Source organism: Amblyomma maculatum, chromosome 11 (genome assembly GCF_055883805.1).
Source record: "Amblyomma maculatum isolate TAMU_Amacu chromosome 11, ASM5588380v1, whole genome shotgun sequence".
Lineage (NCBI taxonomy): Eukaryota > Metazoa > Arthropoda > Arachnida > Ixodida > Ixodidae > Amblyomma > Amblyomma maculatum.
Window position 1 is genome coordinate 115,314,708 of NC_139354.1, and position 65,858 is coordinate 115,380,565.

Below are 65,858 nucleotides of genomic sequence, written 5' to 3' on the forward strand. Positions count from 1 at the left end.
TCCTGTACCTTGGGATCATTGGCTTGCTCCATAGCTAAGTCCTCTCGGGTTCCACTTAGAAGTCTCGTGAAATTACTAGACACTGGCGGCAAGAGGTTACTTTCAAGAACGTCCTCATTCCGCGTCTCATCAAGCTCACTTTCAAGTTGACTTATCTGAGATGCCTCGCTCTCAAAGTTTTCTGACCCGCTATCTTCCGCATCGACCACTGTTTTAACTGCCATTTCCTCCGCTGTGGAATTTTCTGGAATGAGCAGTGTAGCTAGTTCTCGCGCCTTTGAACGTGTTAAGGCTTGCACAACTCTGTCTCCGAAAAGGATGCCCCTCTTTCGCAGCAGCATGTCCGATTTGTTGGAAAACAAATACGGATAGCACTTAGGAAGCTTTCCTGAAACGGCAGCCTCGGTTGTTAACTCGCCGAAAGGGCCCTCGATGACCACGTTCGCGAACGGCAAGCACACACTCTGTTCCTCCACTACCTGGCGGATCCATGCACACTGTCCTGTATAGTCGGAAGGCGACACATACGCCGGATGGACAACATCCATCGTTGCGGCCGAATCGCGCAGTACCTTCCAAGGCTTCGCGTTGACTACTAGGTCATGCATGTAAGGTTCCAAATACTTAATGTTTTCATCGCAGTCACTGACATACGAGAAAGCAATCTTTTCTTTTCGGCAGTTGACGGCAATGTGACCCTGCTCATTACACCTAAAGCATGTGAGCGGCTTCCTAGCCTCAAGCTTGTTCTTTGTGTTCTGCGCGTTGGTCACTTCCCCACTTTTCTCACTGCCGTCCTTTCTAGGGAGTTTGCCTGAAGAAGCCTTCCTTTCTTCGTTTGCAACTCTAGCAAAGTGCCTTTCCTGAGAGTTATTTACACTCAACTTGGGATTGCGGGGCCTATCCACTGCTGTGTTGCTGAATTGTCGGCGCGAAGCGTACTCCTCAATGAGTTCTGCAGCTTCAGTTGCCGACTTAATGTCGCCTCGGTCCTGTAACCAATTTCTTTCTTTTTCTGGGAGGCAGTTATGAAACTGCTCCAAAAGAATTCGCTCGACTACAGCGTTCCTATCACTGTAGGAATCAGTGCTCTTTAGCCACTCGCCCAAATTGACTCCTAAATTGTACAGGTATTCAGGGTAACTCTCGTCCCTGGACTTAGTAGCGTTCCGAAAACGTTGTCTGAACGCCTCAGCGCTAAGCCTATACTTTCTCTGAAGGCAAGCCTTGACCTTCTCGTAGTTGTCAGCGTCCTCCTTGCTTAGCCGCGCGACAACCTCCGCTGCCTCGCAGGGCAGAACCGTCAATAATCTCTGAGACCAAGTGTCTCGCTGGAAGAACAGTTTTTCGCAGGTTCGCTCAAAGTTAGCCAGATACAGACCGATATCCCCTGATATCACATATGGCTGCATGTACTTTGACATCTTCAAATCTGCCTCCTTGTTGAGAAGAGGTACCGCTAGCTGGGGACAATTGGCCGACCTCTTGCTCAACTCTACTTCTAATATACGGAGCACAATTTCTTGCTCCAGCCTTTTTGCTTCTCTCTCAATTTCACGCTCACGCCTCTTTTCCTCTTTTTCCCGTTCTTTCTGCTGCCTGAGCTGCTCCTCCTTTTTTTTTTGTCCGATGAGGTTCCATGCTTCACTGAGCTCCTCATCATCGGTTCCCAAATTAGTGATTGCCTTTAAAATCAAGGGTTTAGTGCCAAACCACTTGTATCAATTCCCAATTCCTCACACAGTAGCAACAATTCCGGTTTCTGCAGCTTTTGTAGGTCCATGATAGCTCCGAGTGTCGGCTATTTCCAAAACAACTGTGCAAACTACCAAACCTAAAGGCTTTTCATCACTCTTTACCAGTTCCAAAATCTAACCCTGTTCTAGAACCTGGTCCGCATCAGAAGAAAAGCCAAGCACTCACCCACACATGCGATCGATGTTCCGAGCTGCTCTTTTGTTGGCCGATTGTTGCTCCAGCTTGTTGGCCGATTGTTGCTCCTGCTTGTTGCTTGAGATGCCACCTCCGATCACCAGATGTTGTGGCTTGTGGCTTCAGATGCCACCTCCGATCACCAGATGTTGTGGCTTGTAGATTCTGATCCACCTTCAATCACCAGATGTTGTGGCTTGTAGATTCAAATCCCACCGCTGCCACCAGTTGTCGTGAGGCTGGGACTAAGTCGACCCGGCCTTCACTTGGTAGCGTGCAGAGACTCCGGGTTCATGAAGGATTGAATCTTCGGTGTTGGTAAAATATATACAAGCAGGTTTATTGGCACTTTGAGAAAACCTATTTACATGAAAAAAAGGGTATATCAGCAAAAAGGTAAGCGTTAAGAGTTCATAGCGAGAAGCGTCTGGATGAGCCATTTACCCAGGGCTCAGAGCCCCATTTCGTGCTCTGCAACGTCCTTAAAACCCCCTATGTCCAGCCCCTATCTGAAGATGCTGACCAACCAGTTCCAGGGCACGCCCCTCAGATATCGGCATCCAATCGAACACATCACTGCACTGATGGTCTGATGCACTGACTGGTCCGGTATTTTTTCGTCGGGCGTGGTCACTTGTTGGCGGGTAGAGCTTGGGAACGGCGAGGAGGTACATTTCTATTCTTCTGCAAAGATCTGATATGGTAGTTCCGGCAAGTGGATTTCCTTCTCAGAAACCCAAGTGTACGTGCGCGCCAGGAATACTGCTCCGAGCATTGTCCCTTTCCGGCAATTGCAAATATTTTCTGCATTCCCGGGAAATCCTCTAATGGCCGTATTCGTCATGCTCCTTTCTTCTGTAAGTCAGCGGACGTATCATTCCGGTCATCTCCTTTGGACAATATCCATTTCTCACTTGACAATAGCGCTTCTCGACAGGAAGGGTGAACAGTTGAACAAAAGTACTTCCGGCTATTTCCCACAGGGAGACATTTCTTTGTATTTTTCTTGAAGTTCCCTTGACAGGGCCAATTTGGCAGTTGCAGGGTTTCGACAAAGCAAAGCAGGCTCACAAAAAAAGATTCATGGAAACAGGCTCACTTAGAGCCCTTGCACCAACAGCACATATCAATACCATGCCCACAGGCGAACAATTGGGCGCGCAAGCGCGGACCAGGCACGGTCACAACAGCAGACGATATTGCGTTCCTAGCAGAGAGACAGGAAGAATTGCAAACTCTAGTTAAGTTTTGGGGATACGAAGGGGACGCTCTAGGCTTCAGTTGTAGCGCAATTAAGTCGGGTCTGATGATTTTCAACTGCTCAACTGAATAAGGTCTTAAAATACAAGGCCATGAAATACCCACAGTAGCAGAATATAAACATCTCGAGGTATGGGTAAACAAAGGATTGACATACATTGAAAAGCATGAGCAATCACTTAAGGCGAAAGGGCGAGGAAATGCCGGGATAATGAAGCATAGGGCATTTCGGTGATACACCAGGTGTGAGGTTTTAGGGGTATTAAAAAAGGAATTATGGTGCCCGGGCCTATTTTCGGAAATGCGGTTTTGTGGATAAAATCAGAGGTACAGTCGACATTAGAAATAAATCAGAGAGCCGTCGGACGATTAGTACTAAGTGCCCACGGCAAAACCACAAATCAGGCGGTACAGGGAGATATGGGCTGGGCATCATTTGAAGTACGGGAAGCTGAGAGTAAAATATTATATGAGGAACGCCTGAAGGAATTGCACAGTAACTGATGTGAGCTAAAGTATTTATATACCTAGACCTAAAAAGCGTTGACTCACAATGGAGGAAAAGAACTAGGAAACTAACCAGTAAGTATGCTGGTCACAAGGACGAAGAAATAAAGAGCGTTAAGCAACAGGTGAAAAACAAAAAAGGTAAAAATTGGACAAATTTGATGGAAAAGAAACAGTGTGGAATTATACCGAAAGTGGAAAAGGCAGATCAGGAAGGAAGCTTTCTTTGATAACTCAAGAGGCAGTGCCCTAATTTTTGAAGGTAGATCAGGGTACCTTAGAACACTCAGCTACAAAAAGAAGTTTAGATGACGCATGTGGTGTATGTAGTAACTCCACTGAAACAATTCACCATATTATACTCGAATGTATAGGTGTCCATCCGGAAGTCGATGAAGGCGCAGTCACTCTTCCTGAAGCTCCATTGTTTAGAGATACCAGTGGCCGGGTGAATGGACCTACGGTGGAAGCTAGCAAAAAACGATTGATAGGGCTTAAAAGCAGAGAAGTGACATAATGTTATTATTGTAGAAACAGAAATTCAACAAATAGAATGATGGTATAGTTAACCAGTCTAAAACAATAATTAGGATATAGCGGGGGAAATGAGCATGATAGCAACTGCTACCTCCCCGATTCAAAGGGGACGCTCCTGTATTCCATCCATCCATCCATCCATTAAGCTTAGAGACATACGGTTAGAGTTAGTAGAAAATGAACCAATTATATTTAGAATACAAAAATAAAGCAAAGAAATCCATCGCCATCTCAGGATGGCATCAAAGATGTGAAGAACTCTACACGGATGGCCTCTACGTCGTCCGTGCAGTCGGAAGCACAGCATTCATATGTACTCTTGTTTTGTTTCGGCCAGTCCGACACAGAAGCGAAATAACGAGCCGCCAGGGGCAAAGAAAGCAAAAATATAACCAGGCACCGGCGAGATTCGAACTCACGATCTCCTGTTTACTAGACAGGCGCTTTAACCAACTAAGCCACGGCGCCGACGGAAGGAGTGGGAACACTTCCCTCTCAAACTGCATTCAAAGTCATCTGAAAAGCAAAAAGCAAACGCAGACTTTGTGAACGATGTAACTTGTTCTGTGCAACATTTCGCAAGAGGAAGGAATCGGGAGAGATATCGTAGAGACTCCCCACGGCAAGCTCATTTGAAATGGAAGACATGCACCTAGATCGCCTGATGTTGACGGCAAGAAACGTTGCGATTAAAAATTAACAGCCAACACTGGCAGCAGTACAAAAACTTTCATGCTTAAGTCTGGACGCTCAGCATTCACAAACCGCTTGGGGTGTTTTCACAAAACCGTTATTGCCTGGAGACGTTTGTTCTGGTGCCTACAATCATCGCTTTGGCACCTCAAAAGCTAACTACTGGCAAATAATATTAATAATCATCAATATTTATTCTTATTGCACAGGAACAACCATATGGCCTTAATGATGCAGCACAAATAAACATAAAATATGCACACGCAAGTATTACATATGCAGAGAGAAGACAAAAGAAGGATCAAATAGCATATTACATGGAAAAAAAAGTCAGACATGTATAGAATGAAAATAAGCAGAAAGATGTCTTGAAAAACATAACGTAAAATGCATCCAAAAGGGGAAATAACAAAATACTATCAAATGTAGTACATAAATCACTGAAAGCGATAAAAAGCATAAGATATGAATACACACTTTAGTGCAAATGTCAATAAAAGCAGATTCAAAGCAATTTTCAGAACATAGAAAAATGTAACCAGGAGTAAAGGCACGCATGAAGTAAACACAAATGACTTGAAAGGGGAAGTAGTATGTCAAAAAAAAGAACCATTCAGAATATGACGTTACGATCTTCCAATAAAAAAAAAGGAAGCAAGCGAGTTTCCGAAACATCAACATGAGGGTAAAGAGAATTAAAGTCTCTGCATTCTGTCCAGAGAGAGTAGTAATAATAATAATAATAATAATAATAATAATAATAATAATAATAATAATAATAATAATAATAATAATAAGCAAAAATGCACAAATGCCCACTCAAGCGCACAGACTTGTGCACGAAGCCGGGAACTACAGCTTCATGCATACGTTCCGAGCTGTGCACAAAATTAACAAAATATTCAAAGTAGCATTTATACAAATACATGAATAGGAAAAAAACGTGAAAAACGCTAGCCGGTAACCCACAAAATGAAAAAAAAAACATAATTTACGAGAATTTCTATGGGGTTTCAAAACAACGCACGCCTTCTGTATAACAAACTGACACAAAATTTGTTACTAGTGAACAAATATTCCAGAATTAAGGAGCGCAAGGGAACCATAAACATTCAGCCATATTACACAAATGTCGGAATGTACTTACTAATTCTTCCGGAAGGAGACGAGCGACGTATTTATTTGAAGCTTATTGTAGCTGGAAGGTATACAAAAACTTTTTTTTTTCGTTAGAATAAACACGGAAAACAATTATTCTTTTCTGCATGGCGTAAAGGCAGCGTTTTGTATATTCTTGAGTTTGAAAGATACATAAAAGCAGTTCTTATACAAAATTTTAAATAAAAAACTTCTTCCCAAAGATAATATGTCGCAATTTATTCATGCTAAGTGATATGCTGCTACTGTGAAGCTTAATACCATAGTAGAGGCGAGAAGCTGTTCTCCGTAAGGCACTCTTTATACCATCTAATTTGTAAGCGGAGGTAGAAGTGGTGGAAGCGGAAGTGGAATTATGGTGGAGTGAGACCATATCGTAGTATCGACGTATCTAATCTTTTGTAAAACATTTTTGTTGTACGTGCATCATATGACGAGCTAAGGGAGTATATGAGTGCACATATCGTTATTAATTGTTTGGCCACCTCTCCTATGTGATTATGTCCTGATAACGTGCTGTCGAATGTCATGCCTAAGTTTTTTGTTCTCTAAACTAGCAGAGTGGCGAAACCTGAACAACTTCCATAGCAAGTATTATGCAAGGAAATTTGTTTTGAAGTCAGCATGCCTTTATATGGCATGTGGAGGAATATAAGTTTTTTTTTTCTTTTATAGATAGCTTATTACGTACAAATTAGGAAAGAAAGCGTTTTGTATTTGTTTGCATTATGCGCCCGAAAGCATTAAACGATGCTGCAGGCAGTACAAGGCAGTGCCGCCTTTATACAAGCATTGTTTGGATTGAAGTTGCATGGTGGCTGACTCATTATGTGGTTAATAAATGAAAGGGGTTTCACAGCCGGCCTTTGGAATGCGCCAGATTTAATATCTAATATCTTACCGTAACATTCACAATTTATTTACACATTTTTGTCTGTTCGTGAAATAATTGTAAAACAAAACGTTCTGTACGGCCCTCTGAAGCCAACTATACCTCTATTTTATCAAGTAGAACTTGATTATTAATTGCTTCAAACGCCTTCTCAAGGTTACTAAAAAGTGTTAGGACAATATTGTATATACCCAGTTCAAATCAAACGAGTTCATTAAATTGATTCTTAAATAAATAAATAAATAAATAAATAAATAAATAAATAAATAAATAAATAAATAAATAAATTGGAGCGTCTAATGAGCGGGCGCGCGGTTGACTAATAAATATTTGGGTATATTATACGACCCCCAGTTAGACTGGCGGCCTTAAATTAGAAGCGTTGTGTTAAATTGATTCTAAACGGTGAAGCCTCCTCTGACCTGAATTAAAGCCGTATAATACGCGGCTCAATAAGCCCCATTTTTATCAGACTGCCACCATATGACCATGAACGACTTTTTTTTTTTTTCAAGAATGAAGGCTATTGAATAAAGGATCGCTACTGCTCTGCTGTTATCGCAAGTATTACATTATTAATTCTTAAGAAGTAGTCTTACGAAACTAGTTTTGAGTTTTTCACAAATCACGCCTGTTTTGAGGGTTTCATCAATGATGTAAAGGAGTATTCATTTATCAAAATTTACAATGATACCCGCGACTCTGGTGATATCGTAACAAGGTGACCTTGGGATGCGTATCCTTTCCACAATATTCCAGAGTTCAATTTCCGAGATAAAGGGAAATTACCATAATTAGCTCAAGGCACATGGCAACTAGAGCTAATGACAAGGGAAGAAGAGAGACAGACGGACACCACGAACGCTAGACATCAACTTGGCATTATTCTGGACACATTCAATATATAGGCAAATCATTTATACAAACGTTCACACCCTTTATTGCGTGTGCAAAGGAACCTTCCGGTTCAAGAATATTAAAGATAAGTATGGCTTGCTTACGCACAGCTGCGTTCCATGTAAATGAGGAAGGCTTTCAGTATTTCAAGCTCCTTCTGGTCTGAATATGAAAACATGACCCGTGACTGATTATATATCCGAGTACAATTGTCCTCACAACAGTTAAAAGTGCCGCCAAATGTCCCGAGACTGATGGTGCCCGGTTGTGCGCAGTTTACGAGCGCAGGTACTCGCATTCACCGCATTTAACCCTGTCACACACCTTCCAGAAATAAAAGTATTCAAACTGTGGCCCAAAATATTCCGTGAGAAGGTTTTCATTATTCATCTGCTGCATGCGGTGTACTAAACTTACACAACCTGGCAACATATAATATCGCTTTCCTAATTTGTTAAATAATTGAAAACGCAGTATATTTACAAACTACCTCTTCATCACTGGCCACGCACCCCACAAAGCATCAGCTCCTCCTTCCAATTATACTCGCCAATTACGGCCAACAAATGCTACAGTTCATGGGATCCAGCTTGTGGAATAATCGGGATTATAATGTAATTTTTACTCCTATGTTTTGAGCCTTTCAGAAACAGTTAAAACTTTTCTGTCCCTAGTCGATATTTTAACTTGTGTTCTGGTTCGCTTGCAAGCTATAAACACATGTGTTTCCTTAATATATCCATCTTCCCTCAGTAAGACATTATGCTGTCGTAGAAAACGATATTTAAGTGCATACTTTGATTGGAACCCTTAATCATATAACTACAGTTTGGGTATTCATTCCTTTTGTTAATAAGCGGAACTTTCACTTTCTGCCGGAGCTTTTGCATTCAAGACTCGGCTTCCAGTCCAACTTCCCGCAATTACGAGCGAAATGGTAAACACGCTTTGAATTGCGTTTGAACGCTACTCAAGATTCCGGTCGCAACCAGTTTCTCCGAGCTGCTTCACTTGATGTCATTCGACCTATATCTTTTACCCAATCTACTTCCCGCTCTTGGCGTGGTTTTGTCACCGTGCCGAGAGTGTCTGGGGGTGTAGCTCACGGATTCTGCTTCCGGCCACGCCCGTGAACGGACGCAGGATGCAGGGCTCCTCAGGAGCAGCTTCAGCGGCCATGTGAGGCCGCGGTAACAGGACTGCTGAACAGGACAACACTTACCAGGTCGTTTTGCCTGCACTTCCAACAGGTCGGTTTGTTTTGAATACCGTTTTTTTGCACGCCGATATCAGGGCCCGCCCGTACCGGGTGGAAGATTTCCGGGATGCTTTAGCACAACACTCGCTAATCCCCGATGTTATCGCTATGGGGGCGTATCGGATGAGCCACGTCTGGGCCGTCACTCTCAAGGATACTGAAGCCGTCAACAAGATTGTCAGTGTAGGTGAGCTGTCTGTGAAAAACGGTCGCTGCTTGGTGATTGACCCGGTGAACCAGGACGTGAGACTCAAACTTCACTGGTTACTACACAACGTGCCAGACGAAGATGTTCGTGCTGCATTTGCGCCGTACAGAAAGGTGTCAGATGTTTCCCGGGAGCGTTGGCGTTTTAAAGGTATGCTAGAAAAGGGCTCTACAACTAGACTCGTCACGCTGAAGCTGAAAGCTGGCATGAAGCTAGACGACCTGCCGCATCAGTTGAATGTTAGCGGTGAGCTCGCGCTCGTCATTGTGCCAGGCAGACCCCCGTTGTGCCTACGCTGCTGGAGTACGGGTCACATCCGCAAAGAGTGCCGGGTTCCTCGCTGCGGAACCTGTCGACGGTTCGGGCATGAAGACAGCCAATGTGCACGAACCTACGCTAGCATTGCCGGACCTGGGACCAGCGAAGACTCGTCCGAGTTAATTATGGACGAGGCGGATGCGGAGAAGGCTGCTGACATTAGAGGTCAGTCAACGAAACAGCACGCGCCTTCCATGACGGTTTTAACAAAGGATAAGGTGACGGTCTCAAATGAAAAGAATAAAACTCGGCATGTCTTGAACGTTCCATCCCAGGACCATGAAAGCGCGTCAAAGGAAGCGTCAGAAGACGTAACCAAATTTTCCGACGCTGAGGATCATCTCAGTACTGAGCCTTCCTGTACTGATGCCATGGAGGTTGGGCCGGAAACAGCAGCCTTAATTGCCGCGAAACGTCCGCATGAGAAAAGCGTCGAGGAGACTCAGCTGCCAGGCGGTGTTTGTGGTGAGCCGCCGCCGAAAACTTCTGGCATCCGAAGAGCCACGTTAAGACCGAAGCCGAACTTCTCGGCCGACACGCGGCAGGCGGGGAAACCGCCTTTGTAGTTTTTGTGGTGTCCTGAACGATTTGTGGGTCGGCTGCCTACCGACCAGCGTCAGGAATCTTCTGCAACCAAGTGGTGCGTGTGTGAGAAAAAGTGAAACAATGTGCTTAGACTTCGTTTGAATGCATCCCGACATTCTGCTGGGAGGACATTACATGCATGCATACGCCGCTGTTCGTCAGAAGCGGAGGCCACGCAACAGTGAAGGTAGGCACCATGCGGGTACGGGCGTCTCTCTCTAATACATGACTCTCAAGCTTAATTCGCCGTTACATGTAGCTACTTTGAATGTCAGAGGACTGCGAGCGAGAAGGCGACAATGCCAGCTCAGTCGCCTCCTTTTGGATAATGATATAGATATAGCAGCTGTGCAAGAGTCAAAGATTGAGAGCCAAGAAAGCACTGACCATATGGTGGCTTCTTTTCAAACAAACTTTTATGTGTGTGTATGCCATACTGTTGGTGTATCGGGTGGATGCCTTTTATTTATACGTAACACGCTGGGAGTAAGCGTAGAGTCCATTTTTGCCTGTCCAAGCGGTCGGCTTTTGGTTACCGATTTTACCTACTCTAATTTATGATGGCGTGTTGTGTGTGTGTGTGTATGCTCCCAATTCAGGATGTGAGCGTGAATTGTGTTTTGAATCTATTGAGGTGTCGTTCAAGGTCGACAAAATCTTGCTTGTACTTGGTAACTACAACTGTGTGTGCGCAGCTGTGGACCGAGCGGCGAAGTGTAAACCTCGAAGAAACAGAAACTCCGAGCTGTTGAATGCACTTGTGCATGAGTATGGCCTTGAGGATGTTGGTAGTGTGTTCTCCACTGGAAACCAGCCAGAGTTCACGCACTTTCAGCGAGATAGCCATGCTAGATTGGACAGGGTGTATGCCTCTGTAGATCTTGTTTCCCTATGTACTGCATATGAGGTCAAACCTGTGTCTTTCAGCGATCATTGTCTCGTGAGTGCAGTGTTCGGTAGGAAAGGAAAGAAATCGCGCTTTCACTGGTACCTATGGAAACTGAATGCCAAACTTCTCGCCGATGAAGTGTCCCCTACGGAAGTTAAGACCGAGTTGAAAATCGTCTGGCTATGCGACCACTAAGTTTTGCAGCGGAATGGGACAGCTTCAAAGAGTGGGTCAAATTGAAATCCATAGAAAAGAGCAGTAAGGTGCGGCATTAAGAGAAAGAAAAAGAAAAAGAACTGAATGAACAACTTGAGTTTTTTTGAGCTTGGAAAGTACTGTGCCAGGGCATTTCGCCACTAAAATACGAGAGATTAAAAGTGAGCTGGAAACAATCGATAGCGAAAGATACACAGCGGCTGTCATACGTGCAAGGGCTGAAAAACTTTGGGCTGGAGAAGTGCCGACAAAACGAGCGCTAGCAGACGAGAAAAGATACGCCTGCCAGAAAGAAATAAGGAGTATAATGTATGCCGGCCATATCACTGAAGATGCTAAAGATATTCAGCGTGCGGTAGCAGAGCACTTTGATGAACTGCTTAGCGCTAAGCTTGAGACTGTAGGCGGCATTCAAACAGATGACGAAAGTAAAGCGCGCCTAGAAACACCGATAACGTTGCAGGAGATAGAATCTGCAATAGATGACCTGACACCTGGGAAAACCCCTGGGCCAGGTGGTCTAAGCGCTGCCTTCATTAAAACTTTTCAGCAGTATGCAGCTCAGTTTATGCTCGGTGTAATCACTGAAGCTTATGAACGTAATACTGTTCCATTGTCTTTCTCTACATCGAACATTGTGCTAATACCCAAGACAGATGATACGGAGAAACGACTGTTGGTGGGGTCATATCGACCGATTAGCCTCACCAATGTTGACTACAAGGTGTACATGGAGGTTTTAGCAAAAAGACTGCAAAGCGTAATAAAAAAATTGGTTGGGCCTCATCAAACGTGCGGCATCAAGGGTCGATCCATTGCCACGAATATACATGTCGCAAGAACCGTATTAGAATGTGTTGATGCACTCAGTGGTCAGATAGCCATGATTCAATTACATTTGACAAAAGCCTTTGACCGTGTTTCTCACGAAATTCTTTTTTCCATTTTGGAGCATTCTAACCTTGGTGAAGTCATAGTGGAGGGTGTTAAAATGGCTTATGCGAACTGCACGACCCGTATTATAGTGAATGGTGAACTGACTGACATCATCGCAGTACGGTCATCGGTAAGGCAGGGCTGCCCGCTCTCACCCCTGCTTTTTGCATTGTATTTAGAGCCACTTTGCTTGGCTATCATTGATAGCGATCGCATTTTAGGATTCAAGCAGCAATCAGCACACGTGAAAATGCTATCATACGCTGATGACATTGCAGTTGTTTGTGCAACCAGAAAGAGCATCTGTGAAGCCACGCGTGTCGTCCAAACATTTTGTGATCAAACCGGATATAAGATCAATTGAGAGAAAAGCTCTGAGTTTTGGCACGGTGATTGGGACGTGGCACCTGATTTCTTCTGTAAGCTGCGATGGTCTGCTCTCCCAACGCGATATCTAGACGTGCCTTTAGATTGTTATCGAGATCCCAACGTGCACTGGATGGAAGAAACATCCAGAGCGAAAGAAAAAGCGGATGGGTGGCAAGAAAAGCAACTCTCAATGTTTTCGCGCGCTTCTATTTGCAATGTTTTTCTTATTTCGAGGCTGTGGTACCTCATCAATGTGTTGTGTGTCTCACAAACCTCAATTCAGAAAATGCACCGCGTTTTTGCTGTTTTTATTTGGGCATCCACATGGGAAAAAACCACCCGGACGAATTTGTTTATTTCTGTTAAAAGGGGCGAGCTTGGCCTTGCCCATTTGTTCTTGCGTCAAGTGGTTTCGCGATTTACATTTCTGCGTGATCAAAAAGATACCTTTCTAAGAACTGTGATGCAAGTGCGATTGCAGAGGCTGCTCCCTGAATGGATTGTGTCATGTGAAAACATGAATGGTACTGTGACTGGCTACCTGCGCGAGGTTGTTTTTTTGTGCAAGTTGCTTGAAGTGCGGTTCTCTTTTGATTACGTTTTTAATGTTTCCAGAAAAAAAAAGCTATATAAAGATCTCATTGACGTGATGCTGCCGGTGCCTTTTTACCGGGCATTACACTGTGGAGGCCCAGAGCAGGACGTTTTGAAAAGAGTCAAGAAGATGCCTGTGAGGCCATCTGCTAAAACGTTCCTTTTCAAACTTCACTCTAATACGCTCCCTGTTAAAACCTGGCTGAATGATAAAGGCATCTTCGTCCCATGGACAACAAATTGCCTGTTGTGCAAAAACCGGAAACTGAGCACGTTTTCTTACAGTGTTGGGATGTGGTCTTTCTATGGGACGTCCTGCAAAGGACAATTAAAAAGTGTAAGAATGGGGGGTTTATTCAGCGGATCAACAGGACTTGATCAGCAGGACTGAGCAGATCAGCTTCGAACACAGCGGCAGCGAACACAGGCAGATCCAGCACGCGCAGCGATCACGATGCCACTGACTGGCATGTTCCTTGTGCACTTCTTCCTCTTCACAATTACCCGCGGGACGAAGAGGAGACATCCTGGCGACTTACGGTGTGAGCAAGACGGCAGGGTCGTAATAGGGTTTGAGGCGCTGGACGTGAACAATCTCGCGTCCGCGCCGGCGTAGATCATGGGACGGCGTAACAGGTTCCACCACATAATTAACCGGAGAGGTGCGCTCCAGAACACGGTATGGGCCATGATATTTAGCAAGAAATTTTGAAGACAGTCCAGGGGCATTGGAAGGTATCCATAGCCACACAAGAGCGCCAGACGAGAAGTGCGGTGTCGAGTGTTGGCTGTCATGGTTGGATTTATGGCGGTACTGGGTGTTGGCCGTGAATGCGCGGGCGATTTGTCGACAGTCTTCCGCATGCTGGACTGCTTGAGACGCAGGTGTATACTCTGATATGTCTGGCTGATACGGGAGTATGGTGTCGATTGTTGCAGAGGGGTGACGGCCGTAGAGGAGAAAAAAAGGAGAGAAGCCAGTAGTAGACTGCGTTGCGGTATTGTATGCGTACGTGACATACGGAAGGACGAGGTCCCAGTTTGAGTGGTTGGAGGAGATGTACATAGAGAGCATGTCGCCAAGGGTACGATTAAAACGCTCAGTGAGGCCATTAGTCTGGGGATGATAGGCGGAGGTGGTTCTATGAATTATGTTGCACTTGGTGAGCAAGGCTTTTACAACATCACTCAAGAAAACGCGTCCTCTGTCGCTGAGCAGCTCTCGAGGTGCGCCATGGCGAAGAACAAATCGCTGCAAAATGAAGGAAGCTACTTCTGACGCTGTGGCAGATGGAAGTGCGGCGGTTTCTGCATACCTCGTCAGATGATCAACGGCTACGATAGCCCAGCGGTTGCCGGCCGCAGTGTAGGGAAGCGGCCCGTACAAATCAATGCCGACGCGGTCGAAAGGACGTGGTGGGCTGGGTAACGGCAGCAACTCTCCAGCAGAACGTTGAGGAGATGGCTTGCGACGTTGACAGGTGAGGCATGAGCGAACGTACTTGAGTACAAAGGTGTACATACCCCGCCAGTAGTAACGCAGCCGGAGACGAGTGTATGTCTTGAAGACGCCCGCGTGACCGGATTGTGGGTCAGCGTGGAAATAGTCACAAATTTGCGAACGTAGCTGCCGGGGAATAACTAGCAACCACTTGCGGCCATCTGCACAGTAGTTGCGGCGGTAGAGGAGGTTATCACGAATGGCGAAGTGGGAAGCATGGCGGCGGAGAGCACGCGATGGAGAAGCAGCTGTAGGATTGGAGATAAAATCGAGGATAGAGTTTATCCAAGGATCTTGCCGCTGCGCTGACGGCATGTCATTGATGTGAAGCGATGGCGGGGAGTCGTCGGAAGGGGAAAGGCTCGCGACCTCAGCTGTAAGGGGGCAGCGGGAAAGTGCATCGGCATCGTGATGTTTGCGGCCAGAGCGGTAAACAACGCGGACATCATATTCCTGAAGGCGAAGAGCCCATCTTGCCAGTCTGCCGGACGGGTCTTTCAGTGAGGAAAGCCAGCAAAGCGCATGGTGGTCCGTCACTACGTCAAAAGGGCGACCATAGAGGTAAGGGCGGAATTTAGTAAGAGCCCAAATAATCGCTAAGCATTCTTTTTCAGTGACAGAGTAATTGGATTCAGCCTTCGTGAGTGTACGGCTAGCATAGGCGACCACGTATTCAGCATAACCTGCTTTGCGCTGAGCGAGCACAGCGCCGAGACCAATACCACTGGCGTCTGTGTGGACCTCAGTAGGCGCTGTGGGGTCGAAATGACGTAGGACAGGCGGTGCCGTGAGGATATGTCGTAAAGCATTGAAGGCATCGTCGCACGCTGGTGACCACGACGAAAGGTCGGAACTGCCGGACAGAAGTTCTGTCAAGGGAGCAGCAATGGAAGCAAAATTCTTAATAAAGCGGCGAAAGTAAGAGCACAGCCCGAGGAAGCTACGTAGATCTTTGATGGAAGTCGGTTTGGGAAAGGCTGTTACGGCACGAAGTTTGGCAGGGTCTGGAGATACACCTTCTTTGGAAACAACGTGGCCGAGAATGTTGAGCTGGCGGGCGGCAAAACGACATTTTTTCAAATTCAGCTGCAGTCCGGCATCAGATAGGCAGGTCAAAACGTGCTTCAGACGGTAGAGGTGTGTGTCAAAGTCACGAGAAAAGACGACAATGTCATCGAGGTAGCAGAGGCATGTCTTCCACTTTAGGCCACGCAAAATGGTGTCCATCATCCGCTCAAATGTTGCCGGAGCATTACAAAGGCCAAACGGCATAACTGTGAATTCGTACAAGCCGTCGGGAGTTACAAAGGCAGTTTTGGGGCGATCAGCCGCTTCCAAGGGGACTTGCCAGTACCCGGAACGTAAATCTAGGGAAGAAAAGAGTTCGGCGCCTTGCAAACAATCGAGAGCGTCGTCGATGCGCGGGAGAGGATAGACGTCCTTTCGCGTTATCTTATTAAGGCGGCGATAATCGACACAGAAGCGGATAGAGCCATCTTTCTTTTTTACAAGGACAACAGGTGAGGCCCAAGGGCTGCTTGAGGGCTGAATCACGCCATTCTGGATCATTAGGTCGACTTGCTCTTCTATAGCCTGGCGTTCGGTTGCAGACACACGATAGGGACGCTGTCGTAGTGGTGCGTGGGTGCCGGTGTCGATGCGATGAGTGACTGTAGAAGTTTGACCCAAAGAACTTTGATGAGAGTCGAAGGAGGAGCGAAAGTGATGTAGTAGGTTCAAAAGCTGAGTGCGCTGCTCTGGAGGAAGATCGGCATCGATGGAACGGAGAAACAAGTCTGTAGAGGGGGGAGCGGGCGCAATTGAAGGGGGGCTGAGGGCAGTCACGGCACAGTGCGGCGCGTCGTCAGGTTCCTCAGAGATCAGAAGAGATGCGATTGGCTGGATACTTCCGAGACATTCGCCATGGCGTAAAGCAGTAGGGGAGTTAAATGGGTTAGAGACCCATAACATGGAAAAGCCAGCGGAAATAGCGAGCACTGCGTAGGGCAATGGAAGGCACTTGCGGCGCAGGAAAGTATGGGCTGGTGTGAAGAGAACGGTGTCATCGCTAAGAGATGCACAAGCGACACGAACAAGCACTGAAGAGCAGGGAGGAAGGTCGATATCTTCGGCGACGAGGGCTTTAGCACCGGAATTTGACTGATCAGCGTCTGGTAAGGCATCGGGCATAGTCGAGAACCCCACTTCAGCTCGAGCACAATCGATAATAGCAGCATGACGCGACAGGAAATCCCAGCCTAAAATTACAGCGTGCGAGCAACTTGGCAGCACGACGAACTCAATCGTATAAAGGGAATTTTGAATAACTACTCGAGCGGTGCACGCTGCTAAAGGCTTGATATGCTGAGCGCTGGCCGTTCGCAACGAAAGTCCCGCAATTGGCGTCTTCACTTTCTTTAAAGTGCGACATAGTTTTGCGTCCATTACCGAAATCGCAGCACCAGTGTCAATTAGAGCCATGACAGCAACACCCTCGACGAAAACTTCAATTAGGTTTGTCGGCGACAGATGAGGACTTGGGAAGTTCGACTGGGTCGCAGTTCTCGCCTCAGGAACTGCGGCCTCTAGTTTTCCTCATGTGAAGCGTTCTGTCGACGTCGCATCGGAGAGATAGAGCGGCGTCGCGGCGACGGTGAACGGCGGTCGGACATGGCTGAGCGGTCTGGGGAGAACTGAGGGCCAGCTGGAGGCTCGGTAGGCGCGGAATACTGAGGCGTCGGAGACCAGTATGCAGAACCATGAGTAGGTGGTGCCGACACCGGGAGACGGTTGCGGCAGTAACGAGAAATGTGTCCAGCAAGCCCGCAAGTGTAACAGATTGGCCGGTTATCCGTCGTGCGCCAGGGATTACGTGGTCTTGGAGCCGGTCGCATAAACTGCGCAGGTTCTCGCGCAGGCGCAGGAGGCGGCTGAACGTAGGCTGGTGGCGGTGGAGCATATGCAGGTGGCTGTCGGGCCGCAACAGCCGCATAAGTTAACGGCGCTGTAACAGGCATGGGTTGAGGGGCTGGAGGAAGAGATTCAGCTACCTGTTCTTGAATAATGTGGCGCAAACTAGGAGCCAGGTTTGAGGAAGGTTCTTGATGGCAGGATATAAGGGAGAGCTGTCGAGCAACTTCTTCCCGAATGAAGCTCTTAATTTGTGGTAGGAGCGCAGAATGTTCACATGCATCTGTCAGGCCAGCAAGGGACTCGGAGTGCATGGTGTTCGCGCGAGTTATGGCCCTTTGTTTTCGCAGTTCATCATAACTTTGACACAGTGTGACCACTTGTGCGACGGTGCGGATATCTCGAGCCGACAGCATCTGAAAGGCATCGTCATCGATGCCTTGCAGAATGTGCTTGATCTTCTCGGCCTCTGACATGTGTGGGTTAATGCGCTTGCACAGGTCGACGACGTCCTCGATATAGCTCGTGAAATTTTCGCCAGCTTGCTGAGACCGCGTACGCAAGCGCTGTTCAGCGCGGAGTTTCCTCACAGCTGGTCGGCCGAAGACTTCAGAGAAGCTGGCTTTAAACGCGGACCATGATGGAATGTCCGCTTCATGGTTTCGAAACCATAGGTTTGCTACGCCGGTGAGATAGAAAATGACGTTGCTTAACTTTGTTTCCGCGTCCCATTTGTTGTAAACGCTCACTCGTTCATAGGATGTGAGCCAGTCCTCGACATCGTGGTCGTCAGTGCCGCTGAAGATGGCGGGGTCACGCTGGCGGAGGGAGCCGGGGCAGATGATGGCAGAGCCAACTTGTACGGCTTGGTGGTTGACGTCCTCAGGCATCGCAGGAGGTGGTAATGTACGGCTGCGGAGTTCCAGGGCGAGAGGATAGATCTTGACCGGCACCTCCACCAAATGTAAGAATGGGGGGTTTATTCAGCGGATCAACAGGACTTGATCAGCAGGACTGAGCAGATCAGCTTCGAACACAGCGGCAGCGAACACAGGCAGATCCAGCACGCGCAGCGATCACGATGCCACTGACTGGCATGTTCCTTGTGCACTTCTTCCTCTTCACAAAAGGAACTTCCCTTAACTCCGTACGGTATCAGATTCCTACCAGTGCAGAACGATGATGCACCGTATGATTTAATTATGCTCCTTGGCCTCCATAGTTCGTGGAAAACACGAATGCAGGTGCGTCATGCAGATATAGATACACGATCTGCGCGTGAAAACTTCATTGAAAGTGCGGTGTATATACGCGAAACGTTCAGGATGCAGCAGGATCCACCACAATGGCATTGTCTGTTTGATGAGTTGGTGCACTTGAAAAGATTTTAGCCACGTATGCGTTAGCTCCAGTGTAGTTGACGTGTTTTATCATGTGTATTTCATGTGTATCATCTGTATCATTATCATGCGTATCAGTATTTAATACCTAATTTATTGTTTTACGTTGTGGAAAGGAAGCGAGCGTCCAGCTCGATAGCTCATTTGGGGGATTCCACTTCCGGCCACCAAACGTGACGGACGGGCTAACATGTGCTCCGTTGGAGCGGTGTTAGCGGCTCGGCCGAGCCGCGGAAACAGGATTGCTGTTCATAATAACAAGGAATACGAAGTCATGCTGCCCCACCTACCTACAGGTCGTATCGTTTTGAACACTGTATTTCTGCACGGCGACGTTCGGGCTCGGCCGTATAGGGTCGAGGACTACAGGGATGCCCTTGCCCATTTTGATTTGCTCCCTGAGGTTGTAGCTCCGGGAGTATTCCAAATGAATCACGTGTGGGCGGTTGCGTTTAGGAGTTCAGAGGCCATGCAGAAAGTGCTCGCGGCTCGAGGCATTTCCGCCAAGGAACGTCGGTGCATCGTTATCGATCCCAACAAGCAGGAAGTCCGAGTCAAGGTGCACTGGGTTCTCCACAATGTGACTGACGAAGATGTGCGGGTGGCCTTCCTACCATATGGTGGAGTGACGGAAACGTCGAAAGAGAGGTGGCGTGTTCAGGGCGTCACCGAAAAAGGGTGCACAACTAGAATGTTGAGCCTAAAACTGAAAACAGGTGTCACAGCTGAAGACATTCTCCGCCAAATTCGTATCGCAGGTGAGCCAGCTCTTTTAGTAGTCGCAGGGAGGCCCCCACTTTGCCTGCGATGTCAAGGGAAAGGCCACATTCGTCGCGACTGTCTAGTGCCTAGGTGCTCGCTTTGTCGGCGATTTGGGCATGATGAGAGCCAGTGTGTTCCCACGTACGCCAGCATGACGGGCCCGGCAAGGAACAATAAGCTGGCGGAACATGTCATGGATGAGGTGGAGGCTGAGGAAGCGTCAAAGGAAGCAGGGGTTATACCATCTGCTGCTGCAAAAGACCTGCAACCTTCAAGCGGTGAACACACAGTGGCGACGACGGCCTCGCAGCATGAACTGCCTCAACTCGAACAGGAGCAGAAGAAAAATCAGGAGAAGACGCCTACTGTCGAAATGGAGGATACCTCAAGGAACGAACCAAGCACCCTACAAAATGTCAAAGATGCAACTATGGAAGACACCACTGTTTCGGCCACAAAACGCTCTCATCTTCAAGCGGTACAAGGCGACCAGCTAAGTGACGGTGCAGCAGTGGAGGAGCCGCCCACCAAAGCGACACCGACGCGGCGAGAGCCATTTAAACCAAGGCCAACTATTCCGCCTGATAGAGGAACAGCAGAAGCGACGCCGAAATAGCGCTGTTTCTGTGGTAACTTTGTCCTTTTGGGATGCCGGAGCAACGTGCGTGACACACTTGACTACGCATGGAGGACGACCCAGAAGAAGCGCATCGAGCCTCTGGTAAAGGCTGGCACAGCGTGTACACAAGTGACCCTGTTAATCCGCTGAGCGCGGAAACCGCTGCCGCGACATGGTGGCCTGAGGTGAGCACCGCACGATTTGTGTGTTCCTCCAGAGATAAGAAAATATTATTTCATATGCCATTGCGCATAGCGACGTTGAATATCAGGGGGCTGGCAGCGATCAAGCGTCAGCGTCAAGTCAGCAGAATTTTCTTAGAAAATGATTTGGACATTATCGCTTTGCAAGAAACCAAAATTGAGAGTGAGGAACATACAGATCGAATGGCTGCCAATTTTCGGTCGCGATACAGTGTGTGTATATGTCATGCTGTTGGAAGGTCGGGTGGTTGCGCCTTATTTTTGAGAAACAGTCTGGGCATTGTGGAGGAAAATGTCGTAGCATCCGAAGAAGGCCGGTTACTGGTTGTTGACTTTGTACTGTCTGGTAGTGCTTGGCGTGTTATATGTGTGTACGCACCTAACAATCAGACTGAGCGTGTTTATTTTTTTTAGAAGGTTGAAGTGTTCCTAAATTGCGCGAAAAGTGTTATTCTTATGGGTGACTTCAACTGTGCACGCTTAACAGAAGATCGAGTACCCAAGTCTCCGATTCGCGATCAGAGCGTTCGGTTGCTGAACTCATTAATTCAAGACTATAATATGGAAGATCTTGGCAGTGCACTGTCCCAAGGCTCACATCCCGGTTTTACGCATTTCCAACGCGGCAGGAATGCGAGACTAGACAGAGTGTACGCCAGCTTGCAACTTGTCACAGCATGTGAAAAGTACGACCTAAAGCACATCTCGTTCAGCGATCACAGTCTTGTGATGGTTACGTTTGGTAACAAGCCCAAAAAGTCACGGTTTAGTTGGGACCTCTGGAAGCTTAACGTAAAACTTCTAGAGGATGAAGAATTCATTGAGCGAATTAAAGAAGAGATAGCTAAAATGCCCTCGACTCGCTCATGGAGCTACGCAGCAAAGTGGGAAACATTTAAGAACGACGTCAAAGGGATTGCGATAGAACGAGGAACAATACTTCATCAAAGAGGTCGGAAAATGGAGAAAGAATTGAAGTGCAATTTGGATTTCATAATGTGTATAGAAACAGCAGCGCCTGGCATGTACATAAAGAAAATCCGAGAAATAAAGAACCAGCTAGAAGCTCTGGAGACAGACAAGTACAGAGCGGCAGTGATAAGAGCGCGGGCCGAAAGGTTGTGGGCAGGTGAAGCACCGAACAAACGTGCGTTGTGCGATGAAAGGCGGTATGCAACGCAGAAAGAAATCCGGCAGATTCGGTACCACAATGAGATTACCAGCGACAAGAAGGAAATTGAGCAGGCCTTTGTGGAATATTATACAGAACTGGTAGGGAATAAAAGAACGAGGTGCGAACTGCGTGATGAATTATTATCGCTAGTGCCCAGATTAGATGAGCACACTGTTGCTCGCCTAGAACAACCTATCAGCATTGGTGAAGTTGAAAGCGCAATTGACGAGCTAGTCCTTGGGAAGACGCCAGGGCCCGACGGCCTCGGGGACGCTTTTTATAAGACTTTTCGTGATGAAATTAGCCCAGCTTTACATGCGGTGATCACGGAAGCGTACAAAGAAAAACAAATGCCGTTGTCATTTCGTACTGGTCACGTAGATCTAATCCCCAGAACGGATGATCAAAGGAAACTGCAGTCGGTAGGGTCTTATCGCCCGATTACGCTGACCAATACCGACTACAAGATATTCATGAAGGTTCTGGCCAAGCGCCTGCAAAGTGTGATCATGCAACTCGTTGGACCGCACCAAACGTGCGGAGTAAAAGGGCGCAGTATATGCACAAATGTTCATGTTGTGCGTAGTATTCTGGAATGTCGTGACGACTTTGTTGGTCGAGTAGCAATGATCCAACTGGACCTGGCAAAGGCATTCGATCGGGTATCGCATGAAGTTCTGTACAGCGTGCTCGAACATGCAAATGTAGGGTGTGTTATTCTTGATGGTTTAAAAATGGTTTATGACAAAATGGTTTATGACCTTTCGAATCATTGTTAACAAAAGCTTAAGCGAAGCTGTCCCCGTGCGGTCTTCAGTAAGACAAGGTTGCCCACTCTCTCCTTTACTTTTCGCTCTATACCTGGAGCCATTTTGTCTTTAACTGATCAACTCCGAACTAATTAACGGTTTTCGTATTGAGTCGTCCCAAGTGAAAGTTCTTGCCTGTGCGGATGATACTGCGGTGTTTTGTAGCGACCGAAGAAGTGTTCAAGAAGCAATTTTTGTTACCAAAAAATTTTGTGAACAGACAGGCGCTGAGATTAACTGGGACAAAAGTGTCGGCTTCTGGCACGTAAATTAGGAAATTGCGCCGAGGTCTTTTGCGAACCTCCAGTGGACAACCGTTCCATCGAAGTACTTTGGAGTGCCACTGCAATATTATAAAAGGAGCGCCGATTACTGGAATGACGTGATGCCCGATGTGAGGGAGAAAGCAGGGGCATTTCAAGGTAGAGATTTATCCATGTTTGCGAGGGCATCCGTATGCAATATTTTTCTAATCTCCAAATTGTGATATGTTTTGCGGTTTCTTTCTATGTCACGCGTATATGTGCAAAAAATGCACAGAGTGTTTGCTGTATTCATTTGGGCGTCCAACTGGGAAAGGACAAAACGAACCAATTTATTTCGGTCAGTTCGAGATGGTGGTGTCGGTATCACACATTTGTTTGTTCGGCAACTCGTCTCCCGTTTTATGTTTTTCAGGGATCAAAGTGAGCCCTTCTTACGTTCAAGGATGCAAGTGCGCCTAGCAAATGCCCTTCCAGATTATATTGTGTCTACTGCAGGGTGGCCAATATGCGGGTTGAAGGGATATTTAAAGGAGATTGTTGACTCTGCCTATATACTGAAGGTTCGATTCTCGATAGAATATCCAAGTCTGGTGAACAAGAAAAAATTGTACAGTGACTTAATAGATGTCAAGATGCTAGTTCCCTTGTACCAAATAATAAACAATGGAGGCCGCGGGCAAGATGATTTACAAAGAGTTAAAAAGATGCCGAACCAAAGCAAGTACGAAGTCGTTCTTTTTCAAACTGCACACTAGTACACTTCCCGTTAAACCTGGCTAGCTGACAAAGGAATATTTGTACCCTGGACCACAAACTGTTTGTTATGTAAAACGCCTGAGAACATCGAGCATGTGTTCATTGAATGCTGGGGACCCGGTATTTTATTGGGATATTCTCCAACGTACCATAAAGAAGGATTTGCCCATAACACCTATAGGAATACGCTATCTACCAACAGACAATGATCACAGAGGTATTCCCTACGACATGATAATGCTGCTCGGCCTCCATAGTTTATGGAAGACACGAATGGCAGTCAGGAATGCAGATGTCAATGTGCTGTCGGTGAGAAAAAACTTTGTTGAAAGTCTGTGTTATGTACGCGAAGTTTATCGGCCGCAGGTTGAGCCACCTTCATGGCTGAATGTTTCGGATGAACTGATCCAGTTCAGGAAATTTTAATGTATCACTTCAGTCAAAGCAGGCTGAAGTGTTTTTTTATTACTGTGTATTTCCTTTGTTTCAATAAACAGGTAATAAAACAACAAATAGCTCATTTGGTAGAGCGATGGACTATAGAGGTTCCCCGACTGCGGACATCCATAGGTCGCTGGTTCGAATCCGGCTCGACGGAGAATGTTTTTATTTGAGTGAATGAACAAGCATATCTTTTAGTGTTTGCCATTCTGGATTTGCGGGTGCACGACGGAAAACAATATTACGCCGTTTTAAACATTCCTCACTCAGGAGTTGTGTAAGCTTTAAAACCATTCTTTTGCGCGACGAAAATGCTAGCCCCGTGCGCCATTTTCTCAAACATTTCCAAACAAACCTACTTGCTCAAAAACTAACGCCATAAGGTAGATAGTAGTTGCAAAATATCAGCAAAGCCATTCCTGAGCTCTTGCCATCAGGAAGCACATTTTTAAACTTGAGTATTTATGACCTAATTTAATGTTTTACGTTGTGGAAAGGAAACGACCGTTCCGTCGATAGCTCTGATTCAAATTGACCTGGCGAAGGCGTTTGATAAAGTTCGGCACAATTTCTTGTTCGCGGTCTTGGAGAATGCAAACATTGGTGACGTTTTGCTCAAAGGCATAAGGCTGTGCTATATGAACTCGTATACAAGACTAATTGTTAATCAGGAGCTAACGAAACCAATACCACTGGAATCATCTGTTCGTCAAGGATGTCCACTGTCTCCACTGTTGTTTGACTTATATCTGGAACGCCTCTGTCTCAGTATAAATAACAGTGCAGCCATCCGTGGTTTCTCTCTGGCTCAATGTGAAGTTAAGATTTTAGCTTACGCGGACGATATCGCCCTTTTTTGTTCTGACAAAAAGAGTGTACTTGAGGCTTTACACTTGACTGAACAGTTCTGCGATGTATCAGGCGCGGCCCTTAATTTAGATAAATCCAAAGGTTTTTGGTTGGGACACTGGGGCACTAGACCAAGCCAGTTTGGAGGCATATGCTGGGACTGTAGTCCTCTTCAGTACCTAAGGGTTCCGCTGCACCAAGTTCGTAACAGCGCAGCCTACTGGGATTCACAAATCGTACCTATGCGGCGACAAACGCAGGCTTGGATGGGTAGGGAACTCTCAGTGTTTGCTAGGGCACAGGTATGTAACATATTTTTGTTTGCAAAGCTTGCGTATGTCTTTCAAGTCCTGCATTGTGCGAGGAGCAAAGTACAAGTTATACACAGAATATTTGCAACATTTGTGTGGCGCTCTCAATGGGAGCCCATGCGGCGTGACAACTTGTTTCTTCCCTTAGAGTCTGGTGGAGTGGGCCTTGTTCATTTGTTTGTGCATCAACTTGTCTCCCGTTTTTTCTTTTTCAAATCGGCAAATCATCCGTTTCTTGTAACTGTGCTCATTAGGCGCCTTAGTCCACATTTGCCTTACTTATTCGCACCAACTGGGCAGGCTCGTGAGGGACGTTTATGGGGATTCCTTAAGGAGGTTGCTGACACTTTCAATTTTCTCACTGTGCGTTTCTCTGTAGATTACCTGTATAGCCTCTCGAGAAAGCAGATGACCCAGGCTCTCACTGAGTCTTTGTTCCCTACACCGTTGTATCGGCAGCCTTATCTGGGGTTTTTGGACACCACTGTTCTAAAGCGTGTTAGGCAAATGTGCATTCAGGCAGCTGCAAAAACGTTCTTTTTCAAATTACATCAGCGACGTTGCCTGTCAAGACATTTCTTCACAATAAGGAGATGTTTGTGCCCTGGTCGGTAAATTGTCGTCTCTGTAACGTGCCTGAAACAATTGATCATTGCTTTATTCTGTGCCGTGATGCTATGTTCTTTTGGGACATACTACAAAAAACTCTTAAAAAGGACATTGAAATTACGCCTTATACAATTAGATTTTTGCCTCCTGACAAAAACTCTGTCGTGCCTTACGAACTATTTGTGTTGATGGGACTGTTCAGCCTTTGGAAAAGCCGCATGATCGACAGGCATGCAGAGCCACCAAGATCGTCGAAATCCGTGTTTCGGGAGCAGTGTGCTTTGGTGAGAAGTGTATATGCTGCACGTGAAGAACCTCCAAACTGGATGCCGTATCTAGACGCATGTGTATGTCTCCCAGAGTTTTGATGTTCTGATGATTGTGCATTGTCGGGCTGGGGATATGACGGGCTCGTATTAAGCAGCCCGGTAACTTTAGACATGGACATGTTTAAGTAAGTGGAGTTGTTCCTTTTTACGGAAGTTTTTCCATGCAATAAAGAAAAAAAAAGTTTCGTCGATAGCTCAGTTGGTAGAGCGGTGGACTGTAGAGGTTCTCCGAACTGCGGACATCCATAGGTCGCTGGTTCGAATCCGGCTCGACGGAGAATTTATTTTATTTGAGTGAATGAACAAGCATATATTTTAGTGTTTGCCATTCTGGATTTGCGGGCGCACGACGGAAAACGATATTACGCCGTTTTACACATTCCTCACTCAGGAGTTGTGTAAGCTTTAAAACCATTATTTTGCGCCACGAAAATGCTAGCCCCGTGCGCCATTTTCTCAAACATTTCCAAACAAACCTACTTGCTCAAAAACTAACGCCATAAGGTAGATAGTAGTTGAAAAATATCAGCAAAGCCATTCCTGGGCTCTTGCAATCAGGAAGCACATTTTAACTTGAGTATTTATGACCTAATTTAATGTTTTACGTTGTGGAAAGGAAACGACCGTTCCGTCGGCTTCCGTGGGAGACGTACGTGTGATGGCAAGCTCTGAGCGTGCCTCGGTATCGGTCATGTCTGGCCGAGGATGCGGCGAACGTCGCCCACCACTGGGCTATCGCATGGTTCTACTTACGTTTCCTTCGGGAGAAGCAATGAAGACAACGGTTTTCCTTCACTGTGATATTGCCGGCCGGCCTTATCGCATACAGGATTTTCCTGAGCCGTTGGAAAAGGCCGGTGTACTACCCTACCTGGCTGGCATATGACCCTTCCAAATGTCTCATATCTGGATGCTGAAGATGAAGACTGAAGGAAGCTGAAAGAAGGAGCGCTGGAAGTGAAGAGACGCTACTGTGCGGTCATCGACCCGAACAAGCGTGAGTTGGTTTTCAAGGTGCACTGGGTGCCTTTCTACGTTTCGAGTGAAGCGGTGCAGAGGACGTTCAAAGACTTTGGAGATGTGAAAGAAGTCACTTATGAGCAGCGGAACAGCCTGGGGTTTGAAGAGGCCGAATCGACAACTCGCCTAGTAAAAATAGTGCTCAAAGAGGGGCTTTCGATCGAGGATTTGCCCCACATGTACAAGTTTTACGGAGGGCATGTGTTAGTGGTGGTGCCTGGACGGCCACCAGTATGCTTAAGGTGTAAGAAGACAGGCCACATTCGACGTGATTGCCGCACTCCGAGATGTAGTTCGTGTCATATCTTTGGGCACGACCAGGAGGGATGCGTCCGCACGTATGCCCGTGTGGCCACGGGTATTGTGCCCCCTCAAGACGACGGGAGCGAGTTGATCATGGACCAGGAGGAACTGGAGAAGGCTCGATCCCTGCCCCCTACAGGATCCGGAGAGGGACCTGATGTCCAACAGCCGGAACACACCACCGGCGGAGGGAAGACGCAAGTTAGCGAACCCGCTGCAGAAACGACTGGAAAGGGGGAGGAGGCTGTTATGTCGTCAGATCAGCCAACAGCGAAAGGCACTTCGGAAGGAAACGTTGCTGAGTCCCCGATGGATATGACAACCGCCTCCATGAAGAGACCACGAGACTACGAAAAGGTACCAGCTACAGAACGGGAACTGCGTCGACTAGAAAAGCAGTGGAGGGTGGAAGGCGCTAAGAAAGGCAAGTTAGCCTTATCGCAAACCGCGTTGCGTTCCTCGTTGCTCACTCGCGACGAGAGACTGAAGTGAGCCTTTAGTCATTGTTTGTTAGCTGGGTTTAAAGTATGGCTTATTGGAAAAAACCGCTAAAAGTGTGCACTCTAAACGACCGAGGGCTCGCCTCGAGACGGAAGCAAGTGCAGTTGAACCGTTTGTTGACCGAACTAGATTTAGACATCGTAGCCATACAAGAAACAAAGGTTGAGGATGAGCAGCAAACAGATAATATGGTGTTTGGTTTTCGGTCACGCTTCAATGTTTGCGTAAGCCATGCAGTCGGTTTGTCGGCAAGTTGCTGTCTTTTCCTGAGGAAAAGTGTAGGCATAGCAGTGGCGCAAGTAATAACTTGTGCAAGGGGGCGTTTCGTCGTGTGCGACATCAAGTACGAAGCCTGTGCGGTGAGGGTGGTGGTCCTGTATGCACCAACGACACAAAAAGAACGGCGCGACTTTTTTGAGCAGTTGGTGCCTTTCCTTGAATGCAGTCGTGCGCTTATATTTTTGGGAGATTTCAACTGTGTTGTAGACTCTAAGGATCGTTCAAATAGAAATGTTGGAAAAGACCAAATTGCCAAATTGCTGAAGTGTGTCATCAATGTGTGCAGCTTAGAGGACGTATTATTCCTGGTGAATGGTGAAAAACGTGTGCATTTCACACATTTTCAAGGTAGTAGTAACGCGCGACTTGACAGAATATATGCGTCGCCAGAGTTTTCGCCTACCTGTGAACAGTATGAAGCGAAGCAAGTGTCATTTAGCGACCATTGCTTAGTTACGGTCACGCTGGGCGGAGCGAAGCAGTGTAAATCAAAAATGAACTGGGACTTATGGAAAATAAACTCGAGGCTTACTGAAGACGAACTATTTTTAAGAAAGGTTAAGGAAAGCATTGATATTTTCTATGAAAGCGAAACAGGCTGTATTTAATCCTGGGAACGATTTAAACAGGAGGTTAAAATGAATGCAATTGAGCGCTCTTCCATTATTAAGTATGAGGAAAAGAAAGAAGAAAAGCAACTGCAAGAGGTCTTAAGATATTTAGGGCGTGAAGAAGAACGAATGCCGGGTATGTTCATGCATGATATAAAAGGCATCAAAGTTAGGCTAGAAGCTTTGGATGCCCAGAAGTACAGAGGCGCTGCGATAAGAGCGCGCACGGAAAAATGGCTCGGTGGCGAGACGCCAACAAAACGCGCCCTCGCTGATGAAAAGCGATATGCGCGCGCGAACGAGATAACGGTTATTGAATACAAGGGGCAGAGGCATGATGAGCAAGACGGAATTACGAGCGCCTTCGTGGAACATTACCGTGAGCTGTTTTCGAGCAAAGCACCAAGTGAAGAAAGGTTTAGAGATAACTTTTTGCCTCTGATGCCAATATTAGGCAAAGAAGTTACTGAAGAGTTAGAGAACGAAATAAGTGTGGAGGAAATAGAAAAGGCCATTGATGAATTGAATGTCGGAAAGTCCCCGGGTCCAGATGGTTTGAGTGTGGCCTTTTACAAAACCCTTAAATGTGAGTTAGCTATCATGCTCTATAGGCTTTTCAAGGAATGCTTTGATGTGAGTTATCTGCCACCGTCGTTTAGTAACGCGCATATGGTCTTGGTTCCCAAGACTGAGGAGCCAGCCATGCTTTTAAAAGTTACAAGCTACAGACCGATCACGGTAACAAATGTTGATTATAAAATTCTGATGAAGGTGTTAGCTAAGAGATTGCAATACATTATAAAAGATGTTGGCGGACCTCATCAAACATGTGGAATAAAGACCAGAAGCATATTTAATAATATTCATGTAGAGCGTAGTGTGTTCCAGTGCTGCGATGCTCTAAACAAGAGAGGGGCCATGATTCAAGTGGATTTTGAAAAATTATTTGATCGTGTGTCTCATGAAATATTGTACTGTTTGTTGGAACATATTGGTGTTGGTGCCTTGTATTCAAAGGAGTTGAAATGGCTTATGCATGTTGTTCTACACGCCTTATGATTAACAAAGTGTTATCTGAAAGAATTTATGTAAGAGCATCCGTGCGGCAGGGATGTCCACTGTCTCCTCTCCTCTTTGCTATATATTTGGAACCAATGTGTAGAATGATTATTGCTAACGAATCCATCCGTGGTTTTAAGCTGGGAGTATGTGAAGTGAAAATATTGGTATACGCTGATGATGTGGCGCTTTTTTGTGAAGGTCGCGAAAGCGTTTCGGAAGCTTTGAAAGTAACACAATGGTATTGCAGGCAGACTGGTAGTGCTGTTAATTTAAAGAAAAGTCTCGGAGTCTGGCACGGGGAATGGGAAGAGGAACCGGAAAATTTCTGTGGAGTAAGATGGGCTACAAAGCCCGGAGATTATTTGGGAGTCCCATTGGACAAATACGGGGAAAATACGAATTACTGGAATGAAAAAGCGGAAGAAATACGGGAAAGGGCAAAAGGATGGATGGGACGTAACCTCTCTATTTTCGCCCGTGCGACTGTATGCAATACCTTTTTGGTGGCAAGAATAATGTATTTACTTCAAGTATTGTATTGTGCTCGAAGCAATATACAAAGGTTCCATCGTGTATTTGCGGTCTTCATTTGGTCGTCCAACTGGGAACGAATTAGGAGAGATAATCTCTTTCGGCGAGTTAAAGACGGAGGGTTGTCTGTGAGGCATCTATATATGCGGCAGATTGTTTTAAGGTATTGTTTCCTACGTGACCAAAAAGATGCATTCCTGAGAACATTTATGCAAATCATGCTATCCAGTGCAATTCCAGAGTTTATAGTCGCTTCATGCTCTGCTCGGGGATACACTGTGTCACGCTTCCTGCGAGAAGTGGTGTGGTCGTTCAAGTTTTTGCGCGTGAGGTACTCTGTAGAGTATTTAGCGACGGTACCACCTAAGCGACTGTACAAGGATCTTATTTCACAATTGTTCCCAGCTCCATTGTACAGAACATTATACTGTGAAGGCCCAGGGAAAGATGTGCTCAAACGAGTTAAAAACATGTCTGTTGCACCGGGCGTAAAAACATTCTTTTTTAAATTGCATACAGGAACCCTCCCAGTCAAAACATGGATGGAAGAAAAGGGCCTTTCTGTACCTTGGGGCTCAAACTGTCTACTATGCAGGAAACCTGAAACAGTTGAGCATGTGTTCCTGGATTGTTGGGATGCGGTGTTTTATTGGGATGTCTTACAAAGGACACTTAAAAAAGCCCTGCCATTGACGCCACGTGGAATTCGGTACTTGACAACTATTAATGATGATTTTCAGTGTGTCCTCATCATGCTACTGGGCCTTCACAGTATTTAGAGGAGTAGGATGGCTTATAGACACTGTGATGTCGATGCACGATCTGTATGTGATTATTTTGTTGAACAAGTGTATAAACTAACAGAAATTTTGAAGCAGCAAGACGCTTCGGAGGAGGTCTTGAGTCTGATGGGCGAACTTGTGGTAATGAAAGTCCATTAGACACGGTTGTCAGCCAAGGGGCATCGCAACCACGATCTTTTACTAATGTATTTGTACCAATTCATGCAATAAGGAAAAAAAAGTCGATAGCTCAGTTGGTAGAGCGGTGGACTGTAGAGGTTCTCTTACTGCGGACATCCATAGGTCGCTGGTTGAATCCGGCTCGACGGAGGATATTCTTTTGTCGAGTGAACTGGCATATCTTTTGAGGTTTGTTATCCTGACATTGCAGGTGCAAAACGGAAAACATATTAGGTCTTTTTAAAAAGTGCTCACGAAGAAGTTGCGTAAGCTTTACAACCATTTTTTTGAGCCACGAAAATACTATCCCCGCGCGTCATTTTCTCAAGCATTTACAAACAAACCTACTTGCTCAAGAACTAACGCCATAAGGTAGATAGTAGTTGAAAAATATCAGCAAAGCCATTCCTGGGCTCTTGCCATCAGGAAACAGATTTTAAAACTTGAGTATTTATGACCTAATTTAATGTTTTACGTTGAGGAAAGGAAACGACCGTTCCGTCGATAGCTCAGTTGGTAGAGCGGTAGACTGTAGAGGTTCTCTTACTGCGGACATCCATAGGTCGCTGGTTCGAATCCGGCTCGACGGAGGATATTTTTTTGTCGAGTGAACTGGCATATCTTTTAAGGTTTGTTATCCTGATATTGCAGGTGCAAAACGGAAAACATATTAGGTCTTTTTAAAAAGTGCTCACGAAGAAGTTGCGTAAGCTTTACAACCATTTTTTTGAGCCACGAAAATACTATCCCCGCGCGTGATTTTCTCAAGCATTTACAAACAAACCTACTTGCTCAAGAACTAACGCCATAAGGTAGATAGTAGTTGAAAAATATCAGCAAAGCCATTCCTGGGCTCTTGCCATCAGGAAACAGATTTTAAAACTTGAGTATTTATGACCTAATTTAATGTTTTACGTTGAGGAAAGGAAACGACCGTTCCGTCGATAGCTCAGTTGGTAGAGCGGTAGACTGTAGAGGTTCTCTTACTGCGGACATCCATAGGTCGCTGGTTCGAATCCGGCTCGACGGAGGATGTTCTTTTGTCGAGTGAACTGGCATATCTTTTAAGGTTTGTTATCCTGATATTGCAGCTGCAAAACGGAAAACATATTAGGTCTTTTTAAAAAGTGCTCACGAAGAAGTTGTGTAAGCTTTACAACCATTCTTTTGCGCCACGAAAATGCTATCCCCGCACGTCATTTTCTCAAGCATTTACAAACAAACCTACTTGCTCAAAAAATAACGCCATAAGATAGATAGTAGTTGAAAAATATCAGCAAAGCCATTCCTGGGCTCTTGCCACCAGGAAACACATTTTTAAACTTGAGTATTTATGAGCTAATTTAATGTTTTACGTTGTGGAAAGGAAACGACCGTTCCGTCGATAGCTCAGTTGGTAGAGCGGTGGACTGTAGAGGTTCTCTTACTGCGGACATCCATAGGTCGCTGGTTCGAATCCGGCTCGACGGAGGATATTCTTTTGTCGAGTGAACTGGCATATCTTTTGAGGTTTGTTATCCTGACATTGCAGGTGCAAAGCGGAAAACATATTAGGTCTTTTTAAAAAGTGCTCACGAAGAAGTTGAGTAAGCTTTACAACCATTCTTTTGCGCCACGAAAATGCTATCCCCGTGCGTCATTTTCTCAAGCATTTACAAACAAACCTACTTGCTCAAAAACTAACACCATATTTAGATAATAGTTGAAAAATATCAGCAAAGCCATTCCTGGGCTCTTGCCATCAGGAAACACATTTTTAAACTTGAGTATTTATGACCTAATTTAATGTTTTACGTTGTGGAAAGGAAACGACCGTTCACCAAGAGCGAGGGCGGACATGACGGAGCACCAAATGGATGTCGCAGAGACGGAGGAGGCCGCAAAAGGGGTCGCAGAAGCTGAAAAGCTAACAGCAGCGGCAGGCATGTTTGTGCCCCCGGGGGGTGGGGACGAGATGCTCGGTGGACCAGACAGGGAAGTGGCACTGCCAAGCAACGGACCGTCGGAGGAAGAAAGGGTGAGCGATGCCGAGAGCTCAAAAATTGAACTTCCGGAGTCTGCGGGCAGACGGGGGACCCTCGAAGGGAGCAGCGGCCGAGCGACCAACGTCCAGGGCCCTGCGAAGCGTGCCCACGACGGGAGCGCCAGTCAGACGAACGAGGCAGAGGCAGCTAGCAACGACGAGCCGCCGATAAAAACGCCAATAGGGAGGAGGGTGACCTTCAAACCAAGACCGGATGTCTCGGAGCACAGGAGAGCTGCCGAAAAGCCGCCCTTGTCACAAGGTCTGCCAGTCCAACCTCATGGCTCTGGCCTCAACGAAAGTTTCTAGCGTCATGCTAGACGTGAAAGGTAAGCACCATGCTCTTGGCCTCTTTTCACTCTAAGAAAATGGCTTATGTACTGTCACTAAAGATTGCGACCCTTAACGTGAGAGGTCTAGCAGCGAAAAGGAAGCAGAGCCAGGTCCTGCGCCTTTTAAATGAAAATGACATTGATATACTTGGAGTTCAAGAGACAAAAGTCGAGGGTGAACAAGAGACCGAGAGCATGGTGCAACGTTTCACGTCGCGGTTTTACGCAGTTGTCAGCCATGCAGTCGGTACTTCTGCTGGATGCCTCCTGTTTGTGAAGAAGTTTCCGGGTCTTGTAGTGCAGTCGCATGCTTCTTTTCCGTCGGGTCGGGGTGTGGTCCTCGATTTTAGTTTTTGCTCGGCTGAGTGGCGTGCTGTTTGCATATATGCACCTACGGTAGTTGATGAGAGGGCTGCTTTGTTTGATTTTGTTGAAGAGTATTTAAACACGGATAAGCAACTTGTCTTTCTGGGAGATTTCAATTGTGTACTGAGCTCCGGTGACAAAACTAGCCATCGTACATTTAGGGATCGTAGCACAGAGGTACTTTCGGGCTTGATTGACGAGTTTGCACTGGTAGACGTTGCAGAGTGTCTCACGAGCGAGCGACGGGTTCAGTATACTCATTTTCAGGGTGGTAGCCACGCCCGCCTTGACAGGATTTATGTGTCCGCAGAACTGTCTCCAAAATGCCAGGATTATTATGTTTTGGCGGTAACGTACTCAGATCACTGCATGGTTCTGTGTACAATTGGAACAAGAAAGGGAGGTAGCGGTTTTAATTGGGAATTGTGGAAGTTAAATAATAAACTGCTGAACGACGAGCAATTCACCAGACTAGTAGAAGAAGAAATTGGTAAGATTTGTCAGGAGGAAAGCCTCGAACTGGGTCAAGAATGGTAACTGTGTAAGCAACAAATTAAAATCAAAGCTATAGAAAAGGCCAGCTGCATACGGTTTCAAGAAAAACAAAATGAAATGCATTTAAGATCTTTGCTAGATAAATTGTTAGCCCTGGAGTGTAACATGCCAGGGTTATACATGGACGACGTAAGAAAAATAAAACAAAGACTTCAACTGAATGACGAAGACCGTTATCGCGGAGCACTGGTGCGTGCGAGAGCGGCAAAATTGTCCATGGCTGAGACGCCGACAAAAAGATCGTTGGGAATAGAAAAAGCAAATGCAAGGCGAAATCACGTGGCAGGGGTAGATTGGGTAGGACGCACAGAAACCGATAACGAAGGAATCGCGAAAGCTTTCCGGGAGTATTATGAAGATCTATTTTCGTCCAGAGAGGTTTATTTGGACCGTTTTAAAGAATCCTTTCTTGACGCGATGCCAAAAATTGACGAGGAACAAAAAGAAAGACTGGAGCGGCCAGTAAGCGAAAAAGAAGTGCAGCAGGCAATACAAAATTTAAACCCAGGGAAATCACCCGGGCCTGATGGCCTGAGTGCGGCTTTTTATAAAGCGTTCAAGGAACAGCTATCTCCTTTGTTGTGTGCCTTATTTAATGAAGCGTATGAACTGAAGGCACTGCCTGCGTCTTTCGGATCGTCGCACACAGTACTTATTCCGAAAACTGACCAACCAGATAAGCTTAGGCAGTTGTCGTCTTAGAGGCCCATTGCTCTGACAAACGTTGATTACAAGATTTATATGAAGGTGCTTGCTGGCAGACTACAAACGGTTATATGCGAACTAGTGGGCCCTCACCAAACGTGCGGTATCAAAGGGCGATCTATCTTTCAGAACATTCACAAAGCGAGAAGTGTGCTCGAATGCTGCGATGCAACTCATGCGTGTGTTGCGTTACAGCAGTTGGACTTGGCTGGTCGCGGCAGCAAACTCACTGTGTCGTCGATGTCGACTGTGCGCTGTTGTGCATCCTTGCAAGTCGACGGCGAGGGACATTCCTTCCCCTCGCTCCTGCTGCGGCGACCATACATACCTGACAGTTTTTCATTTTGTGTGCGGAATGGGGGAAAGAAAAAGTGTTCCTGGGGGGTTGCTTTGAAGAAGGACGCCTCTGCGTTGTACTACCAAAATCTTTGCTGATTAATAGTTTTGGAACAAAAGAAGAAAAAAGACGCCATACTTATAAATATATGTCATCACATCACATTTTGTACAGGTGCCTGGAGCACGTGAAAGTGAATTAAAAGGGCCACATAATGGGCTGTTGCCGCGCAAGGCGGACTTATTGTTGTCCGATGGTGGAACGAATCACTGCCACATCGGCGCAACTATTTGGGCCGTGACCCCTTTTCCCCAAGCATTTCTCCCCAGAAGAGGCGAGCACCAGGCCGGGGGAAAGCTTGTACCCATTTAAAAACCGGTGGGTAACCGGCGGCATCAGGGATCGAACCCGGTACCTCCCGAAAGCGAGGCGGATGCTCTACCACAAGGCCACCGCTTCGGTATTCGGATTGTGTGGCACATACTATTCTGTTCAGTATATTAGACTATGTTAATGTCGGCTCTGTTATTCGAGAGGGAGTGGCTTTGGCGTACCGTAACTGCACTACGAGATTAAATGTCAATAAGTCACTGGGGGCCCCCATCAACGTACGACGTTCGGTGCGCCAAGGTTGCCCCCTCAGCCCTCTTTTGTTCGGCATTTATATTGAAACTTTGTGTTTAAGCATCCTACAAAACAAAGACATTGATGGTTTTCGACTGCAGGAGTCAGAAGTCAAATTGCTGGCTTACGCAGGCGACGTTGCGGTTTTTTGTGTAAATAAGGAGAGTATAAAGAGGACAGTGGATGTGGTAAAACATTTTAGCAAAGTCACAGGGAGTAAAGTTAACTGGGGTAAGTGCCTGGGATTTTGGCACGGAGAATGGCAGCTGACCCCCGACACTTTCGCTAATGTGTCGTGGATTACAACGCCTGCGAAGTACTTGGGTGTGCCCTTGAAATTTTACAAGGAAAACGAGAAATGGAAAAGCGCTCAATTATCAATATTTGCAAGAGCCGCAGTTTGCAACCTGTTTTTAATTAGTAAGTTATGGTATGTTATGCAAGTGTTGCATTGCTCCCGTGTAAATGTGCAAAAATTGCATCGAGTTTTTGCGGTGTTTGTTTGGGCCTCGAGTTGGGAGATGTGCAGTCGGACAAATTTGTTCCGGCAGGTGAAGCATGGGGGGCTTAGTCTGGGTCATTTGTTTGTGCGACAGATTCTCAACCGGTTTATGTTTTTTAGGGATGCCAGCGATCCAATCCTGCGCACAGTGTGTCAACAAAGACTTGGTCGAGCGTTGCCTGATTTCGTAGTTTATACTCAATGTATGCCGGGTTCTCTTTTTGGATTCTTTATGGAAATTGTTTTGAGCGTGAAATTCTTAAGCGAACGTTTTTCGAAAGAGTATTTAAGTGATGTTAACAGGAGAACATTATACAAGGATGTTTGTGAAGTGGTGTTCCCGGTGCCATTGTATCGAGCTTTATACTATGGAGGCACAGGAAGTAATGTATTAACACGCGTAAAGAAAATGCAAGTTGCTCCGGAAGCTAAAACGTTTTTCTTTATGCTACATACCGGTACTTTGAGAGTAAAATCGTTTATGGAGGAGAAGGGTATGTTCCTACCGTTGGGGGCCCAATGTCTCATCTGCAAACAGCCAGAGACAATAGATCACGTGTTTTTGCATTGCTGGGAGGGGGTATATTTGTGGGATGTTCTGCAAAGGACAATAAAAAAACAGTTGCCACTTGATTCCCATGGCATTGTTATTTGCCATTGGATAACCACGATGATATGCCGTTAGACCAGGTTATGTTAATGTGCCTCCACAGTATATGGCGCGCACGAATGGCTGATTATCACTGCGATCCAGATGCACGGCCAGCACGCATGTATTTCCGTGAAAGTGTGCAGCGATGGCTCGACGTGCTTAAATTGCAACCATGTGCTCCTGAGTGGCTGTCAAAGCTGGAACCTTTGACGGTGCTCAAGGAATTTTAACATGACAATGCCTGCCCCTCAGTGGGTGTTAGGCAACGCTAACTACCTTTGTGTACATATATGTTCCTGTTGTTTTGAGTTCCAGTGCGGTGTATTTGTGTCAAAGCCAGGCAATAAAAAAAAAAGGAAACGACCGTTCCGTCGATAGCTAAGTTGGTAGAGCGGTGGACTGTAGAGGTTCTCCAACTGCGGACATCCATAGGTCGCTGGTTTGAATCCGGCTCGACGGATGATATTCTTTTGTCGAGTGAACTGGCATATCTTTTGAGGTTTGTTATCCTGACATTGCAGATGGAAAGCGGAAAACATATTAGGTCTTTTTAGAAACTGCTCACGAAGAAGTTGCGTAAGCTTTACAACCATTCTTTTGCGCCACGAAAATGCTATCCCCGTGCGTCATTTTCTCAAACATTTACAAACAAACCTACTTGCTCAAAAACTAACGCCATAAGGTAGATAATAGTTGAAAATTATCAGCAAAGCCATTCCTGGGCTCTTGCCATCAGGAAACGCATTTTTAAACTTGAGTATTTATTACCTAATTTAATGTTTTACGTTGTGGAAAGGAAACGACCATTCCGTCGATAGCTAAGTCATTCCACTTCCGGCTTTCGAGCGAAGCGGACGCGGGATGGCTGGCTCGTCAGGAGCGGTATCAGCGGCCCAGGCCGGCCGCGGAAACAAGTTTTTTGACGTTTCGGCTGACGAGTATCAGGTGATTCTGCCAAGTTTGCCAACCGGGCGCATTGTGCTTAATACTGTTTTTCATGCATGGTGATGTGAAGGCTCGACCGTACCGAGTTGAAGACTTCAGGGACGCGTTGGTTCGTTTTGGATTGTTCCCAGAGGTGGTCGCCCTGGGGGCGTACCAAATGAACCACTTTTGGGTAGTGACGTTTAAAGACGCCGAGACCACACGTAAGCTGCTCGCTGTTAGTGATATGAAAGTGAAGGGCCATCGCTGTGTAATCGTCGACCCCAACCACCAGGGCGTCCGGTTAAAGATTCACTGGCTGTTGCATGGCGTACCTGACGAAGACGTGTGAGCCGCACTGTTGCCGTATGGGACGGTGTCTGACATCGCAAGGGAAAGGTTGCGCGCACAAGGCGTCACCGACAAAGGGTCAACTACGCGCACCGTGTCCCTAAAGCTGAAGACAGGGGTGAAAATTGACGACATCCCACACCAGCTGCGAGTTGCCGGTGAGCCAGCGCTCGTCGTCGTTCCGGGCAGGGCTCCCCTGTGCCTTCGCTGCAAGACGACGGGTCACATCCGGAAGGAGTGCCAGGTTCCGCGCTGCGCTCGTTGTCGTCGTTTTGGCCACGACGAACCGCAGTGTGTAAACACGTATGCAAACGTCGCAGGGCCCGTGAGGAACGACATGTCGGAACACCTCATGGACGAGGCGGATGCGGAAGAAGCAGCTAAGGAGACGGGCACCACCTCAGCAGAAACAACGGTCACTCCCCCCTTCCCAAACGCGGACGAGGTCAAGGAGCAGGGTGTCAAGAATTTTCAAGCGTGTTCCGTCGGCGTCGCGGCCGCTAAGGTGGCCAGCAGCAGCAACTCAACTGGGGACACGGAGGTCAGTCACAACACAGTATTCATTCGCGAGACAGACAGCATGGTCGAATCTGAGGCAGCGAACTCGGCAGCGGTAGCGAAGCGGACACGCGACGACACGGAGGACCGAACACCAGGGCCCGCTGGCACAAAACAATCTTAAGACTGTCTTAGCTAAGTCCAGACTTAACTGGAGTCTAAAGAATAGGCCACTAGCATGGACGCTCAAGACTGGAGTCAAGACTGGGCTTCAGTCCTGACTTGAATAAGTCGCTTGTATGATTACGACTGTAGTGCTGTCTTGGTTAAGACACAAGGACGCCAGGTGTCTAAGTAGAGAAATTAGGGAAATACAGGGATGCGCTGGCACTGTCCCTGCTGTAAGATGTACAGGGTCGTCCACTCTAAGTGCGAACACGGTTCCGCGTGGCCGCACTCCGCGGAGCGCCAGCGGATCCGGCGCGTTCGCGCATCGAAGCAAAGCCGCGCAGGCGCGCAGGGGCCCGGGGGAGGAGCTTCGTGTCGTCTGCTTTCCAGCAATGCAAGCGAGGTGCGCGCCAGCGCTGTAGCAGACGACACGAAGCTCCTCCCCCGGGCCCCTGTGCGCCTGCGCGGCTTTGCTTCGATGCGCGAACGCGCCGGATCCGCTGGCGCTTCGCGGAGCGCGGCCACGCGGAGCCGTGTTCGCACTTAAAGTGGACGACCCTGTACACATTCCGTCAATTTTGCGTTGTGTAAAATCCGTGCCATTGCTTTTTGCGGCTTAAGATTGTGTTACGAGGAAAAATGCCCCAAGTGGTTGCTGAGGCCGTTCTGGGAAGCCACTCTGGTGAACATGAACCCGAAGCGTTCGACGTTCGGAACACGAGCCGTCTTAAATAAGCTTGGTCTTTCTAAAGACACCATTTAAGTCTGGACTTAGCTCGGACTTTATCGTGCAAGCCGGCCCAGGTCACGAGAACGCAGACGTCGAAGGACCGCCGACAAAGACTTCCGCGCCGGTACGGCGGGCGTCCTTTCGGCCTAGGCCGAACTTGTTATCAGAGAAAAGAGGGGTGGCAGCACCGCTCCCACCTCAGACTTGACACCTGCCACCATGGCGGGGTGCTCGGCCACAGACATCACTAAAGGTATGACCATGCTCCCGGGTATTCGTTCATCAGCAATGATTCGTCTAGACAAAGCCATTAGATTCGCGACTATTAATGTTCGAGGGCTCGCAGCAAGGCGCAAGCAAAATCAACTGTTTCGTTTGGTTAGCGAGCTAGAGCTAGACGTCATCGCGATTCAGGAAACTGAAGTTGATGGTGAAGAAGAAACCGGGCGAATGGTTAGCTGTTTTACTTCAAGATACAATGCCGTTGTAAGTCATGCAGTTGGTGCAGCGCCTGGTTGTGTGCTGTTTTTGCGTCAGTGCCTTGGTGTCACAATTCAAGCTGTCACGACTTGTGCGTATGGCCGCTTCGTTGTTTGCGATCTCGTGCTGTATTCATACGAATGGCGCATCATTTGTGTTTATGCACCGAACAACGTCGGTGAAAAGCGCGATTTCTTTGAAGGTATTCGTCAGTATTGCAACTCTGAAAGGCTAACTGTGATAATGGGAGACTTCAATTGTGTACTCTCCGCATCAGATAAAACGAGTAGAAGGCCGCATAGTGATGCCAGCACCTGTGTTCTCGCAGAATTGGTAAATGAGTTTAACCTTGTTGATGTGGCTGGATGTTTGGAGGGTGGGCGAGCTGCTCAGTTCACTCATTTCCAGGCTTCTAGCCACGCTCGACTCGATGGGATGTACATATCTCTTTATCTGGTGCCTGTATGCCACGAATACCATGTTAAGCCAGTATCGTTCATCGATCACTGCTTGGTCACCGTCACTATCGCTGGGAACAAAACTAAAAGTCAGGATTTGACTGGCAAATGTGGAAGTTAAACTCAAAATTATTATCTGATGACAGTTTCCAATCTGACGTTGAAAGGCATATAGCAAATATGAATGACAAAGGCGTAACAAAGTTAGGGGCTAAATGGGAGGTTTTTAAACAGAATGTCAAAATGACCGCATTGGAAAGATCTAGCGCTATAGCCAGAGAAGAATGGGTCGAAGAAAGGTCCCTTCACGTGAATCTACAGCGTCTAATCGATGTGGAAAGCAATAACCCCGGTTTGTTCATAGACGACATACGAGCCCTTAAGGGCAAGCTTGAACTACTCGACGTTGACCGATATCGCGGTGCCCTTGTCAGAGCTAGAGCCGAACGGCTGATAAGGGGGGAAGGTCCGACAAAAAGGGCGTTAGGCACAGAAAAGTGGCACGCTCGAAGGAATCAGATAGATGAAATTGAATACCAAGGGACCATTACCAACGAAAAGAAGGAAATCCAGCAAGCTTTCTTCGAGCATTATCGTCAGCAGTTCGTACGGTGTGCAGTTGATATCGAGAGTTTCAAGAGAGTTTATTAACCTTTAATGCCACAACTTGACGAAAAGACGACACGTGTGCTAGAGACCCCCATCACGGAGGACGAACTGAAATGCGCTATAGGGAATCTGAACCCCGGCAAATCGCCTGGGCCTGATGGACTTAGCGCCGCATTTTATAAAGCTTTCCAGGATTTTCTCTCGCCGGTACTGGAAAAAGTGTATAATGAAGCATATGAGCTTAATGTGCTGCCGCCGTCCTTTGCATCTTCTCATACAGTGCTAATTCCCAAAACGGAGGACCGAGGTCAATTACGCAGTGTTACCTCTTACCGGCCGATTAGTTTAACCAATGTCGACTATAAAATTTCAATGAAAATACTAGCTAAAAGACTGCAAACAGTTATTAAAGATATTGTTTGAGACCACCAAACATGCGTTATTAAAGACAGGTCCATTTTTACGAACATTCACATCGCGAGGGCCATTCTTAAATGTTGCGATGCTGATCGACTTGGAGTAGCAATGCTCCAAATAGATCTCGAAAAGGCTTTTGATAGAGTGCCCCACGACTTACTTTTGTGTATATTAGACTATGTCAAGGTCGGATGCGTCATCAGAGAAGGAAAGGCTATGGCTTACAGTGCTTGTTCAGTTCAGGCGTTCAGTCGTGTCCGACTCTTCGTGACCCTATGGACCATGTCACGCCACGCTTTCCGGTCTCTCACTATCTTCTTAACATCACATAGCTTCATCTGCAATGCCTCGAGAATGCCATCTAACCATCGCGTTCGCTGCCTACCCCTTCTCCGGCGACCCTCAACCTTTCCCAACATCAAATCTTTCTCCAGCGACTCCTCTCTTCTCATCAGATGACCAAAGTAGCTGAGCTTTAACTTTAGAATTTGACCCTCCAATGAGCAGTCAGGGTTTATGGTCGACAATATCGACTGATTTGATCATCTGGCAGTCCAAGGAACTCTTAAGATTCTTCGCCAGCACCGCAATTCAAACGCGTCAATTCTTCGGCGGTCAGCTTTTTTCACAGTCCAACTCTCGCATCCATACATCACAACTGGAAAGACCATAGCACGGGTTATACGGATCTTGGTTGGCAGACTAATGTCTCTGCTCTTTACTAGGCGGTCAAGGCTAACCATTGCTCTCTTTCCCAGAAGCAGGCGTCTCCTAATTTCATGGCTGCAGTCTCCTTCCGAGGTAATCTTGGCGCCCAAGAACAGAAAATCTGTCACAGCTTCCACTTCTTGTCCATTGATGCTCCAGGACTTGATAGGGCAAGACGCCATGATCTTCGTCTTTTTAATGTTCAGTTTAAGCCCAAACTTCTCACTCTCTTCTTGTACGCGCATCAGAAGTCTCTTGAGTTCCACTTCACTTTCTGCCATTAAAGTGGTATCATCCGCATATCTAAGGTTGTTGATACGTTTTCCAGCAATCTTCACTCCAGCTGAAGACTCGTCCAGACCGGCCTTTCTCATGATGCACTCAGCATATAGGTTAAATAGGCAGGGCGACAGTATGCAGCCTTGCCTCACCCCTTTCTCAATCGGAAACCAATCAGTAAGACCATGCCCAGTTCTGACTGTGGCCTCTTGCCCTTCATAAAGGTTCCTGAGGAGACAGATGAGGTGAATTGGAACTCCCATCTCTTGGAGAGCTTGCCCCAATCTGCTGTGATCTACGCAGTCAAACGCTTTCGCATAATCAATAAAGCAGAAGTAGATGGGTTTCTGGAACTCTCTTGCTTTTCCATGATCCAGCGAAGGTTGGCAACTTGGTCTCTAGTTCCTCTGCCCTTGCGAAACCCAGCTTGCACGTCCGGAAGCTCCCGATCCACATGCTGCTGCAGCCTACCTTGCAGAATTTTTAACATCACCTTGCTAGCATGCGAAATAAGCGCGATCGTGCGGTAGTTGGAACAATCTTTGGCACTGCCTTTCTTTGGAATGGGGATGTAAACTGACCTCCTCCAATCCTGTGGCCACTGCAGGGTTGTCCAAATCTTTTGACATAATGTATGCAGTGTGTTAACAGCGTCGTGGTTGAGGTTTTGAAGCAACTCAGCTGGAATACCATCAATTCCGCTAGCTTTGTTCTTAGCAAGGCTGGCTAAGGCCCATTCAACTTCACTCTTCAGGATGCCCGGCTCGAGATCAGTAATCACAACCGGCCTATGTTGGGTTTGCACATCCGGGTCCTTTTTGTACACTTCTTCTGTGTATTCCTGCCACCTCTTCTTTATCTCTGAAGCTTCAGTGAGGTCCTTGCCTCGTTTGTCCTTTATCACGCCCAGCTTAGCACAGAAGCTTCCTTTGATATCTTTGATTGTCTTATACAGAGCTCTTGTGTTCCTTAATTGGCTGTTGTACAGTGCTTGTACAACTAGGCTAATTGTGAACAAATCTGTTGGTGACAGTATTGCTGTTCAACGCTCAGTTCGTCAAGGATGCCCCCTTTCACCTCTTCTCTTTTGTATCTATCTTGAACCTTTATGTTTAAGCATTATCAAGCATGAGAAAGTGCGGGGCTTCAAGCTGCATTTAGTAGAAGTGAAGCTTTTGGCTTATGCCAATGATGTCGCGATGTTTTGTGTAGACTACGAAAGCATCGTAGAAGTTGTGAAAACTGTAAAAGATTTTTGCGCTGTAAGCGGCAGTGCTGTTAACTGGGACAAGTGCCTGGGCTTCTGGCATGGTGACTGGCCAGCGACCCCAGGCATTTTCGCTAACATGAAATTTGTTACCAACCCTGTCAGCTACCTTGGTGCCCCTCTTGAATCGTATCGGGACAGTGACCCATACTGGAAAAACCAAGTCGGTAAATTGAAAGATAGAGTGGACAAATGGAACGGATGGCAGTGGTCGGTGTTTGCTAAGGCCACGATTTGTAATTTGTTTTAGTGACAAAAGTTTGGTATGTGCTTCAAGTGTTATATTGTTCAAGAGCAAATGTCCAAAAGATGCATCGTATCGTTGCCGTTTTTGTGTGGGGGTCTTCGTGGGAACGGACAAGTCGGACAAATCTCTTCCGCCGGGTGAAGGACGGAGGGCTTGGTTTGGCACATCTGTTTCTGCGCCAGTTAGTCAATCGTCTCATGTTCTTGGGGAATGTAAAAAATCCATTTCTTCGTACGGTCTGTCAGTTACGCCTGTGTCAAGCTCTCCCGGGAATTGTCGTTTCTTCTGACCGCATGTCAGGTGGTGTCCACGGGTATCTAAGGGAAATGGTCTTGGCGTACAGGTTCTTGATGGTGCGGTTTGCTTTAGACTATTTGTGGAGTGTAAACCGGAAAAAACTGTATAAAGACTTGTGCGATGTGGTGCTTCCAGAACCGTTGTACAGAGCTGTGTACTCGTCCACAGTGGGCAAAAATGTTCTTAAAAGAGTGAAGAGGATGATGGTGCCGGCAGGGGTGAAAACGTTCTTTTTTAAGTTGCGCACTGGAACATTAGAGGTAAAGAAATGGAAGGATCAGAAAGGGCTTTTTGTACCCTGGGGTGTCCACTGCATAATATGCAGGAAAGAGGAGACGATTGAACACGTGTTTCTCGAATGCTGGGATGCCGTATTTTTATGGGACGTGCTCCAGAGGATGCTTAAAAAAGAACTACCCATAAGCCCACATGGTATCCGATTCTTGCCAGTAGAAGCGAACAATGATACACCGTTGGATCTTTTGATGCTACTGGCTCTCCACAGCATATGGAAAAGCAGAATGGCTGTAGAGCACGGTGACGTCGATGCACGTTCAGCGAGACAGCTCTTTAGAGAGAGCATACGGGCATATGTGGACGAACAGAAAGCTTTAGGATTAGAGCCAGGCCAGAATGGTTAGTTAGTTTTGAAGGGTTGTCACATATGAGGGATATTTAATCCGACAACTTCAGCTAAGGAAGGCTGAACCTTTTAGTCAATGCTTGATCTTTTATTTTGTCATGTTATTGATGTCATATGTATCTTTTTTCTGTACGTCCACGGTCAGGAAATAAACAAAAAAAACCGTCGATAGCTCAGTTGGTAGAGCGGTGGACTGTAGAGGTTCTCTTACTGCGGACATCCATAGGTCGCTGGTTCGAATCCGGCTCGACGGAGGATATTCTTTTGTCGAGTGAACTGGCATATCTTTTAAGGTTTGTTGTCCTGACATTGCAGGTGCAAAACGGAAAACATATTAGGTCTTTTTAAAAAGTGCTCACGAAGAAGTTGCGTAAGCTTTACAACCATTCTTTTGCGCCACGAAAATGCTATCCCCGTGCGCCATTTTCTCAAACATTTCCGAACAAACCTACTTGCTCAAAAAATAATAAATGTGTCTACCTTTTTCTCAGTACGCTGCTTCAGCAGCACCCGTGGTGGAAATTTATAGAGATGTTCGTAGCAAAAAAGGAAAAAAAAAACATTTTTTTCATGCTGCGTTGCCGCAAATCCATAGATATGACGCGGGATCGAATCCGGCCTCGGCGGCCACTTTTCGATGGAGGCGAAAAGCAGAGTGCCCGTGTGCTGTGCGATGTCAGTGCACGTTGAAGAACCCCAGGTGGCCGAAATTTCCGGAGTCCTCCGCTACGGCGTCTCTCATAGCCTCAGTCGCTTTGGGACGTTAAACCCCACAAACAAATCCATAGAAATGGATGTTGTGTATTTTCTGTCTCTGATGCAGAGAGCTTAGCTTTACCCAAGTTAAGGCGGACGACTATTGCCAGAAGCAGGTTCATTTCTGATGTTTAACTCAAAAGCTACTCGTTCACCAGTTGCAGTGACAGTGACGAAAGCTAAGCGAAAACATTTACCTTTATTCAAACATAAACATGAGGTATAGGGTAATTGAGGTGTTGGATTAATTTCCTCGACCTCGAAGTCAATGCAGACAGTTAGGAAGCCTTTGTGTTTGGCGACATGTGGGAGAATTTTAACCAAAAATGAAAATATGCTAGACAGTCTTGACCCCTTGTCATATTTTACAAAAACATCTCGCAAGATCTATTATGAAGACCGAATGTACTGTACAGTTTTGCACTGGCCAAATAAATACTGAGTATTTTAAACATTTCAAATCTACCCTCGCCCTTCTCAGTGTCCCGCTCCTCACTTAAGCAGAGAATATGTCGCATTTATTGGATTTGGGTTCATTTTTCTTCGCTCTTTTCGCTGGTCAGTTTAATGCAATTTAGCTCAAAAGTATTCAATACGATCTAAACATATCCTGTAGCTTAATCTATATTCTAGTGCAAGAAAAAAGGAACAGCAATTTTTTCACTCATTAAGTAAGCTTTTTATATATATTAGGAGATGAACCTTGGAGTTGTATTTAAAGGATTTCCCGGGCTCCGTACAGCTGCATTTGTATTTTATAAAACGTATAATCAGTGAACACACAGTGCTCCACTCTAAAAGGTTTTGTTTTGGGACAAACGTTAACTGCTTACTCGGAAAGTGTCGCTCGACGAATGACGGTACGTAAGAACTTTGTACGAGTACACCTGCATCCACTCAGGGGAACGCTTCTCAGCAGAGAAAAACTGTCCAACCATGGCATTGACTCACATGGGAAATATGAATGGAGGAACGCTCTACGGTTTCCCCCTGCAATCGACTTTTGCTATCTGCACTGCTCTCGATGTCACCTCCAAGTACTGCCAACGACAACGTTGTTCAGGCGGAGCTTAAGCTGTTCGCGCTTTGAATGATAAACCTGGAACGGAGGATACAAGACAGTAACCTAGGTTTTAACCTGTCATATAGATTAGGTGGAAAGGCGGTAGAGCAGCGCCTCCCCGGTTTGATGTATGCAGACGATATTGCGCTCCTAGCAGAGACACAGGAAGAATTGCAAACTCTAGTTAAGTTTTGCCGATACGAAGGGGACGCTCTAGGCTTCAGTTTCAGCGCAGTTACGTCGGGTCTGATGATTTTCAACGGCTCAACTGATCAAGGTCTTAAAATACAAGGCCATGAAATACCCAGAGTAGCAGAATATAAACATCTCGAGGTATGGGTAAACGAAGGATTGACATACATTGAAAAGCATGAGCAATCACTTAAGGCGAAAGGGCTAGGAAATGCCGGGATAATGAAGCATAGGGCATTTTGGTGATACACCAGGTGTGAGGTTTTAGGGGTATTAAAAAAGGAATTATGGTGCCCGGGCGTATTTTCGGAAATGCGGTTTTGTGCCTAAAATCAGAGGTACAGTCGACATTAGAAATAAATCAGAGAGCCGTCGGGCGATTAGTACTAGGTGCTCACGCCAAAACCACAAATCAGGCGGTACAGGGAGATATGGGCTGGGCATCATTTGAAGTACGGGCAGCTCAGAGTAAAATATATGAGGAACGACTGAAGGAATTGGACAGTAACTGATGTGAGCTATAGTATTTATATACCTATACCTAAAAAGCGTTGACTCACAATGGAGGAAAAGAACTAGGAAATTAACCAGTAAGAATGCTGGTCACATGGACGAAGAAATAAAGAGCGTTAAGCAACAGGTGAAAAAGAAAGAAGGTAAAGATTTGATAAATTTGATGGAAAAGAAACAGTGTGGAATGATACCGAAAGTGGAAAATGCAGATAAGGAAGGAAGCTTTCTTTGATAACTTAAGAGGCAGTGCCCTAATTTTTGAAGCTAGATAAGGGTACCTTAGAACATTTAGCTACAAAAAGAAGTTTAGATGACGCATGTGCTGTATGTGGTAACTCCACTGAAACAATTGACCATATTATACTCGAATGTAATGGTGTCCATCCGGAAGTCGATGAAGGCGCAGTCACTCTTCCTGAAGCTCTATTGTTTAGAGATACCAGTGGCCGGTGAATTTGCCTGCGGTGGAAGCTAGCAAAAAACGATTTATAGATTGGTGGCTTAAAAGCAGAGAAGTGACAAAATGTTAGTATCGTAGAAAAATAAATTCAACAAATAGAATGATGGTATAGTTAACCAGTCTAAAACAATAATTAAGATATAGCGGGGGAAAATGAGCATGATAGCAACTGCTACCACCCCGATTCAAAGGGGACGCTCCTATATTTCATCCATCTATCCATTAAGCTTAGAGACATACGGTTGGAGTTAGTAGAAAATGAACCAATTATAATTAGAATACAAGAATAAAGAAAAGAAATCCATCGCCATATCGGACGGCCTCTACGTCGTCCGTGCAGTCGGAAGCACAGCATTCATATGTACTCTTGTTTTGTTTCGGCCAGTCCGACACAGAAGGGAAATAACGAGCCGCCAGGTGCAAAGAAAGCAAAAATGTAACCAGGCACCGGCGAGATTCGAACTCACGATCTCCTGTTTACTAGACAGGCGCTTTAACCAACTAAGCCACGGCGCCGACGGAAGGAGTGGGAACATTTCCAAGTTTCGCCAGCTCCCTCTCAGGCAGGGCTCAAATACACCTGAAAAGCAAAAACCACACTTTGCAAGCGAACTGGTTCTGTGCAACATTTCGCAAGAGAAAGGACTTAGGAAAGATACCGTAGAGACTCCCCACGGCAAGCTCATTTGAAATGGAAGCCATGCACTTAGATCGCCTGACATGGACGGCAAGAAATGTTGCGATTAAAAATTAACAGCCAACACTGGTAGCAGTACAAAACATTTCATGCTTTAGTCTGGATGCTCAGCATTCACAAACCGCTTGGGGTGTTTTCACAAAAGCGTTATTGCCTGGAGACGTTTGTTCTGGTGCCTACAATCATCGCTTTGGCACCTCAAAACTAACTACTGGCAAATAATAATAATAACCATCAATATTTATTCTTATTGCACAGGAACAACCATATGGCCTTATTGATGCAGCACAAATAAACATAAAATATGCACACGCAAGTATTACATATGCAGAGAGAAGACAAAAAGAAGTTTCAAATAGCATATTACATGGAAAAAAAGTGAGACATGTATATAATGAAAATAAGCAGAAAGATGTCTTGAAAAACATAACGTAAAATACATCCAAAAGAGGAAATAACAAAATACTATCAAATGCAATACATAAATCACTAAAAGCGATAAAAAGGATCAGATATGAATACACATTTTAGTGCAAATATCAATAAAAGCAGATTTGAAGCAATTTTCAGAACATAGAAAAATGTAACCAGGAGTAAAAGCATGCATGAAGTAAACACAAATGACTTGAAAGAGGAAGTAGTATGTGAAAAAAAAGAACCATTCAGAATATGACGTTACGATCTTCCAAAAAAAAAAAATGAAGAAAGCGAGTTTCCGAAGACATCAACATGAGGGTAAAGAGAATTAAAAAGTCTCTGCATTCTGTCCAGAGAGAGTGAGAATGCAGAAGCGGGGATATAATAATAATAATAATAATAATAATAATAATAATAATAATAATAATAATAATAATAATAATAATAATAATAATAATAATAATAATAATAATAATAATAATAATAATAGTAATAATAATAATAATAATAATAATAATAATAATAATAATAATAATAATAATAATAATAATAATAATAATTGGTAAAAATGCACAAGATAACAAGCCCACTCAAGCGCACAGACTTGTGAACGAAGCCGGGCAGTACAGCTTCATGCATAGGTTCCGAGCTGTGCACAAAATTAACAAAATGTTCAAAGTAGGATTGATACAAATACATGAATAGGAAAAAAACGTGAAAAACGCTAACCTACAAAATGAAAAAAAAAAAACAATTTACGAGACATTCTCTGGGGTTTCAAAACAACGTACGCCTTCTGTATAACAAACTCACAATATTTATTACTAGTTAACAAATATTCCAGAATTAAGGAGCGCAAGTGAACCATAAACATTCAGCCATATTGCACAAATTTCGGAATGTACTTACTAATTCTTCCGGAAAGAGACGAGCGACGTATTTATTTCAAGCTTATTGTAGCTGGAAGGTATATAAAAACTCTTTTTTTTTTTTCGTTAGAATAAACACGGAAAACAATTATTCTTTTCTGCATGGCGTAAAGGCAGCGTTTTGGATATTCTTGAGTTTGAAAGATACATAAAAGCAGTTCTTATACAAAATTTTAAATAAAAAACTTCTTCCCAAAGATAATATTCATGCTAAGTGATATGCTGCTACTGTGAAGCTTAATACCATAGGAGAGACGAGAAGCTGTTCTCCGTAAGGCACTCTTTATACCATCTAATTTGTAAGCGGAGGTGGAAGTGGTGGAAGCGGAAGTGGAATTATGGTAGAGTGAGACCATATCGTAGTATCGACGTATCTAATCTTTTGTGAAACATTTTTGTTGTACGTGCATCATATGACGAGCTAAGGGAGTATATGAGTGCACATATCGTTATTAATTGTTTGGCTACCTCTCCTATGTGATTATGTCATGATAACGTGCTGTCGAATGTCATGCCTCAGTTTTTTGTGCAGTCAACTAGCAGAGTGGGGACATTTGAACAACTTCCATAGCAAGTATTATGCAAGGAAATTTGTTTTGAAGTCAGCATGCCTTTATATGGCATGTGGAGGAATATAATGTTTTTTTCTTTTCCTTTTATAGATAGCTTATTACGGGCAAATTATGAAAGAAAGCGTTTTGTATTTGTTTGTATTCAGCGCCCGAAATCGTTATACGATGCCGCAGGCAGTACAAGGGCAATGCCGTCTATATACAAGCATTGTTTGGATAGAAGTGGCATAGTGGCTGACTCTATATTTGGTTATTAAATGAAAGGAGTTTCACAGCCGGCCTTTGGAATGCACCAGATTTAATATCTAATAACTTACCGTAACATCCACAATTTCTTTACACATTTTTGTCTGTGAAATAATCGTAAAACAAAACGTTCTGTACGGCACTCTGAAGCCAACTATAACTCTATTTTATCAAGTAGAACTTGATTATTAATTGCTTCAAACGCCTTCTCAAGGTTACTAAAAAGTGTTAGGACAATATTGTATATACCCAGTTCAAACCAAACGAGTTCATTAAAATGATTCTAAACGGTGAACACTACTCTGACCTGAATTAAAGCCGTATAATACGCGGCTCAATGAGCCCTATTTTTATCAGACTGCTACCATATGACCATGAACGACTTTTTTTTTTTCAAGAATGCAGGCTATTGAATAAAGGATCGCTACTGCTCTGCTCTTATCGTAAGTATTACATTATTAATTCTTAAGAAGTAGTCTTACTAAACTAGTTCTGAGCTTTCCACAAATCAGGCCTGTTTTCAGGGTTTCATTAATGATGTAAAGGAGTATTCATTTATCAAAATTTACAATAACATCCGCGACTCTGGTGCCATTATAACCAGGTGACCTTGTGATGCGTATCGTTTCCACGATATTCCAGAGTTCCCTTTCCGAGATAGAAGGCAAATTACCATAATTAGTTCAAGGCACATGGCAACTAGAGCTAATGACAAGGGAAGAAGAGAGACAGGCGGACACCACGAACGCTAGACATCAACTTGGCATTATTCCGGACACATTCAATATATAGGCAAATCATTTATACAGACGTTCACATTGCGTATGCAAATGAATCTTCCGGTTCAAGAATAGTAAAGATAAGTATGGCTTGCTTATGCACAACTGGGTTCCATGCAAATGAGAAAGTGTTCAGTATTTCCCGTTCCTTCTGGTCTGGACTTGAAAAATCACCCTTGTCTGATTCTATATATCAGAGCCCAGTTATCCTTACAACGTTTACATTGTGCCGCCAACTGTCCCGAGCCTGATAGTGCATGGTTGTGCGCAGTTTATGAGCGCAGGTACTCGCCTTCATCGCATTTAACCCCATCGCAGGCCTACCAGAAAAAAAGGCGTTCAGACTGTGGCCCAAAATATTCCGTGAGAAGGTTTCAATCAGGCATCTGCAGCATGCGGAGTGCTAAATGTACACAACCTGGCAACATATATTATCGCTTACCTAATTTGTTAAATCATTACCAACGCATTATATTTACAACTACCTCTTCATCACTTGCCACGCACCCCACACAGCCTCAGCTCCTCCTTCCAATTATACTAGCCAATTACGGCCAACAAATGCTACAGTTCATAGGATCCAGCTTGTAGAATAATCGGGATTATAATGTAATTTTTACTCCTATGTTTTGCGCCTTTCAGAAACAGCGAAAACTTTTCTGTCCCTAGTTGATATTTTGAACTTGTGTTGGTGGCAGGGTATAAACACATGTGTTTACTTAATATATCCATCTTTCCTCAGTAAGACATTATGATCTCGTTTTATTGCATACATTGGTTGGAACCCTAAAACCTATAACTATATTTTGTGTATTCACTCTTTTGGTTAATAAGATGAACTCTCACACTTTCTACCGGACCTTTGCCATTCAAGACTCGCCGTTAAGTCCAATTTCCCACAAATACAAGTGAAAGTCTAAACGCTCAAACAGTTACGCTTGAACGCTACTCAAGATTCTGGTCGCAACCAGGTTATCCGAGCTGCTTCAATTGGTGAAATGCGACCTAAACCTTTTACCTATCTACTTCCCGCTCTTGGCGTGGTCTCGTTATCATTCCGAGAGTGTCTGGGGGTGTAGCTCTGATGGTAGAGCGCTCGCTTGGCATGCGAGAGGCATTGGATAGATACCCAGCACCTCCACAGACATTTTTGTTTTTCATCACCGGCGTCATGTATTTTATTTCATACGGTGTTTCATATGCGAAGGGTCCATTCTTACTACCACCTTACGCAGCACAAAACGTTTATCCTCCGCCGTCCCGTCCTTCTTTGAACTAATGAAGTCATTTGTGAGTTGACTTGATAATGACCAACCATCCAGCTCTATGCTTTAGTTCGCAGAATAAAACATTTCTTTTGACGCTGCACTGCTAATTCTAGGAAGGCTGTTACGGTAAGCATGCTATCAGTGGTTGCACAGGAAATGGACAGAAATGACAACTGCAACGATCGTTCTCCCCATTATAGTAAAATGACCTCACGAGCTCCTAAAGCACTACGCAAGCAAAATATAGGCTTTGATTCCAGCATAAGACACGGCTGATATGTCCCCAGGATTTCTTTCGTTCTCGAACTCGCGGAGCCATCCTAAACATGTTCACAATATCCAGTCTCCATCTTGAAAGACACGAATATTGTCTCCCGAATGCTGGTGCAACTACGAGCACTATATACGATACTTGTCTTTTACATTTGTCATCACTTGTACTGATACTATGAGTATATCATCATAACTACGAATACTTTTACAGAATAAGCCGCATTCAACACACCGTTAGGACAATCACCGCCATCGAAGGAGAAGTGTGGGGAGACCCAGCTACGGAGAGAGAGAGAGAGAGAGCATAGAAGAATAGAAAGACAGGGAGGTTAACTATGCGATTCCCATTAGACTACCCTGCACGTGCAGAGGAGAACAAAGAGAGAAAAAAGGAAAAAAAGAGCGGCAAGGCAAGTTGTTCATCACATGCCCAGAGGTCTGTTGTAAAATTGGGCAGAGGGAGCACACTTAAAGTGTAGAACTCTACAGTCCTTTAATACCTTAAAAATCACCTTACCTGCTGTCCTTGCTGATGATGGTATCGTCCAAGGGCCCAGCATCTTAGCTTCTGAGAGGGCGAAAGCCCTAGCGGCGAAGCGTAGGAGCCAGGAAGGCACGCTTTCGCTCAAACTGAAGGCAATCACAAAATACGTTCGCTATCGTTTAATCACTGCCGCACTACTGAAATACACTACGGAAATTCCAAACTTAATGTTGGGCAGCAGATCCCGGTGCGGTGGCCTTGGGAAACATCTACAGAGCATTAACTAGCGATTTTGCCCTTTGTTGGGATATTCTATCACATACAGCATATTCCCATCTTGCATAAACTCTCAACTAGGGGGGAGTCAGTGCGGACACTTTTTGTGATTGAGGGCGATGGCTTATAGAGAAATAAGTTATACTTGGGCGAATCTGACGAACATTGGGGTCTATGGGAAACATAAATCGTATAGAATTCAGAAGGGGCTGCATGGCGGTAGACGCCTCCGTTCCCACCGGTAGAACGGGGGAACGAGCGTACCGCTTCGGCGTTGGCGGTTTGGCGTTAGATCTTTCTGTCGCACATTTGGCCGCGGCTTGTAAGATGGTCGCCGTTCAGGGGTGCTTTACAGTTGTTGTCTCGGTGTTCATAACAGCGGCCTTGTCTCCGTCATTACCGGGCTGTGGGTGCGTGCGTTTCATCGGGCAGGACGCACTGGATGCGCTGCCGTTGTCCGTTCACGTCACGGCGACGCTGTCCATTACTGTTGACGACTCGTCTACCGGTGGGCTTTCATTCTCCTTCGACGACTTCTCTGCCGTCCCATGTGAGGCTCTTACTGTAGGCTGGATCTCCTGGCTGCCAGCCTCTCGTCGTCTTTTCTTGCAGGATGCGCAGAACCCTTATTGCTGCCTGTCCTTCCGCCCCTTCCACTCCTCCGGCACCCTTGAAAGCTCCCCCAACTCTTTCACTGCAATCATATCTGCTGGCTCCGTCCTTAGCGTGAATCCTGTTGCCGCTACATAGGTACTCAGGCAGTCGGCGTCAGCATGCTCGAACTGTCTGCCTTGAGAACATCGCAGGACCTTGCATTTCCTGCGGATGTGGCCCGTGCCGCGGCAGTGAAAACATTGCATTGGTCTCCAGGGTGCAACAACGATCGAGGGATATCACGCGACGCGTTTCTGGTGAAGGAGATCGCCCAATTTCATGCCTGTATTCAGCTATAAGAGCACAACTCTTGTCGTCGAACTTTTCTCGAGGACACCCTGAACTCACCAGCGATCTCGAGTTACCTCGGTAACTTTACCTAAAGCTGCGAAGGCCGTCTTGATATCTTCGTCTTCCACGCCATGCAACATCCACTCCAGATGCTATTCCCCATGAATAATGATGTTTTGACGGGCTTCTACTTGTAGTTCCTATGAAACAAGAAGAGGCTTGATTGCCTCCTCGCTAATGAAGGCTACTTCCCAGACGTGATTCATTAGTACGCCCTCAGTGCCATCACGTCTTGAAGAGTACTAGTCTTGGCCGGGCTGTCTCAAAAACCTTCGAAACAAATGGTCGCACTCGCATGTTACCATGAAGAAAAACGATGTTGCAAATACGTCCGGTGATCAGCTGTAGCAAAATAATGGTGTATTCATCTTACACCGGCATTTTAATGATCTTTCACATCTATAGCCTGTTTCCGTGTCGGCAATGGCCGCTGTCGCTGCTCCTTTAGAGCCCACGATTCTACATCTGTTTCACATTGGTGGCCTGAAGTACAAAAAAATCATCTGAACTACACCTCCATTTTATTTCTTTACTGCCTGCATTATCATGAAAGCAGTATAACCGGCAAAGAACGCAAGGACGTGCCACTGCCACTGTTTACGAGTAATATCAAGTCATTTTGCCCAGTTTTCCATCTGAGCTACACCCGCGCCGGTTAGAGGTAATAGAAAAACATCGCATTGTGCGAGCAGAGTTGCACACCCATGGACGCACCCATGGACGCCCGAATAAGAAATGTAATCACTTTCCAATCTTTATAAGCTTTCTGGTGCTCGCTCTCGCTTTTTGACGTAAGTGCCTCACTTTGTACAGTGTGCGTTTCATATCAGAGTGACTAGACGGCACACTTTAGTACACGGCAGCCCTTTCCTCACAGAGCCCCCTCCCCACTCACATGTCGATTGTCAAAATAGAATGAAAGAGCACTTAATAAGGGTTGCGTACTGAGGTTGCCTCTAAATTCTATTGTTCAGAGCTCCTTAACACTGGGTAGAAATCTACTTTCTCTTATTCTATGCTAGATACTGACCAATATGGATACATTTTTCGCATAAATATATATTATTTGACATAATTTAGTCCTGGCCACTTCGTGCGGAAGTGATATTAGTTGCTGAAAATTCGTATCAGAATTAACGAGCGACAGTAGTTCCAGCATAGAAAAGCATTCCATGGGTAAAGGAAATTACGAGAGTGAATTTCCTGTGTTTGGCGCCATTCTGGGTCTTGAGCACACTCGCAGACCTATAGGAGCAGTCCCCTCGTCGTCATACAGCATTCCTCGAGGTCCTGGCTTTCTTCTAGAGGAGGAGGAGGCACTGCGGTAGCTCGAGGGAGCGGACGTGCTTCGCATGAGCTCCGCAAATTTCGACCAGCCAGGCCCGATCATCTCAACGGATCTCCAAAATTCTTGTTGGAGCTTGAAGAGGAACAGAAGCGGACCACTTGGACAGCAAATTCGAAGAGGTGGGCCCATTTTTGGGTTTTCTACCGGACTTTGCGTTTGCCAAGCGGCGGGGTGCGAGCTAAGCCTCGTTAGGCCTAGCGCGACAACGGGCGTTCGAGGACTCTCCGGCCTCGTCACGAGCGACGACGGCGATGGCGACGGCCCTCTACCTCGACAACCGACCCAACACTGAGAGGGCATCAGAAGCATCACCAAAAGATTTCATGGAAACCCAGGAGATAGAAGAAGATTGCCACGTCAGCACTCGGCCAGCGGCTGAGGCGGGAAACGCTGCGATTTTCGCGCCAAACGAGGTCGCCATGTTGGGCCCGTAGGGCTCGCAGAGCGAAATCGAGCAGGAAGATGACCAAAATTGGGAATTAGCCAGATCGAAACGCAAGAGGAAACCCCGCAAGGAACGAAAAAATCCCGGAGATCTCCCGCCACCCGCCCAAGCGGAATTAGGTGCGAAAACGCCGGGGGGCGCCTCGACGGCAGCTGGAACGCCAGCTTCGCTGTAGCAAGACAAGAAGGAAGCGGCGCGCCGGCCAGGCCCAAGATTGCCGCCGCTCCCGAAAGACGACTTCAAGGTGATCCTGAGACCGAGGGGCCTCGTGATACGATCGCTACAAACCCATCAAGCCGCCCGAGCCGTTGTCGCAGCGACCGGTGCAAAGTGCAAGAGCGAAGACATAATTATAAGACTACGAAACGGTTCGATTATCATCATAGTCAGCACAGACGATGAAGATACGGCCCAGAACGTAAGACGTATTACCCATCTTACGTTTGACAACAGAGCGTATGAAGTCAACGCCTACGTAGCAGCCCCCGAAGGCACTCAGAGAGGCATGATCCACGGTATAGAACCGGGGACATCATCTGCCGAACTCAAAGCCAACCTAAGGGTGCGGACGCAGGGAGTCAAGATCCACAGCGCCCGGATGCTTGGAAAGTCAAGTTCATCCGTCATCACGTCTGACGGACCCACCACACCAAGACAAGTACTATACTACGGAGGAGAGATGTGGTGCTACCCATACCGCCCGACGCGGCAGATTTGCTATATCTGCTGTCAGCAAGGACACAGATCGGACGTCTGCCCCAACCCGGGAAGCAAGGCCTGCAGACTCTGCGAAACGCAGAATCCAATGGAAGGACACTCATGCACAACCAAGTGCCTGGTCTGCGGAGGCGATCACGCAGCCGGCACGAGGGAGTGCAAGCACCGGCTCAAGACGGCCGAAGAGCTGCGAGGAGGACCCACACGAGGCGGGCCCACACAGCGACAAAGCCGGAGGCGGAACCGAAAGGGAAGACGTGGACCAAGGTGGTTCAGCTCGGAGCGGACCGGGAGCCAGGCCCGGGATGAGGCGAGCCCGTCCAGAAGCCGGTCGCGGAGCCAGAGCCGGGGCCAGAGTCGGACCAGAGACGAGTCCTACCCACCCCTGGTAAAGCAAAGCGGAGACCCGGGACAACAAAAGCAACAACAGAAGAAAGGTGGAGTGAAGGTGAGCTGGGGAGCAGGCCCTCCCAAATCACTTTTTTCGCACTCGGGAAAACAAAATCAAACAAACAATGAAAAGAAACTCGCTGAGGAGAATAGGGCACTTAAGAAGGAGCTCGAACTCTGCCGAGAGGAAACGCGGAAACTTAAAAAAAGAATAGATGACCTCATAAGGGAAATGCAGCTCCAGAGACAGTGTTCGCCCCCGCAAATAATGAACCCGGCCCCGCAAGCGCCGGAACAGCCCTTGGAGCAGCACACACAACAACCACAAATCTTAGAGAGCAAATTGGCAAATTTTATGAGTATGATGCAAAACCAACTGATGCAATTGCAGCAGAAAGTAGCACTACAAGATCAGAATTTCCGAACATACGTTAAAAGCCAAAAAACACAAAAAACCACAAACGACGCCAGGGACAGGCTTTTTAATGAAAGAAGATTCGGGGCAGAAAACCAAAGTGGAAAAAGCAGTGACGCAGCATGGCAGGACAGAACCAATTAGATACATGGCAGTGGAACTGCAGGGGAAACCGGCGCAAGCAGGGACTCCTCCAGCAGTTCATCAATACCAGACACACAGCTCCGGACATCATCATGCTACAGGAGACTAACACCACACCCACCCTGAAGGGATACACATGTCAGGAAAAGGACGCGTCGCTACCCTCATCAGCAATAAGCTGGTCACCATAGCACACAAAGAGATTGAGGGCACACAGATAGAACATATAATAACAGAAATTATACCCAAAAAGAAGCACAAGGCAAAGAGCACCTTCGTAGTTAACCTTTACAGCCCCCCAAAACAAAAGGGTGGTGATTTCAGCAAGCTCTTTTCGGAAGCAAATAAACTAGCCAAGAAGAACACCTTAGTAATCGCGGGTGACTTCAACGCAAGAAGCGCGAGCTGGGGATGCCAAAAAACAGAGAGAAAGGGGAAACAGATATGCGTGGCGGCGGAAAGCATAAACTGTGACCTCCTAACGGACGAAAATCAACCGACTAGGCGAGGTAACAGTGTGAGTCCAGATACCTGCCCTGACCTCACCTATATTAAAGGAACAAAGCAGGCCGAGTGAGAAAATCTGCTGGAAGACCTAGGCAGTGACCACTACATACTAAGAACGACAATTAAAGCAGCCAACGTAAAGAAGAAGATCTGAACGGCCCACCTTACCAACTGGGACGCCTTCCGCAAACACTGTGAACAACTAAAAGGGGAAAGCACTTCCGTGGAGGAGTGGGGCCAACAACTGAAACAAATACAAGAACTCTATACGAAAGAAATAGATAGAACAGAACAAGTACCGGAGGTGGACAAGCGGCTGCTCGGGCTATTGGAGGCAAGACGCGGGCTCACCAAACGCTAGAAAAAGCAAAAGCTAAATAAAAAACTCAAAAAGAGGATCGCGGAAATCACGATAAAGGCAGAGGAGTACGCAACACAACTGTCCAGGTAGGGATGGCAGCAGTTCAGCAGCTCACTGAACGGCACGCTCAGCACGGCCAACACGTGGCGCATACTAAAGGCCCTCATGGACCCAACCAAGACAAAAACAAAAAGTGGCAAGGCAATTCAGAAATTGGTCCATCAGTACGACGGAACAGACGAAGAACTGCTAGAAGCAGTCCGCATCAAATGCCACGGAAAGGACAACCTCCAGGGCTACGACGGGGAGTACCAAGGGGCGGACAATCCTGCAATAGACAGGCCGATCACGAGAGAGGAAGTCCAGGCGGCGATAAGAGCGACAACACGAAATACAGCAGCCGGCGCAGACAAGATCAAGAACGCCTTGATTCGCAACCTCAGCGACGAGGCAATCGACCAGCTCACGGTGTACCTCAACATGCTGTGGGCAGAGGGGATGGTCCCGAAGGAGTGGAAGCACGCTGTCGTGGTTATGATACCCAAGCCCGGCAAGAAGCTTCAGATAGAGAACCTGAGACCCATTTCCCTCACGTCGTGCCTTGGCAAATTGTACGAGAGAATCGTCACCAGGAACAACATCTAGAAGCCGAGGAGCAGTACCCGCACAGCATATTCGGCTTCCGTGCGAACCTGTCAACGCAAGACGTCCTACTTCAGATCAAGGAAGAAATCATAGACACGGCACCCAGAACTGGCGAAAACATTATCATGGCCCTGGACATCAAAGGGGCCTTCGACAATGTTAGCCACGAAGCCATCATGGAAGGCCTAAACAACGCCAATTGCGGAAGGAGGACCCACGACTACGTAAGATCCTTCCTATCAGAACGCACAGCGACAGTGAGGTTGGGAGACCTGCGAAGCGACACCTTCACCACCCCACGAAAGGGCACGCCGCAAGGATCCGTAATCTCACCACTGCTCTTCAACATTGCGATGATCGGACTGGCCAGAAAACTCAGCAAGATCGATGGCATCCAGCACGCAATGTACGCCGACGACATTACGGTCTGGACGAATCGAGGCTCGCTAGGACAAAAGCAAGAGATGCTGCAGGAAGCAGCAACATGTGTAGAAGAGTACGTGAGAGAAAGGGGCCTAACCTGTGCCACGGAGAAGTCGGAACTTCTTAGGGTAGGGTCCAACCCCACCATGGTGGACCTGACAGTAAGGTTAGAAGGCCAAAATATACCAGAAAGTGACAAGATACGCATCCTAGGCATGTGGATCCAAGGAAGCAGAAGATGTACCCACACAATCAGTCTACTCAAGACGTCAACAGAACAAGTAGGCCGCATGATAAAGAGGGTATCGCAGAACAGAAGCGAGATGAAGGAAAGCGACATGATCAAGCTCGTCGAAAGCCTGATAGTCACCAGAGTCACGTACTCGTTGCCATACCACCGCATGACCAAGAAAGACAAAGAACAGACGGAGGCGCTGCTGAGAATAGCGTACAAGACGGCACTCCCCCTACCAAAAAACACATCAAATGAAAAGCTGCTACAAATGGACCTAAACAACACATTCGAAGAACTAACGGACGCCCAGCTAAGTGCGCAAATAGTCAGGCTCCAACAGACAGTCACCGGCCGCAAGCTCCAAGAGAGATTGGGACACGACGTAGAAGGGATCGTAGATAGAACAGCCACCATTCCAGACGAGGTCCGTCAAACACTGGATGTCAGCCCCCTTCCGAGAAACATGGATCCCAACCCCCACGCCGCTAGAAGGCAGGCCAGGGCAGACTATGTGCAGCGGAACCTAGCCACAATGGAAAATACGGTATACACAGACGCGGCCCTATGCCCATGGGACCGCAGGACCAGAAAGTTCAGAGTCGCGGCAGCAGTGGTAGACCACATGGGGGAACCAATCAGCAGTGCGACGTTAAGAAACTGTACGGTAACGGAGGGGGAGGAGGCTGCCGTGGCTCTAGCGGCCGCCGAAGATTACCGTAGGAACAAGTCTCCCATAATCCTAACAGACTCCAAAGCAGCATGCAGGAACTACACACGGGGCAAAATAAGCAAGGAAGCGCTGAGCATCCTCCTCGAAGCAAGGCTTCCAAATAAGACTTTAAGACACAGGATTTTCTGGATACCGGCACACACCGGGATAGAGGGTAACTCGAGGGTAGACAGCCTAGTTCGCGAGATCACGAACCGAGCAGGGCAGTCAGAAGCCCTGGAGGACCCCATAACGGTGGAACTAACGTATACAGAAATACTAAACTGCCACAGAGGGCGGAGATTCAAATACCCACCACCCCACACATTATTAACACAGCACGAGGCGGTCTGCTGGCGGAGACTGCTAGCAGGGACATTCCACAATCTATGCATACTACACAAGATGTTCCCTACACAATACAGGAACACATGTCTGTGGTGCGGGGCAACCCCCACACTATACCACATCACATGGGAATGCGAACGAAACAGAGCCTTCCACAAACTAAATAACCCGAGTGCGAAACAATGGGAGGGTCTGCTGACCAGCAACGAGCTCACGGCCCAAAGGGCGCTGGTGCGGCACGCCTGCGAAGCAGCAAGACTCAGTGGTGCCCTGGAATAGGGGCGCCGACCTTGTGAAAAGGCCGAAGATATGAAGACATCGGCCCGCCGCTAAAACCAGAAACTTTTTAGAGCAATAAATGTTTTCTCTCTCTCTCTCTCTCTCTCTAGAGGAGAATATATTGACACATGCCATTCAAAGACGACGAAGGTTTGAACGGGCGATTCGGAAAAGACGACGAAGCAATACGGTGCTGCGCTTTTGTGCTGCCTTGACTGGCTGTTGGTGTTCTTCGGTGCCAGAGTGCCAGAGCACCTTCTCTGTAACGTTACGTTACGCCATACTTGACTTCTACGGGGTGGCTGGTAGATTGGCGGAGGGGAGTATCGAGGCTGCATGCGGCTCCATGCGAGTTGCTCCATGCGGGGTGACACATGCCATTCAAAGACGACGAAGGTTTGAACGGGCGATTCGGAAAAGACGACGAAGCAATACGGTGCTGCGCTTTTGTGCTGCCTTGACTGGCTGTTGGTGTTCTTCGGTGCCAGAGTGCCAGAGCACCTTCTCTGTAACGTTACGTTACAAATCTGGTGGAGGAATAGCCAGGTATCGATCCAGTCCTGCATAATCAACCTGTCAATACGGAGCTTACCCCCGTACATCAACGCCTCGGCCGCCGCCTACGTGGGGAGCCCCCTGAATTTGGACCCCTTCCGGCCGCTACCAGGACGACGCACCCTCAGACGGCCGTAGAACCTGCTGCAATGACATCTGAGAGCAGGCTTCCCACCCACATTCTGTGTCATCAGCCGCGAACACCCCCCTCTTTTCATGGCGACGTGTTCGAGGACGCCGAGGACTGGCTTGAGAACTACGAGCGAGTTGCTCGTTACAACGGGTGGACTGATGAGCGTAAGCTCCACAACGTGTTCTTCGCTCTTGAAGAGTCTGCACGGACATGGTTTGAAAACCATGAGGCTTCCTTCCCATCCTGGGCAGCCTTCTGTCGTGATTTCAAAGCCACGTTTCCTAGCGCCGACCGCCGGGAGCGAGCAGAAGCTGCGCTACACTCACGCATTCAGCGCCAGAACGAGAGCGTGCGTATGTTCTTTGAGGACATGACACGCCTTTTCAACCGTGCAGACCCACAAATGTCAGAAGATAAGAAGCTGCGTCACCTGATGCGGGGCGTTAAGCAAGAACTTTTCGCGGGACTGGTGCGCAGTCCACCACGCACTGTGGCGGAGTTTCTCAGCGAGGCAGCGACCATGGAGACAACGCTGCAACACCGAGCCCGTCAGTACAACCGTGACGTGAACATCATTGGGTCCGACGCACCCCCTGTACATGTCGGCAGTGACATGGACTCATTACGCAATCTCATCCGTTCGGTCGTGCGGGAGGAACTGCAAGCGCTCCGGATGCCTTGCAGCACAGCATCTTTTCCTTCATTGGCTGAAGTCGTCCGGGACGAGGTGCGTATGGCAGCTCAGCAAGTTGCTGACGTTGTTCCCCAGCAGCGCGTTCCTCACCAGACGTTTGACGCGAGGCCCACCTACGCGTCCGTCCTGAGTAAGGCTCCCCCACCAGACCATAGTATCAACGCCGCAGCTCCAGCAATGGAGCCGCAGGGTCCCCGCATGGAGCACCTCGCATGGAGCCGCATGCAGCCTCGATACTCCCCTCCGCCAATCTACCAGCCACCCCGTAGAAGTCAAGTATGGCAGCCCCGGGATCGTCGGCCCCTGTGCTATCATTGCGGTGAAGCCAGTCACCTTTACCGGGCGTGCCCGTACCGCCGCGTCAACATGCGGGGTTTCGCCTCGGAGGGCCTCTACCCTCGGAATGCAGAACGGCCCACTGAGATTGCAAGCGACCTTGCAGCACGACAGTACCCAGTCAAGGCAGCACAAAAGCGCAGCACCGTATTGCTTCGTCGTCTTTTCCGAATCGCCCGTTCAAACCTTCGTCGTCTTTGAATGGCATGTGTCAATATTATAACATATACTCAGTGTTTTTCAAGTTGTTATATTTCGAAACAGGCGGGGGGGGGGGGGTACTTTTGTAACGCTTGTTTTCAATATGACACAGTTCTGCTAAAGTCTTCTCACATCTTTACATGACCTATCCTAAAACATCAACACTTGACGATGACATTTTATAGCAAGGTTAAGTAATCACGAAGTAACGATTAGCCTTTTAATCGTCAGGCGCGTGCTGCATCTGATGAAAGCGGTTGTATAATCTGTATTCCAGCAGGTGCTCAGAACCCCTGACCGGAGACTGCCGCTCTTTTATCTTATAGATAGCAAGCCTTTACTCAATTATATGGTTTCCTCCAACTACGCCAACCCGCTGATAGAAGTTTCATCACGTATGAGACCCTATGCCGTTAGTATTAGGAAGACTAATGAGGCATATGCAGCATTCTACAACGAAGCTTTGTTCACATTACATTTCCACTGTTTCACGACTGTCGGTGATAAATTGCGTTGCCGCTGCTTACAAGCAATGTGGACCTCTCGAGAGAACGAAGGGCACGCAGTAGGATCCACTTTTTAGATCATCCTCTTTCTTTACCCGTTTAATGCCGTTCATATGCTAGGAATCAATTTTAGTGCAAAGTTCAATGCACGCTTTTGAGAAAAAATGGAAAAGCCTTGTATATTGAAGTTGTAGAAGAGGTTGGCCATGAGCATCAAACTGACTTTCCAATCACTAAAAAAAGCTACACTGATAATAACCTGACTTTCGACTGGACGATGACGCCATGCTGGGGTTGAACTAGTTTACAGTGGAGCGAGAAAGAAACGCACAGCATTCCTTAACGTAGGCATTCAGAACAAATTGCCAGAGGCCACTCGGCGAGAAACGACCGTTCCGTCGATAGCTCAGTTTCAGCCTTTTAGCTAGAATTTTCAACTGAGCTATCGACGGGACGGTCGTAATGGAAGAATTAGCAGGACCGCATCAGGCCTGCGGCATTAAAGGCCGAACCATATTATACTAATATCCACAAGGCACGGTCTCTGCTGGAGTGTTGCGACGCCTTGCATGAGAGTGTTGCCATGCTCCAGCTTGACCTAGAGAAAGCTTTCGACAAGGTGCCGTATGATGTCTTGTTATCAATTTTAGAGCATTGAAATGTGGGCTCAGTTATTTTCAAAGGAGTCGCAATGGCGTAAAGAGGCGCACGAGCGCCTGATAGTAAATAAGAAGGAGGGTGAGCGCATCCAAGTGCGACGCTCTGTACGTCAAGGCATGCCCCCTGTCGCCATTGCTTTTCTGCTTGTATATTGAACCATTTTATCTCAGCCTTATCGAGAGCAGCAGTATCCGAGGTTCTCGTTTGCATGAAGAAGTGCGTATATAGGCGTATGCCGATGACATTGC

The 65,858-nt window shown here is 46.7% G+C and overlaps 8 non-coding genes and 1 pseudogene across 8 annotated transcripts; 7 read left to right on the forward strand and 2 right to left on the reverse strand.

Annotated features, from left to right (window-relative positions):
- Nucleotides 1-4,630: 4,630 nt before the first annotated feature.
- Nucleotides 4,631-4,704, reverse strand: TRNAT-AGU (transfer RNA threonine (anticodon AGU)). The gene has a single exon. It is a non-coding gene; the product is annotated as a tRNA-Thr (tRNA).
- A 21,668-nt stretch (nt 4,705-26,372) lies between these two features.
- Nucleotides 26,373-26,465, forward strand: TRNAY-GUA (transfer RNA tyrosine (anticodon GUA)). Its single transcript has 2 exons — nt 26,373-26,409; nt 26,430-26,465. It is a non-coding gene; the product is annotated as a tRNA-Tyr (tRNA).
- Nucleotides 26,466-31,955: 5,490 nt separating this feature from the next.
- TRNAY-GUA (transfer RNA tyrosine (anticodon GUA)) lies at nt 31,956-32,047 on the forward strand. The gene is given in 2 exon segments: nt 31,956-31,992; nt 32,012-32,047. It is a non-coding gene; the product is annotated as a tRNA-Tyr (tRNA).
- Nucleotides 32,048-32,395: 348 nt separating this feature from the next.
- On the forward strand, nt 32,396-32,487 carry TRNAY-GUA (transfer RNA tyrosine (anticodon GUA)). The gene is given in 2 exon segments: nt 32,396-32,432; nt 32,452-32,487. It is a non-coding gene; the product is annotated as a tRNA-Tyr (tRNA).
- Nucleotides 32,488-32,835: 348 nt separating this feature from the next.
- On the forward strand, nt 32,836-32,927 carry TRNAY-GUA (transfer RNA tyrosine (anticodon GUA)). The gene is given in 2 exon segments: nt 32,836-32,872; nt 32,892-32,927. It is a non-coding gene; the product is annotated as a tRNA-Tyr (tRNA).
- Nucleotides 32,928-37,921: 4,994 nt separating this feature from the next.
- Nucleotides 37,922-38,013, forward strand: TRNAY-GUA (transfer RNA tyrosine (anticodon GUA)). Its single transcript is given in 2 exon segments — nt 37,922-37,958; nt 37,978-38,013. It is a non-coding gene; the product is annotated as a tRNA-Tyr (tRNA).
- Nucleotides 38,014-38,414: 401 nt separating this feature from the next.
- On the forward strand, nt 38,415-56,887 carry LOC146174760 (uncharacterized; annotated as a pseudogene).
- Nucleotides 45,792-45,883, forward strand: TRNAY-GUA (transfer RNA tyrosine (anticodon GUA)). Its single transcript is given in 2 exon segments — nt 45,792-45,828; nt 45,848-45,883. It is a non-coding gene; the product is annotated as a tRNA-Tyr (tRNA).
- TRNAT-AGU (transfer RNA threonine (anticodon AGU)) lies at nt 49,056-49,129 on the reverse strand. The gene has a single exon. It is a non-coding gene; the product is annotated as a tRNA-Thr (tRNA).
- Nucleotides 56,888-65,858: the final 8,971 nt, after the last annotated feature.